Source organism: Diabrotica virgifera, chromosome 7 (assembly GCF_917563875.1).
Source record: "Diabrotica virgifera virgifera chromosome 7, PGI_DIABVI_V3a".
Lineage (NCBI taxonomy): Eukaryota > Metazoa > Arthropoda > Insecta > Coleoptera > Chrysomelidae > Diabrotica > Diabrotica virgifera.
In genome coordinates, this window is record NC_065449.1 from 234,131,558 (window position 1) to 234,203,646 (window position 72,089).

General features: G+C 32.4%; 1 protein-coding gene across 1 annotated transcript; it reads right to left on the reverse strand.

The window, feature by feature from the left end:
- Nucleotides 1-9,413: 9,413 nt before the first annotated feature.
- LOC114348113 (fork head domain-containing protein FD2-like) lies at nucleotides 9,414-52,748 on the reverse strand. Its single transcript, XM_028298746.2, has 4 exons — nucleotides 52,592-52,748; nucleotides 38,382-38,652; nucleotides 28,322-28,595; nucleotides 9,414-9,754 (listed from the first exon to the last, which is right to left on the reverse strand). Exons 2-4 carry the CDS (start codon nucleotides 38,621-38,623, stop codon nucleotides 9,599-9,601), a joined length of 672 nt encoding a protein of 223 aa, XP_028154547.1. The 5' UTR covers nucleotides 38,624-38,652; nucleotides 52,592-52,748; the 3' UTR covers nucleotides 9,414-9,598.
- Nucleotides 52,749-72,089: the final 19,341 nt, after the last annotated feature.

Consider the following 72,089-nt stretch of genomic DNA (forward strand, 5'->3'; position numbering starts at 1 on the left):
AGTGACGTCACATCCTGAGTGTTCATTGTGGATAATAATGAAAAATTTTAATTTTAAATAAAGTACAAACAAGTTAGACAACTCAATACAAAAAATTTGATCAAACTAGACTGATAGTGAGAGCACAGATTTTTAGAATTTCAAAAAAACTGCAATTGTGACGTCACTTTGACGTACTTCCTCAAGTACGTCAAGTTTGATCAAATTATTTGATGGTGAGACGCGGCCTTTATGCAACGCTTAAGGTTGCCTAGGCAACGTCAAGACAACTCAAAAATCGTCCACCAAATTAGTGCAGAACTGGGTCGTCTTCTAGACAATAACAACGTTGTAACAAAACGTTGCCACGCGGTAGACAACTTTGTCGCGTCGACAAATTGCTACTTGGGTATTATTTATTATTATCCAAAATATTTTCTTTTTACTTCACATTTCACATTTGGAAAAGTCTCGGATGTTGCTTTTATAAGAAAACATAATTGACTGATTTAGGCACTTAGGAATATACCAAGTAACGGCATATCATATATTATATAATGTATATAGAAAACAATAACATAAAACGAGTGTATAGGTAGGTACTGTATATTACCTGTTACTTAACCAGTGCGACATGTTTTCCCCCATATTACCCATATTAACACAAAATGATATCTAAAAAAATGAGCTGGAAGATGCTTCAAAGAAGACGGCTTTGGATTAAGGTTATGGCTGAGTTTTAGACGTTTTAAATCGTTTGTAAGGAAAAGGTTTAAATTCAGCGTTTTTCTGCATATTTCAAATGCAATTTCAAACTCAAAATAAAGATTTTGTGTAATAGATTTTGAAGATTAGGTTTAGGGATTGTTGACAAAACACCGGTTTTCGGTTATACCGGTTTTTTTACTTACGGTTTCAAATGGCAGTTCTTCTTCTTCAGGTGCCATCTCCGCCACGGAGGTTGGTAATCATCATAGCTATTTTAATTTTTGAGACATTAGCTCTAAACAGTTGTTTTCAGCTGGATCCAAACTGTTTTGAGCTGCTCTCAGGTTCTTCAGCCATGAAATTCGTCTTCTTCCGATGCTTCTTCTGCCATCTATCTTTCCTTGCATTATGAGTCGCAGAATGCCGTACTTCTCGCCCCGCATCACATGTCCGAGATACTGTAGTTTTCTTTCTTTAATTGTAAGTTCAACTTCCTTCACTTTACCTATTCTTCTCAGTACTTCGTTGTTCGTAACCCTATCTACCCAGGATACCCTCATAATTCTTCTATAGGTCCACATTTCAAAGGCGCTGAGTCGTCTCGTTGTCTCTACATTTAACGTCCACTCCGTAGTATAGTACATAAAACCTTTTTAATTTTCATACAATTAGAACATGCTTTTTCGATTCTGACTTTGATTTCTGCAGTGTAGTCATTATTTTCTGTTATAAGTGTTCCTAGGTAAGTGTACTTTTTTACTCTTTCGATCTGCTGGCCCTCTACTATCAAGAGTTCGTTATTTCGTTAACTGGCGGTTATAACCTGTTAATAAACCGGTTATTCCAAAAACTGGTGTTTAGTTTTTTAATCAATAGCCAATACCGAATCGGTTCTAATGTTAAATTTTCATTGCATTTTGGTTTGTGATACTCCATTCTAATCGATACCAAAATTATCGATATCGATATTATCAAAACAATATATCGATACTAGGATAATCAATCGATACAAAAAGGGCGTCGACTTGTATTGAATACTACGTAGTGAGATGGGGAGGGGGAACTGGAAGTCGGAATTAGCTAATTGGGAACGAAAATAGAAATTAGTCACCAGTGTTGTTAACCTTCGGATGACCCCAGCGTATGTTTTTCTTTAATAAATTCAAAAGTATTTTCAATTTTTACCTCAGTATATATTTATTTGACTTTAATATCATTCTAGATATCCTCGTATTTTGAAATAAAAAAAATTCCCTATATTTTACGAATAAAAAATATATTCTGAAGTTGATGTTTAGTAAAATCCCGTCTATTATGTTTAATTCCAAGTAGTTTTACGCTAATGACGTCGACTTTGCAAAGTAACAAGACACTTACTCAACATACATACTACACATGACACTAATACTCATGTACTCATGTTGCGACTGGCTGAATGACATAAAGTATATGCCAAAAAAAAAAATAAAAAAGAAATTAAAAAAAACTTCATTTTTTTGTTAATTGTCATTTTTGACCTGGGGTAATTTCCCCCCCCCCCCCCCCTTGGTCATCCGTGTAACAAAAAAAGGTTGGTCATCGGAAGGTTAAACCTGTTTCGATTTAGGTCAGCATAAAATTTCTCCTTCGCACAAACGGGGACAAAAAACTTCCCCATTTTTTCTCTGAATTCAATATTTTCTTCAGATGTAACTTTTATCCGGTTTTTCACCGATTATTACTTTAACCTTCGGAGGACCAAGCGGGAGAAATTGTGACACCAGCGTATGTTTTTCTTTAATAAGTTCAAAAGTATTTTCAATTTTTAACTCATTATTTTTTTATTTGACTTTAAGACCATTCTAGATATCCTCATATTTTGAAATAAAAAAAAATTCCCTATATTTTACGAATAAAAAATATATTCTGAAGTTGATGTTTAGTAAAATACCGTCTATTGTGTGTAATTCCAAGTAGTCTTACGCTAATGACTTCAGTTTTCTGTTAATTGTCATTTTTGACATTTTTGAACTGGGGTCATTTCCCCCCCCCCCCTTGGTCATCCGTGTAACAAAGAAAGGTTGGTCATCGGAAGGTTAAAAAGATAAAACCGGTTATAATCGGACCAAAAGAAAATCAAGCGGAAAAACTGAGTATTGCGGACTAAAAAAATGGTTTTAACTAGGTGTTTATCACCTGTATTTAGGTTTCCATAATATAAATCCCATAGCGGTCGGTCAATGTAAGTAATAATCATGGAAATCGTAAAAAATAGCAAAACTCGCACAATGCTTATTTAACTACTTTATAGAAACTACATTCTCTTGCAGCAAAATGCGTAAATCGCATACCAAAACTGCACACTTCATGTTTATAATCATTTTCTTCCGTACCGGACTGAATATCTGCTTGCTATTAGTTGTATTATTATTGGCTGTGAGTTTCGACGGTAGCGCTATCTCGCGGTTTGAAACTTATACTTTTCTGATAAAATTTATGTATGTGAAATATACAAAACGAGAAAAATAGATACTTATCTAGAAAGACACAAATTATGAACTGAAATATTATTGTAACCTGATTACTAAATGAATACACAGAATTAATAGTAATATTAAATATGTTTTTTTTATTTTATTCATTATAATTTTAATATTTAATATATAAGTTCGTGCGACTGGATGACTGCTTACGCAAGAGACCATTGAGAAAAAGAATAAGTTTAAATGAATTATTTAACGTTTTAAATGTTACCTCTGTTTATTTTTGTGTGCTTACTGATTTGCTTATTAAAATTTGTAATTTGTATGAATTGTAATTTGTTTGAATTCTATCAAAATGGATATTAAACATTATACTGGATTCAAGACTTATTTCCCATGATATTCAATTTCAATCAGCAACACCAAAAAAGGAAAGGATTTTTGATGCAGGACATGTACGCAATGTTTCCGAATATAATAAATGCATCCAGTACTGTTATATTCAGTATTTTTACATGAATCAATACAACAGCTGCAATATCTTGTTTCCTTTTTTGAAAAATCCATATTATCCGCCATTTCAGTTTATAAAGTTTATCAAATGCACAAAACAAAACTGCCAACTGCCACTAACACAGCGTTGCCACATTTTATTTAGAAAATCTACTGTAAGTTTAGCTTACTAAAATCTACTTATCAAAAACTAAAATATACTATAAAACTTTATTAATATATTTGTATATAATTTAGGACTTTTTATAATAAAAATAACAGCTGACTAACTAGAAATTTTTTTATTTAGCTAATGCCTCGACAACTAATGGGCATTGGCATGGTGATGGTACAGTGGATTTTACCAATTAGGTAGCTAGTGTTATGTGTAGTGTGTGTGTTGAGTAAGTGTCTTGTTACTTTGCAAAGTCGATGTCATTGTGTTTGCAGAGACGCTAATTGTATCCGAACGTCTGCGGTCCTTCCGGTGGGTACCGATCCCACAAGGATAGAAACTATTTTCATTTATTAATTTATAATAAACGAAAAATTCTCTACCCTGGTGAGATTCAAACTCACGACTATTCGGTCCTTTCGATCCAAAGGTAGGCGCTCTTACCACTGAGCCACAGAGGGAGTTTAACTAGAAATTAATATAACTGTTTGTAAACAAAAACCAAACTTTTTTATATTTTAACTGGGGAAAAATGACCAACTATTATTAATTTTTATCAGTTTTATATTTAATATTTGTATATAATATTTTGTCATCCACTGATTTTAACATCTGCATGTCTGGATCATATTCTTCAAACAATTATTTCGCATTTTACATTAGAAACACGCAAACACAACATTTGTTGTTTTGCAAAGTTACATATATTATAATTAAGATATTTTAGTTTTCCATCGTTAGCTTCTAACAGGCTCACCGAATGCCAGAACTCTTCAATAACACCTGAAATAGGTACTGATTGCACTGCTACTTGAAATCTGCAAGTTTGTTACCAGAATCCAGTTTCATTTCTGTTTAATATTCATCATCTACGTCCTGGGGCTAGATTCCGTGCACTGTAGATATCTACACTTCGCTTTCTATCGATGTCAATTGTCGTGAAAATATTTGAATTTTTAGCTTTAATTGAATTATTTTCTAGTTCTGCTAGTTGATGCTGAAGTGACACTTAGTAAAACAAGAAAATATTTGAATTAAAACTAAAAATTCAAGTATATTGACATTGATAGAAAGCGGTCGGCGGTGTTAGCGATTGTACACAGAATCCCACCCCTGAATATTATTTTCATTAATGACATTGGGAAATTGTAACAAAATGTCTAAAAATTAATTTAGAAATGGGGTAAATACTATTAAAAAGCAAATTTTATTTTTGTCATAAGAAAATGTTGAAATATACCAAAAATCTACTAAAAAATATTGCCTACTAGAATTTTTTAAAAAATATCAAAAATCTACCAAAAAAGTAGAAATCTACTAAATGTGGCAACGCTGCACTAACAGCGCTGGAGAAAACCGTCAAATCCCCTCTCCTCTACCCATGGCGCGCCATTTAAATTTATCAGATAAATGCACAAAACTGCCACTAACAGCGCTGGCGAAAGCTGTCAAATCCCCTCTACCCATCGGCTCACGGCCAATAATTTATCCTAGATGGCACAGCAGGCGGTCCCCCTCTACTTAACTTATTCTTACAGTTGTGCCATAGAAGAGTGGGTGGGGTAGAAAGGGAACTCTATAGGCAGAACTGGTCCCGTATTCCAACACCATCGATATTTTTGGAAGCCAACTAAGCGTTTTAAATTGGAAGATTTCTGTAACGATTTGGAAGATCTCTGTAACGTTTTGGAAGATATCTGTACCGTTTTGGAAGCTTCGCTAGGCATACCAAATTCTATAATGTGCACGTTATTAATTTTTAGTTTTTGCAATAAAATATTTTTATTACAGAAACCATAAAAATAAAAATAATTATTGCAAAAACAAAAAATTAATAACATGCACAAGCATAGAATTTAGCATGAGCAGCGATTATATTTAAAAAATGATAAGTATGTATGTAAGAACAATAATGAAACCAACAAATGACAGTAATAATTATTATTTATATAAATTTTGACATGAATTCATTGTTTTCATAACATAATAATGTAAAATAATTGTCTTTCTACCTTAGGAATTATTAACATTACCTGGAAACAACTAGGTACAGTCGAGGGAAGAAAAATAATTTAAAACTGAAAAAATGTCTATTAATAACTAAAATATGAAACATTCACTTCACTAATCACTTGGGTACGGGATAAAAACTTAATACACAAATATAAAATTGATATAAAACGCATACACAACACAACAATTACAAAATGACGCACTCAATTCAATACAAGACAACGTTGCCGTATTTTATTTAGGAAATATATTGCATGTTTGGCTAAAATCTACTAAATCAAGAATTGAAACTTTATTAACTTATTTGAATATAATTTAGGTTTTTTTATAATAAAAACAGCAGCTAACTTAACTAGAAATAAATAAGTATAACGTGAATGTAAAAAACCAAACTTTTTTTACATTTTAACAGGGAAACAAAATGACCTAGGTACTTAATTAATTTTTATCAGTTTTATATTTAATATTTTTATATAATATTTTGTCATCCATTGATTTTAACATATGCATGTCTGGATCAAATTTGGTACAATTCCCAACCTAATTCATACCTTCTTTGACAAATAATCATGAAAATACATTTTTTTCTACAACCGTGTTAAAAATGCAATTTTTAGCACTCCATACGAGCGTTAAAAAAGCTACTTCAAGGAACTAGTACTTTAAAAATTTTAAGGCACTGCAGTTCGTATTGACTGTATAGGCAATTTGATGTAATGTCAAAAAAATATAAAAATGGAATGTCAGTCAAGTTCAAGTAAAAGTTTTTGTAGATATTGTCCTGTAATTACGTTTGTAGAAAAAATTTTGTATGATATGCGTGTTAAAAAGTACATGTTTAAGGCACTCATGTGAATTTGCAGAACTCGCTTCGCTCATTCTGCAAACTTTCACATGCGTGCCTTAAACGTGTACTTTTAACACTTATATCATAAATAACTATTTATTCAAAAGTTTATTGCGATCATCAGTTGTAATACGATTAAAACCGGAAAAAAATCTTTCTCATTTTACGTTAATAGAAACGGGTAAACACATTATTTTTGCAAAGTTACATTTTACATACATATTTTAGTTTTCCGTCGTTAGCTTAATTTTAATAGCCTCACCGAACGTCAAAACTCTTCGTTATATAAATATTACCCGAAACACTACTGCACTGCTGCTTGAAACAAGAAAGTTTGGTATCAGACTCCAGTTTCATTTCTCTAATCTCTATGTATTCATACCTACGTCCTGAATCTTATTTTCGGTAATGACATTAGGAAATTGTAACAAAATGTCAAATGTAAATACTATTAAAGAGTTAATTTCATTTTAGTCATAATACATAGCACAGAAAATGTTGATATACAGTGATGAGCGCGCTAATAACCGGCAAAATAGCTCAAAAGATGGAAACATTGCGAAACAAAAAGAGATGAAACTAGTGGAGGTGGAAATTATCGTTATAAACGTCTAAAATACCATTACATTACATAGTTTCCCACCTTTAGACGTATCAGAGGTATGACAACTGTCACTGTGAGAGTAGAATTTTATAAAATACTCCTGTCACAGACGTCTACAGGTGGAAAACTATGTAATGTAATGTTAATTAATACGTTTATAACGATAATTTCCACCTCCACTAGTTTCATCTCTTTTTGTTTCGCAATGTATTATGTTTTCCATCTTTTGAGCTTTTTTGCCGGTTATTAGCGTGCTCATCACTGTATACCAAAAACCGACTAAAAAATATTGCCTACTAGAATTAAAAAAAAAATATATCAAAAATCTATCCAAAAAGTAGAAATCTGCTGAATGTGGCAACGCTGTTACAAAATAAACACAACTGTCCAACTCAAAATTCAATTGTCAAATATTCTTCTTCTTTTCAATTAGCCTTGTACCACATATATTAGCGATCCATATTATGTGTCGCCATCTCTAATTCCGGAAGCTCACTATATATATGGAACCAATTTTTTCCATTGAGTTCGCAGGGCATGAGTTGTGCTACCTATTTGGCCACGTGCAGTCGTATTAAAAAATTGTGAAAAGTATTTTGAGTTTTATAGATATAATACTATTGAGAGTCTTGTGGGTAAAATTTATATTTTTGTGATTAGATAAGCATTTTGTGTTTTTTGTTAGAACGCATGATGAGTGATGGTTATTTTATTTGTAAGAAACCTCTGGGGAAAATTATTTGTCAGTGGGAAAGTTGAGCCATCTTTACTCACTGTTGTCGGCGAACGTTTTTCGTCTCTTTATATGGCTGAAATAAAGACGATCCTCTGGAAACCCTGAGATACAAACGATTCGCTAAAACAGTGACAAAAATGCATTTAATCTCTTCTCACTTCCTCCAACACAAGATGCAGCCCGTTTCCACAGACTCCGAGTGTATCACCAGATTCAGTCATGTCTCGGTAAATATTGTGATCCAGAAAATTGGGGCTGGAAAAAGCATGGAAAATTTTGGATACCAATCCAAAATTTCAAGCCTCCAGTACCCCCGAGCTTAAGAAATTCATCTTAAGCAGATGCAATGGAAACTGGAAGTGCATCGGGTTGCCGAAAAGTAGACCTTAAATGTTCTGCAGTGTGCCTCTATTGTGGTGGTGAAAGATGCGGCAACACTGTTGACATATCAACATTAATTATTGAAGAAAATGCATTGGTAGATGAATTACCGACAATGACGCCGACTCTAACTCTCTTTACACCACACAAATTCACCTCGGATACTGATTCAGATCTTGCGGATACCGCAAAAAAGACGCGCCTCCAGACTATACCTCATAGGTGGCCGGGAAAAGGGTCAAAAATTGCTTAATAATAGCTTAGGAATGTTAAAATCATAATAAATAAATATATAGATAGAAAAGTAAGCCCAATGTTTTGTTTTTATTGTATTCCTATGAGAATTCGAGAATCTGGTCAAGTTTGGAGCGCTGTAAAACCTAGATAAATAAATAAAATTAAACAATTTTAAAGTGGAAATTGTTCGTTGAACAATCCTCTACAAAATCGCTATAATGTTATTTTATTGTAAAATGAACTGAAAAAAAGTTATAACCTCCAAAAGAAAAACTTACAAAATTTTCTTTTATTTTTGTTTATAACTTTTTTTCTGGTCACTTGACGATAAAAAGTAATACCTAGATAAAAAATTGTATAAAATTTAATTTGCTACATTTTATGTGTAAATTAATTTTCTGTATGGTCGCCAGTTTAGGAGATACACCGCGAAAGCCCTTTGCACCCCTTTTTCCAAGATGGCGGCCGGGGGACAAGGGAGGCGACCCCAAACTTAAGCTTCTACTGAACCCCCCTACACATTAAAAAACATAAAATTAATTCCTCTAAGAAATGCAGCCCTAAATGTAACATTTCAGTGGACTAAAACTTTTTTGCATCTTTTTTGTGGTCCAAAAATTAATATTCTCAGCAAAACTCGTCAGCTTGTTCGTATGATTTTTAGTGGTTCAGTGGCATTTGCTTTATTATTGACATAAAATATCTTCATTTTTTACTACCTACATCGGTCAAATTCAGGAATAAATAAAACCTGTCGACGCAGGTACCAAAAACATATTTATTACTTACATCTCTATAACAGTTATAAACAATTATTTATTTTAACTTTAAAACTTATAAACATCGGGAGATTCGCTATAAAATTTCTGTTTATTTTGAATCGTTTGATAGTAAATATAAATAAAAGAAATCACAATAATTTGATAACTTTTAGACAAACATACAAAAGTCGGTGGGTATTTATTTAAGTAGTTCTGTTTCTGGAATCATTAGTTTTGATTAGATTTTCTATAGTAAATAGGCTGGAATTTTTACTTCGAGTTGATTCCGCATTGCTTTCCTCGAGTTCGACGTTGGTTTGAAGGTGGTGGGATTTGGAAACTAAAGGTAGCGCTTGTTCCTGAAAAAAAAACATGAAAATTAGTTAGTTTTAGTAATGTAAGTGAATATATTGCGCATTTTCAACGCAAACATTTCGTTTATAAATTCGCAAAAGTCTGTGTGTTATTGCGTTGCCGCTCCTGCAATACTCAGATCAGATTTATCGATGGATTCTTATGTAGTTTTTTCTTCTAAATCCAAATCTGAAAACGGCATTTCGATATTTCTAACCGTCTTCGAGATAATCGACCACAAAATGTAAAATGTGACGTCACAATCGGGTTATTTTCTTCCGACACACTACACGTCCAGCTGAAATCGTTGCTATTAAGTAGGCTAGTTTTTTAATCGCGATTTGTTAAGCAAAGCATAATAGGTTATTTACATTTGAGTTTGACACTTCGTGAATGTCAAACTAAATTTTAAATTAAGTATTAATAAATCATTAATGACATTTATAGTGAATTTAATTATTATATAAAATAAATAAGATATATAAAAATCTAAGAAATAATCTTAGTAGCCAAGAATATTTTCTAACAAACTGAGGAAGACCACAGATGATGTGGGTAGATACCATAAAATCAACAGCCGGAACAAACTGGAAGTATGCTGCTCAGGATAAACGTGGATGGAAGGGGTTGGGAGAGGCGAATGTTCAAAAATGGACAATAGAAGTCCAAAAAGAAGAAGACTGAGGGTCGGTTTCACCAACAACAAATAAATCAATGAATACTTATTCGTTGAATAAAATTTATTAGTCGATTATACAGAGTAAGTTATATGTATGGAAACACTCAATTATCTCGGAAACGGCTTGCAGGTTTTTACAGATTTTGGTAGGTAGAGGTTTTCTAATGCAGCCGATATTATAGTGATAATTACTTTGTTGACAGATCGTCCGTTTTTCGGGAAATCTAATGAACTTTCTTATTTCAAAAAGAACACACTATATATTTTTTGCGTTTTGAACTTCTTAAGAAATACTGATTATTTTTGTTATATTCCCGTCGGTCGATCGGGCTGAATTAACAACTAAAAAACAATATTTTAAAATGAAGCAAGCTCAAATTACTTATTGGCAACTGGTAAAATGAGGCTTGAACTTAAATTTGTGTACTTCGCAGTTTCAAAAATAATATTTTTTATTTGTGTTTTTGAACCTTGAAAATCGTTATTAATCGATTTTTTTCAGATCTAAATTCTTTATAGCTGGAAAACGATTAACTTTAGAGAACAATTACAAAAGAACTTTTTCGTTTCCAATGATCCAAAGAACGTAAAATAATGTCTACACGGGCCGAAAAAATTGATTTTTATAATTTGTAAATTTTCTTTTTTATCCGAAACTATGGCATTTAGGTATAGGAATATAACATATAAAATAATCAGTATTTCTTAAGAAGTTCAAAACGCCAAAAATATATAGGGTGTTCCATTTAAAATAAGAAAGTTCATTAGATTTCCAGAAAAATGGACGATCTGACAACAATTAATTTTCACTATCTATAATATCGGCTGCATTAGAAAACCCTTACCAACCAAAATCTGTAAAAAACGTTTAAGCTGTTTCCGAAATAATTGAGTGTTTCCATACATAAAACTCACTCTGTATTTGGATTGTGTCTCAATACAATTTTGATAATTTAAAGTTAAACTGACGAATTTTATTTTTTGTAGATTGTTTTTAAAGAGATAACTTGCCAATTTATTCGAAGAGTAAATACTTATTTGATAAATAAATAAATAATACGTTATTTGACTTTAGTGAAACGTAGATGTGTCAGTTTATTGGTCGAATAACTTTTATTTATTCATCGAATAAACTACTACTTCTCGTTGGTGAAGCCATAAGATTATTGGCCAGTGTGATGAATAATAATAGGTTCAGTGTTACCAAAGGATACCCCCCTTTAAGATATGCAAAATTCCCTCACTCCAAGAATTCTGTTTTTTTTTTTTCATTTCTTTTACATTCTATATGATTAAAAATAAAACTCAGTGTAATTTTAACCAATCAGTCCACCTTCTCCTCCACCCCACCCAAAACAAAATCTTGCCGTTTTTATTTTTTTTTAGGTGGAATGAAATCGATTTGAAAATTTCAAAAAATTTCACGCATAGCTGAGGCATTTACAAAATAGGTGGAGCGTACAGACTAAACAACAAACTGGTGTTTTGGGGGTGCTTAGACTCATTTAAACATGTTCTTTCAATGTTTTTAAGCGTTTTCGTGGATTTTTGGTGGGTTAATGATATTTGTTAATAATATTCTTTAGCCCATCACCCGTCCCCCTTTCTTCAAAAACTTTAAATTATTTTCATTTTTATTTATTTTTTGGTGGTTTGCAATCATTTTATAAATTTAAAAAATTTCACACTCATAGTTGAGGTTTTTACAAACGTTGTCTTTTTTTATAGATCCATAGGTACATAACCTAAAAATGATATTTTTTAGAAAACAGCATATACCTTTGAAAATGGCTGCAAATCTAATTATGTTTATTTTGTAAATTTTATCAAAAACTATATTTCTGAATTTTTCCAGATTTTTCCTCTTTAAAAATCCAAAAAAATTATTTTTGTGGATTTCCCCCATTTAATTGACTTCAAAATAGATAAACTCAAGGTTTTTTTGTAGATTACATATAATTTGAGTTAAGTTTTTTAAAACAGTCAAAAATTTGCTGAAACACGTTCTGACCCACCAAAAAATATGTTGTCAGGGTTTTTAAGTGTTTTTGTGAGTTTTTGTGGGATCAATAACGTTTTTTGAGGTAGATATAACCTTAATCAATTTTTTCATTTCTATGTTCATATCATCAATTTTTATGTTCTATATCAATAAAAAAACTCATAATTTTAGCCAATTTTTCGTGTTTTTGAAGGAGGCGTACCTTATGGAAAAATTGAAAAAATCAGAGAAATAGGTTTTATTAAAATACACAAAATAAAAAAAATACATTTGCAGCCATCTTAAAAAGAAGTTATACTTTTTATACTTTTTATTGGTAGACGAAAGTTCTTAAAATGTTACAATTTTTGGCCTTAAATTATTTAATAATTTAAGACGTTCACTGAACACACTGCAGGAAACATAGAGCTTTTGGTTATCGAGGTTCATGAAACTCAAAAACTTGTCAGATAACTTTTCAAGTCAAAATTCCCTACAGTGTACTCTTAACTTTTTTCACTGTATAGTATAATTAAACGAATCAATCTGATTATAAGTCTAATTATCGTAAAGGTACGATTCCGACAACGACTGCAGACGGCAGACGTTAACTGCAGGCGGCAGTTAGAGTTGTTACCATAACAAACGTCATTACTTTGCACTATTAATTTGTACCTATATTTATTAGCAACTGACGTTCTGCCGGACAGTAGTTGCTAATAATTCGTAAGAAAGTAATGACGAAGTCATGGTGACAACTCTAACTGCCGTCTGCAGCTACCGCCTGCCGTCGATGTCGGAATCGTACCTTTAGTATATAAAATCATATTAAGTAGATAATATAAATATGTAAAAATTGTCTCACTCTTTATATTCTTTTATTTTAATCAGTTTGCAACTAGTGTATGTGCAGATATATCACTGTTTAGTGTCGGCTTAGTTTCATCAAGACTAGATAATCAACACTGCAATTACGGAGTAGCATAAAACATTTTCTGCTCAAACACTCAACTAAATCTCAGATAAATTAACTCTTTGTATATCACAGAAACTTCATTCAGATGATACGTTGTTTATTCAGTTTGGAAATTAGAAGACCGTAATTTTAAATTTTATGACATTCCAAACAAGTGTGAGTCGAAATAAAATCGAATTGTGGAACATCTGCTTTATGTAGGTGAACACTGGCTTAAACATTTTCAGTCAATACAAATACCGACTTAGATATAATTCAAATTTAAAATATTTATCGAAATGACTTTTACACACTTAAAACAAATAGTATGTAAATAGGTGAGTTTAAATAGACAGCTCAAAGTTATCGTTAGGTATATTTTGCTACATGGTTAGATTATTTTTGGTCCCTGTACGCATATTAATAGTATCATTTACTGAAACATGATATAATTTCACACTACATACATATTTCTATTTATTTTCCTAGTAGACCGGGCTGTATCGTCTCCCCCGCTAGCAAAATTATTCCGATTCGATTTTTTTGTACAAACTTACTTACTCAAAAATAGGTTCTTATAACACATCCAGAGGGTGCCGGGCGGTGCCGTGGTCCAAAAATTGTTTAAACAATTTTTTTTTAAAGCAAATTCACAAAAATAATTTTTTCATTTCGAGAATTTGGATTATTCTGGGCAAAAAAGGTCTCTTGTGATTTTTCTCTAAAATTTATTGTTGTCGAGTTATATGGCCATTTTTGCATTTTTTAAATTGTAAATCGCGTATAACTCGACAACAATCAATTTTAGAGAAAAATCACAAGAGACCTTTTTTGCTCAGAATGTCCCAAATTATCTGAAAAAAAATTGTTTGAAGTAAAAAAATTATTTTTGTGAATTTGCTTAAAAAAATTGTTTAAACAATTTTTCGACCATGACACCGCCCGGCACCCTGTGGATATGTTATAAAAACCTCTTCTTGAGTAAGCTTGTGCAAAAAAATCGAATCGGAGTATTTTCACTAACGGGGGCAACTATACATCCTGGAGTATAGCGCTAATTGTTAATAATTAAAAATATCAGCTTTGTAACAAAGTAATGACAAAAATCTCTTCATGACCTTAAAGAAAACGTTTGAGACTTGATTTGGTTACTTTTTCAATTTTATAATAATTATTTTTAATCGAGTTATCAAGCCATAAAAATGGCACTTTTCGCATTTTTCAGGGCCCTTTTTTGCTCAGAATGACCCAAATTATCTAAAAACAAATTGTTCGAAATAAAAAAATTATTTTCGTGAATTTGTTTAAAAAAAATTTTTTAACACGTTTGTATATTTGTATAATAGGTACATTTTAACTCATTTAATACTTCCTATATGGGTGTATCGTTTTGAAATCCTTAGGGAAATCCTTTGAGATTCGTATTCCTAATCGGTAATTCGATATTCATAGTCAAAACATTATTTTTGGTAATCTGAAAAAGTCATTCATTCACCCACTTTCAATGTCAAGAGTCAAGTGTGAAAAATAGATGATGTTTGCGTCTACTTCGACCAGATCACTTCTTATGTAAATATTATGATTACAAATACCTTTTCAACGAAATATTATAATAAAACTTAATTGTTTCTAGCTGATGTGAGTTTGCACTTTCAGTTATTTGCTTCTGTATTTATAAAATAAAATTTGAATTATGGTTTTGTTTGGAATAATTACTTGAGAATAATAATTATGATTGGGATCCAAAATAATACCTAACCTAATCTTAATCACCCTAAAAACCTAATAACCGGTTTTTACTTTAACCTTTAACTACACGCGCTGGCGTATTTTGTACGCAAGATATAAGAATTCTGCTGCAAATATATTTAAAAATTTAATTTTTGACCTTGTTTATCTACCTAACCTATCACTGGAATGTGCTTTACAATTTGGTTTTAGTTTCATTGTAATCGGCGTTCTGGAATGCTCGTAATTTATAGTTTATTATTTGTTGTTTCCAGTGGTGGACAATATACGCCATGATTATATTAATATAAGTCGTAATATAAGTACATATTTCAATTGTTTTTTAGTCATTATGGCACAAAATATATTTTTCTTTATAAACAATACTTTTTCTCCTGTAAAAATCACATTTCAAAAAATTTTTATTAGTAATTTTATTTATCACGGAATCCAGTTATTCCATGATTCCAGTTATAAATCCCAATTGGCTTACTGAGAAGGATCTCCAAGTATTCACTGATGCCGAATAAGGTTTATAACAAACAACTAAGTATATTAAAAAAAAAAACAAATCCGCTGTTTTTAAGTGTATTTTCTTGTGGCGTATAAAGTACGCCACGCGTGTAGTTATGTTATAACTTGATGCGCGGGTAGTTAAAGGTTAAAAAAAAACAGGTTATAAAAGGGACAAAAAACAACCGGTAAAACCGGTTATTGCGAAGGTAAAAATCCGGTTTTAGGTTAAAACCGGTAGTTTTTTCTCATCACTACTGCCTGGATAACTCGGAAACCCATAACTGCCTCTTGCTGTATACTTCTTGACACGAACTCGTTTTTATATTTGTATAATAGGTACATTTTAACTCATTTAATACTTCCTGTATGGGTGTATCGTTTTGAAAACGTAGGGAAATCCTTGGAGATTCGTATTCGTAATCGGTAATTCTATATTCATAGTCAGAACCTTATTTTTGGTAATCTGAAAAAGTCATTCATTCACCCACTTTCAATGTCAAGAGTCAAGTGTGAAAAATAGTTGATGTTTGCGTCTATTTCAACCAGACCACTTCTTATGTAAATATTAGGTTTACAAATACCTTTTCAACGAAATATTATAATAAAACTTAATTGTTTCTGGCTGATGTGAGTTTGCACTTTCAGTTGTTTGCTTCTATATTTTTAAAATAAAATTTGAATTATGGTTTTGTTTGGAATAATTACTTGAGAATAATAATTACGATTGGGATCCAAAATAATACCTAACCTAATCCTAATCACCTTAAAAACCTAATAACCGGTTTTTACTTAAAAAAAACAGGTTATAACAGGGACAAAAAACAACCCGTAAAACCGGTTATTGCGAAGGTAAAATCCGGTTTTAGATTAAAACCCATAACTGTCTCTTGCTGTATACTTCTTGACACGAACTCTTCTTCTTATCGTTTCAACTGAAACAGTTACACCTGTAGCTTCCAAAAGCTGCCTTTGGAGTTGCAGGTGAGAAATGGTTGGGTGCCTTTTAGCCGATTGGACAATATACCGATCGTGGCGAGCCGTTATGACTTTTTGGCGACTTTCCCTTGCTCTATTTTTGGGCTTTTATTTTTCTTGTTACCATAGCATAGGTTTTGGACAGAACGCCCTGTGTTATGCCCAGCTCTGCAGGTATGTCCCTCTGAGAAAATTACGTGCTCCATAAGACCAATAATTTTTCCCGTTGTAAGTTCTATAAGACCAGATGGGGCATATTTTCGTTTTTGGGCGCAAAAGTTAGTTTATTTATTTTCGTTCAAGTTGCAACTCAGGCAAATAATCTATACCGTACCGAGGTGTACCATCTGATTGTCTTACCGATTTGTTTATTTTCTATAAAAACCTTTATTCTTCGCAACAATAACAAGTTTTTTCAAAAGAAGAAAATATTACTTTGAAATAAATGGTGACTCCAAGTTTGGTTGTGAGTAGTTGTAGTACCTATTATTGGTTGGCAGCAATAGAAATCATCTCGTAAGTCAAAATTCGTAAATAGTCGTTTAATATTTAAATTTTGACGGATCTGTATTTGTGTTTCATGTTATTTATTTACTAACAAAGTTTAATGATTTTACATTGATATCTACCTGTTTTGTGCCAAAAAGTATCCCTTAACTCCTATAATAAAACCGTTCATCTTGCGCTCATTAAAGCTGTTGAATGCTTCCAAGGTTGAATGCAGGTTCAACGATTTTTAGAAGTTTTAATCCCAACAGTTAACATTTTTAATTAGCTTTGTTTCGTGAGATTCCGGGAGTTCTGATAATTAAAAACAAAACATTAAGGCAAAGTGCTCTCAATACTGCATTAGCGTAGAATAATCAAGCAGGACGAAATATTTTAACTGGGGTATTTCAGTCTCTGTTTGATAGTTACAACTTTTACTAAAAGCAACCATTTAAAACTATTACTTAAAACTATTTTAGAAATAGTTGTTTCGGTACAAACATTTCGGTACAAGTTATTATTATATATGTATATCTCAATAAATCAGTTTGATGTAGTACTCGTCAACTTGAAAGTTTCTTTGAATAAAGCTTTCCCGAAATATTCTAATCAGAACCCGTCGATGACAGAGCAATCATCATCAGATTATGGTACAAAGGTCCTATGGGTAAGTGCCAGAGACACACGTCTTCTTCTTCTTCGTCTAGCCACCTCTAAACATAAGCCTCTTCAAGTCTTTCTTTCCATTGTTTTTGTTGTACGCTATTGTTCAAGCAATCTATATAGTGTAATACGTAAGATTTGTAGATTTCTTTGGGTTGTTCTTCTTTAATATTAGGCCGGCAGCTGGTGTTTTCTGGTAATTAAAAATGTAGTTAAAAATATTTATTTATGCTTAGGTAAATACCGTTAAAGCAGGACATAATATTGTATGTGTTAAAATTAATTTTATCAATTTTTTAATAACATTTAACCTCACAGGGACCTCCCTCTTACCGCATGCTTGCATTAATAACTGATGTAGAATAGCTTTTATAATTAATCTTGTTATTGTTAGAATTACTGATACTAAAAGAACTTTATAAAAACACAGTTAGATCTTTTTTTTATTAAAAATACAAAATCTAAAAATTTTTCTTTACCGACTTTTTTCATTAGTACACTTATGCTTGGAAAATTAATTGCACAATACAACAATTAAAATACTGATACACTTAACTCATTTTCTCCTTCTTCCGTATTTTCTTCGTCACTATCATCGCCCAATTCAATAATAAATTTATTTCCACCATTAATGTGGAAGTGCCCAATCTTCTTATAATATTCTTCCACTTTGATCACTTTGGCGATTCTTTTCTGCCAGTCTACTTTGGTAATATTGGCTACTTCTTTTTTAATTATCTCAATTACCTTTTTGTCAAATTTAGGAAATTTATTTGAACGCTTTATACTTGGTTTTAATTGTCCCCAAATTAACTCAATAGGATTGAAAACACAAAAGTAGGGGGGAAGTCTCAATATAGTGTGTCCATGCTTTTCGGCAATACTCTCTAGAGCGTATAATTTTCTAAATTGCTTCGTGTGTAGAACTTCAATAAGTTGTTTTTTTGTGTAAAAATCTTCGAAATACAAATCATTTCCCATTAAAAAATTTTGCAGGTCAGCTTTCTTTGAAGATGTATTTGGTATTTTAGTGGGCTGTCGGGAATGATAAGAAGCGTTGTCAAGCACTATTACGCTGTTTTTCTCCAAGTTTGGGATCAGCGAGTTTTCAAACCAATCTTCAAAAATGTCAGCTTCCATATTCTTCTGGTAGTCACCGTTACAATCTTCCATTTTCTTCCCACATAATTTTAAAGCATTCGGAACCCATCCCTCACTTCCTCCGCAATGTACAATAATTAGTCGCGAGCCTTTATTTGCAGGCATTTCTGGTATGCACATGCTTGAACCATCTGTCCATCCTTTCTTTACTGTATCGTGGGTATCATACCAAGTTTCATCTAAATAATAAATTCTCCTATTTTCTTGCCTATATTTAGTAATTTCTTCTAGGTACATATTACGTCTGTTGACTATTCTTTGGCTTTCCATAATTGCTTGACGTTTATTTATTTTTTTAAACTTAAATCCCATTTTTTTTATCCAATTTTGAAGAGTTTTCTCACAGCAGTTCATATTTCGACCGGTTGTTTCCAATTTCTTTCTTATTATTTCTATTGTAGGTATTTCATTGCTTTTGTAGCAGTCGTATATTGTGGTTTTCAATAGTTTTACAAGTGAAGGATTTAAAGGTCTTGAAAATTTGTTGTCACATCGTTTCTTGCGATGATAGGGTTCATTTTTAACTATTTTATATACAGTAGAAAGTGGAATTTCTGTTAAATCAGAGGTGGCTTGTGCTAATAGTGTTTCATCGAAGCCGAATTTCGTACGTAGATTTTTGTATACATTCAAACATACTTGCTGTGTTTCTGCATTTAAATGCATTCGAATCTTCTTTACGAGCTCTTTTTTTAGTAATTACATTCACACTAGCACTGGCAATTTCTACAATATCAGCGTTATCGTACGCGATATTTACATTATCCCACGGGCGCCACATCACTATTCACATTAATTAAATTACAATAATCAACACTTGACACTCTCCAAACGAAATACTAAACCAATATTCAAAATAATTACAGCAAACAAAACACTCGTATCACTTAACACACGTACACTCCAGTACTAATACACTGCTAGGCTACCGAACTAAAACTAATGTTTTGCACGTAACTTGTGAATAGATATGCGGGAGGTCTGGCCGTAAAAACACAGATGCTTTCAAAAGGCCGCTTCTTAAACGTTTGACCTAACACCTATATTTGAAGAATATCATATTTCACCGGCTTAAAGCTATTCTACAGTATTTCTTACTTGGACAATACTTGTAGCCAATTTTTCCCGGCAGTTCGTTTCAGATCATCTGTCCATCTCATAGGAGGTCTGCCTCTGGATCTTTTGTGTTGGTATGGTCTCCAGGTTAGAATTGTTCTGTGCCATTTGTTTAGATCGCTCCTAGCTACATGTCCAGCGTATTCCCATTTCAATTTTAATGATTTTTGTACCACATCGATGACTTTGGAGTCTTATTCATGTGTTTGTTTTCCTGCCCTTAAGTGATATGCCAAGCATTGCTCTTTCCATCGCGTGTTGAGTGACTCTGAGTATGTTCATATTCTTTTTTGTGATTGTCCATGTTTGTGCCCCGTGTGTTAATATCGAAATAATGCATGCATCAAAATCTTTAGATCTAAGATGTAGTTGAATTTGCTAAAAGTTCTTAGTATATAGTTCAGTTTGCCGAATTCTGCCCATGCTAACTTTCTTCTTCTTTTTGTTTCTTCCGTTTGAATTTTCCTATTTAGTATTATTTTTTGTCCTAAGTATATATTAATAAACGCAATGCAAAATGGTAGAATAGACAGCAGATATATTAACTTAAGAAAAGAAACAATGAACCAAGCTACAGCTACACACTACCTAAATGAAAATGAATACGCGAACCCTCTACCATTAAACAGGGGAGTCAAACAGGGAGACCCTCTATCACCCAAAATGTTCACCTAAGTTTTGGAGCACGTGTTTAAAAATCTAAATTGGAAATATAAGGGAATAAACATCAATGGCCGCTACCTCAGTAATCTACGATTTGCGGATGAGGTACATTGATGTTTATTCCCTTATATTTCCAAATTAGATTTTTAAACACGTCCTCCAAAACTTAGGTGAACAGATTGGGTGATAGAGTGTCTCCCTGTTTGACTCTCCTGTTTATTGGTACAGGGTTCGTGTATTCATTTTCATTTAGGTAGTATGTAGCTGTAGCTTAGTTCATAGTTTCTTTTCTTAAGTTAATATATCTGCTGTCTATTCTACAATTTTGCATTGCGTTTATTATGGTCGTGTGTTCTATAATGTCGAAAGCTTTTTCGTAGTCTACAAATGCTATAAAAACTGGAAACTTGTATTCATTGTATTTCTATTAATATTTTTGTGGTTAACACGTGATGGGAAGTTGAATAGCCTTTTCTAAAACCTGCCGGTTCAAGAGGTTGGTATTCATCTAATTTCCTTGTTAGTCGGGTAGTTATGACTACTTTGGTGAGTATTTTAAACAGATGTGACAGTGGACTGATGGGCATGTAGTTTTTCAACTTTCGTAGAGACATAGGTATCTAGCCTGAATTAAGACGAAGACGAAAATTTTGTGACTACTCAATCACCGTGAAAAGTTTGGCCATAGTTCAATTGACGCGTAACAAAAAAATATATAATTACCAGAATAATTTCGAAAGCAAGAGTAAATGAAAATAGTAAACCTGTATAATATTTTTTAGAAATATAAACTTTATTACATATCTTACATCAAGCTTCTTTAAAAGTTAGCGAAAAAAGTCAGACTACGGCTTTGCCCAACTATAGAATTCTAAGAACTTTCCAAGCCGCGCTGTGTATATTTAACCCCCGATTAAAATGTATTTTTAATAGTTTCTCTTAAATATTTGCATATAATTAAGGGATGAAAACTGTTAGGGAAGCATGGAGTTTAATTGCAATTATAATGCTGCATTTCCATCGTTCCTTGGTAGAAACTTTTAAGCATTTAGGAAGTTAATAGTAGTGTTAGCTGGAAATTCCTTTCTGTTACTTTCCTACTGTTGAATTATAGATATTACTTTTCTTTGTAGTTTAGGCAATATTTACGTAGTTTAATTCAGAGGAATAAGCTAATTTATTGTGTTAGTGGAACTTAAATTTACTTGTTTCGTTCTAGGAGGGTGAAGTGAATAACGGATTTAGATATCAAGGTATAAAAATATGAACTTATTATGTTCCCTTCATTAAAAAAATTGGTCTTAAAAGTTCTTCTTCTTCCCGTTGTCCTTATGCCCTATAAGAGCGTCGGACTTTGGTATCACCTATCAATCTTTTACCCATTTTTTCCACGCCTTCCGGCTCCTGCCATTTCCTTAATATGTTGCAGTGTTTTCCCTCTCTTGGTCCCGATTTCCTGGTTTTGTTCCATCCACCCCTTTCTAGGTCTGCTCCTTCCTTTAAAAGTTATAGCAGTTTAAGTTTAAGAAATTGTAGTCCGTAATCCAAAACTAGAATTGGAAGTTGTTATTTGAACTCTTTGTGTAATATTTTTGCTAAACTTCCTGTCATAAATTTTTAACCGAAAATGACAACAAAACGCATAATAAATAAATGCATAATAAATGAATGCCCACAATTAATCAAAGAAAAAATTTCCTAAATAGAAGATGGAAAAAGATGGAAAGATACTAGAGATCCTGCTGATAACCGTAGATTCAATACGCATTATTAAACACAAGGGAATTAAAAACATTATTCCAAGACCTCAAAAACCAGTTAGCTCAGTACCTACTACTTGGATAATTTTCTTTTCCACTAAAGATAGCGACTACCCGTCATGGAAAGCCATAAGAAAACTGAAACACGCAAAAACCGTCACCTCCAATCAGAAAATTCAACAGAGAATGGGTACGTATTGCACAAGAGAAAGCTTGTTGTTTTGCACAGCATTTCTATGAAGTATTTACTCTCCATCTGATGAATTCACCTGTGTAAGTAGAGGTATCCTCATTTCTTAAAAGCCTCTATCAAATAAGTTTGTCTATTCCGTAATTGAAATCGTCTGAAGTCATATTAGCTATTAATAATTTAAATGATAGAAAATCTCCAGGATATGTATTGATCAGAGAAAAAGTGTTGAAAGAAATACCTCCCAAATGCATAAAACTTAAAGATATTAATTTATATTCAATGCGATAGTAAACATGGGTTATTTTTCCGATTAATATAGATTATCTCAGATAATAAAAATTCTAAAATCGGAGACACCTCAAGAAGAAACTACATCCTGTAGACCAATCCAAAAACTATTAGTCAAAAAACTTGAACGCTGGATCAAAAATCGAATTCCAGTCTCGAAGTCTAATAGACGGAGAGCTTTACAGTCGAAAAATCATCGTCATAAATAATATGGAGTTTGGCCAGTGAAATGTGTCCATTGAAAATTGAAGACCCTGGTGCAAGAAGGGGATAAGTACCAAATTCTGCAAAAGCGAGATAGGTGCTTATTTAGGTTGAAAAGTAACTGTTCTTGCCTGGCGCAAGTATAGGATATGTACAGGTAATAGATACTGAAATTATAAGAGAATACTACTTATCCCCTGGTATGGTCTGGTGCAAGAACAATATAAGAAATGTGTAACTTATCCCGTTCTTGCACCAAATTTGAATTAACATTTATATGTGTGTTATTCTGTCCCACTATTGCACCGGTGGATTGCCGCGATTGGGTAAGGTACCGGTATCTGCACAAGCCACGATCGCGATTTAAGTCACGTAGTCAGCGAGAAACTGTTGGAGAGTTAACATAGTGCTAGTGCGAGAGGTAGGGTTTAGTAAAATATCGAGGATTTTTTTATTATTACTAAAACATAGGATATCATCATGAGTTCAAATAGTAAGGATGAACCATTTCAAAGTTCAGGCAGCGAGTTTCTGCCTTCGAATGATTCTGGTGCATCTGAAAATAATTTATATGAAGACAAGGAGTCCGCTGATAAAGAGGCTGCAAATAATAAACATGGACGAAAGAAAACAAGAGATCACAAGAGCTGGAAAAGAAATGTGCAGAAAATAAAAAGAGCTAGAGGTGAACCTTATAAATCTACGACAACGGGAAAAGTGGTACCAGAAAGAAACAAGGCGATGATTGCAAATGTAGTAAGAAATGCATATAAAAACTTTCAAAAAACGAAAAGCAGGAAATAATATCGGTAATAGGAAATAGACTTTCTGTTAAAATTTGCGTTGCTTTATTTTATATTCATTTTTATTAATAAGTACTCCACATTTAATAATAAAGTATCTCTTCTGAAAATGGATTTTAATGTAACTTATCCCCTTTTTGCACCTGCTGTAAACTACAGTACAAAAAAGGCTTAAACTTATCCTATTATTGCACCAATTTTTTTTTCCTTAATAGCATTGTTGTTTGGCTGTAGAATGGCGGCAAAATCATATATACCTTTTGTATTAGTTAGGCCCTACTTCATGAACAACATACATTTTAAATTAAAAAATAAAACTTTTTTTGCTTCTCCTGTAAAATTTACATATTGTTACTTATCCCCTTCTTGCATCAGGGTCTTCAATTGACAATATGACCCCTTTCAGGCTGACACCTTAGTGGATACAGAAAGTAGCAATAAGCGATGAAAGGGGAAAGTTAGTGCAGTCATTTAAGGTTTTCACCTCCTATTTTGTTAAACCTCCATCGATTTGCATTAAAATTGGTAACTAGCTGGAGCATACCTCAAGAAACAAAACTGATTTGGTGCCAACTTGTACTTTTACCCTCGGGGTGGATACCACCCTTTATCAGGGTGAAAACTATTTTATTAAAAATAACCCCACAAATCGATAGAGGGACAAATTTTAAGCAAAATGTGTTATATCAAGTTATTATAATAAATCAATACTTTTTGAGTTGAGTTATTAAAGATCAAAGATTTGAATTTTTCGTGAAACAAATGCATGGTGTAAAGCGGTTTTTCATAAATAATTCAAAAACTGTAAGTTTCAACAAAATAGATATGATTACCAAAATTGAAGATATGTAATAAAAAATCGAATAGACTCTTTACGTGAAAGACCTTTTAGAATTAATTAAAAGGGAGTTATAGTTGACTGAATATATAGTTGGTCCGCTATAACTTTTCCCATGCGTCACGATTTATTTTCAAACAAATTAACTCAAAACATTAAGTGAAACGAACGTCGATCTGTATATACATTTTGTATACTGTATACTATATACTACACACATCGGCGCACGTTTCACTTTATGTTTTGACTTAATTTGTTTGAAAATGGATCGTCACGCATGGGAAAAGTTATAGCGGACGAACAATATATTTTTTTCGGCGAGTACTCAAATCTAAATACGAGTATACAAGCTTAATTAATGGGAAAACGATGCATTTTCTAAAATATACATACTTATTAAACACTTAGTATCAGTGTCAAACTATAGTGTCAAAGTACTCAATAATGCCTATCAAGAAAGCTCCAGATGAAGTTGATAACATCAAAGCTAAACAAGTGAGGATGAAAATAAAAGAACCCTTTCGAATTTTTTAGGGAAAAGTGAAAATTAAAACATACGCTATTTATATACCTATTTATTTTGAAATTAGTTAGCAGAATTTTCAAATTCGAATTTTGAATTTTCAAAGGAATTTCGGGAATGAAGTTAGGATTATAATTTAATAATTAAAGTTTTAATAATATTTAATTTTTCTTTTGCAGTTTTCAATTTTTTTCACTAATTAATTTCACAGCTGTATCTGTATCAATTGTACAATTTATTTTAAGCACGCAAGTGTATTCTGTTGCCATGTTGAAAACAGTTATATTTTTTGGAGTATATAATACAATATACTCACTACAAACGCCGACTCCGAAATGACAGTAGCAAGTACATACCTGTAAAATAGCGTCTATTTAAGAGCACATGCGTGAAGTTACGGATGATAAAAAGAATATATTAATTAATTGTATGTTAGTAAAATATTATTTTTATATTATTTTGAATATCATTGAATTTTTTTTATTAAAATATACAGAATATTTCCAGAAACTGGGGTGTGTCCAATAATGGGTACATTTGACATATTTATTCGAATATATTCTTGTTAAATTTTACATAAATGTCTTAAAAGAATTAAAAAATATATATAAATAATATAATAATTAAGCTCCAAATTTTTGGAGCCTAAACTATGAAAACTGTTGTAGCATAATGTTTAGTGGTATCAACTTCTCCGGGAGCTAATTTGATACATATTTCTGAGTACTCTGACAAGTGTTTAGTAAATATATTTTATAAAATGTATCGTTTTCCCATTATTTAAGCTTGAATACTTAGATTTGAGTACTAACAGAAAAAAAAACATTCAATCACCTATAACTCACTTTTAATTAATTCTCAAAAGTTTTTCGAATAAGAAATCTATTTTATTTTTTATTATCTTCAATTTTAATAATTATAACTTTTTTGATAAAAGTTTTATTTTGAGTTATTTATTTATTTATTTATTTATTTAGCGTATGCCTATATCAGAGTTTTTGTACATAAATAAAGTAAACAATATATTATAAAAATAATAATTAATTTTTATAAACGAAAATTTAGTTGAAATTCGTTTTCTGCTTGTGTTTCTTATATTGCGACCAGATCAATATTCGTATCCTTTAATAGAATGTATAGAATTATTATGAGTTAGTTATGAAAAACCGCTTTACACCATGCATTTTCTACACGAAAAATTAAAATCTCTTATCTTTAATAACTCAAAAATATTGATTTATTTTAATAACATGGCAATTTTACTTAAAATTTGCTCATGTGTCGATTTGTGAGGTTATTTTTAATAAAATAGTTTTCACCCCGAGAAGAGGTGGTATCCACCCCCAGGGTAAAAGTACAAGTTGGCACCAAATCAGTTTTGTTTCTTGAGGTATGCTCTAGGTAGTCACCAATTTTAATTCAAATCGATGGAGGTTTAACAAAATAGGAGGTGAAAACCTTAAATGACTGCACTAACTTTCCCCTTTCATCCCTTATTGCTACTTCCTGTATCCACTGAGGTGTCGGCCTGAATGGGGTCAAAATTATCAATTTACAATAGACACATTTCACATGCCAAACTCCATATTACTTATGACGATGACTCTCCGGCTCTAGCTCTTAGACTCTAATTTCAGAACATCAGTTTGGATTTGGGTCCCATCACTAAATAATCTAACAAGTTTAGAGAATGGTTAAACATATACCTACATAAATGCCGATTTTAAGATCAAGAGGTACTGTTCATCATCGTTTTTAGACGTTAGGCAGGCATTTGACATGACGTGGCATGAATGCCTCCTATACAAGCTAAAAAGGGCATTACCGCACACTTTTTGCATTCTTCTTGAGTCATATTTGTCAGATAGGTGTTACTTCATCAGAAGTACCAAGAAAAAGTCCCAACTGGAAGAAGACCACGTGAACCACCTCGACTTCGCTGGCAAGATAATGATATGGCAGCCTTAAAGCTACGAGCGTGGAGAACTTGATGGAAATTGCTAAAGACGGAAGACGAATGGAGGCATGTTGTCGATTCGGCTAAAACCAATGAAAGTATAACATTTTTTATATAATAGGATTAGTAAATAATTAATATACCTTTTGGAGTAATTTTTAACCCCACTAGTACTAATTACGGGTACGCCTATGGCCGTCTCTGCAAATAACTGAGTTTAGTATTATAAACGGGACCACTTTTTTATTGCAGCTTTGCAGAAACACAATGTTTTGGAAATAGACCGGAAGTCTCTTATTTTATATAGCTCCTGTTATTGTAATCTGTTTAGTATAAAAGGTACCGTTAAAAATCCTCCCAAAGTTTACTACTAAGATCCCGTTAGGTACTCTACTCTACTCAAAGCGGATCATTTCTAAGGTTTCTTAATTTCCCCCTTGTAACCCCAAAAAGTTAAGTGGCGCACTGTATCTCTTCTCTTATCTTAGGTAATTTTACCTACCTATCTTTTTATCTGTTTTTTCTCTTCTTAAAATCTACCGTCACTTGGCTTATCTTTACCTATTTTTTCTATTGGCCCCATTCCACGTTCCAAAAGCTAGTTTCGAACCCACGACTCGCTTTCCACCAACCATCTGGGTGCCATTCGCAGTGTCTTTATCGGTGACCTTTCTAGCACCATCCAAAAAAGGTTTCCGAGGTTACAAAGGTTGTAACGCCACGGAGTAATCCTTCTTGTCTTTAGTCAAGGTCATTACTTTTACTTTTATTTATTGTTGATACTCAGTAGATTGCAAAATATTTTTAAATAAAAAAGAACTTTAAGCTTAATACTGTTGTATCATATTTGTAGTTCTGGTTGCCCATAAGTATATAATAAATGCCATATTGTTATAATGTCTGGGACAATTCTTGTAATAACATTTTTTACTCTGTTTCTATTTCTTAATTGCAAAAATATCAAAATAAATAATTTTTAGCATATTTTAAAGACAAATTGTGTATAGACTAATAAAACCAGTAAGTTAATTCAGCTTACTCTAACCTCCATTTATATTGGATCACGTTTAAAACACTAACCTGATATAAACTTGTACATTCGGCAATCCTTTGTCGTCTCGTTTTCCTTCGCCGATAATTTCCTTTTTCGAACATATTCGCCGCTTTCGGATCCAACATCCAATAACTACCCTTCCCCCCTGCTCCAGCAGCTCCGGCCTGCTCACAACCCCCAGGTGACACCTTATCTCTGGGCACTTTCACAAAACAGTCATTTAAACTCAGGTTATGTCTTATAGAATTCTGCCAGCCTTGCTTGTTTTCTCTGTAGTATGGGAAATTCTCCATGATGAATCTGTAACAGTAGTTCTGGATTATTTTTAAGGTTAGAGGGTTTGTTTTTTCGTATAAATTAGCAGGCAGGCAATTTATAAATATTGAAACAAATACTATATTTTTATTTAATGGTAATAAAAAATGTGTGTGTATAATTGTAGTAAACTGTACATGTCCAAGTTATTCTATTTTTAGAAGCATTGCGAAGCATTTCATAAATGTGAATTCCTCTTGATAGACGAATATTAGATACGCAGCCGTGACATCTTTTTACTCCCTAGAACTCTCTTACTCCTATCATTATTCCAGGAACCAAAGCTTTTCACCTCGCAATTTTTACGTAATGGATCAATTTGCTTGAAAATTTGAGAATAAGTAGTGAATAGTCCATGGATCAAAATCTATATGAGGCAGATAGGCGCTTTTACCATGGGGGTGGTTGCAACCCCGTCTCGGGGGTGGACATTTTTTATTATATTTTGACCGCAAAAGTTAATAAAAACATTCATTCTAAGCAAAAATGTTCTATACATTGTTTTGATAAAATTAATAGTTTTTGATTTATTCACTATGGAAAGTGTTAGTTTTACATCTAAAAAATCAATGTTTTTTGATGGTATACTCATTTACAATTCACCCAATTTTTGCTGTAGAACAAATGTTATCAAACCAAGTTCTTGGGAATTAAAAATTACCTACAATTTCATATTTAAACATTTGTTCGTATCTCTGATGGTAATCTTTCTATTCTGAAGGAAATGGCATTTTTTACCAACTTGCAAACATTCGTTATTCGCTTTAAACTTCAGTTTTTTAAGAACTAATCACTCTAAGCCAGTCAAGCTTCTAGAGTCTATTAATAATATAAATAAAGAAGAATAAATAAGGCCAATAACTAAAACACCGCTAACTAACATTATTATGCTTCCAATTTGATTTCTCCTTTTTTTTTTTTAAATATATTGATTTTTTAATCGAAATATTTTTATCTTATAAAGTTCGTTAAAAAATAATTTTGTAGGTTTTTACAAGATCTATGAGGTCATTAATATTAAATCATTTTAAAATTCTCAGTCACAAAAAGAGGTGGCATTGAAAGGGTTGGTAAAGGTGGTTTTTGCATGGTATTACAAGTTTAATCGTCAATAGCTCAGTCAATTTTTGCGTTAAAAAATTTTTGCAAACCAGTTTCTTGGGAATTAAATAGGCTACAATTTCATATTTAAATATTTTTTCATATCTCTGATGCTAATCTTCCTATTCTGAAGATAAGTGATTTTTTTATTAAACTACAAAAACTCGTTATTTGCTTTTAACTCCATTTGTTAAAGACTAATCATTTTAAGCCGATCAAAGTTCTAGAACCTATTAACAATGCATACATCAAGAAGACCAAATAAGGTCAATGACAAATTTTAATTAGGGTGGTGATTCTTCTTCTTCTTTATGTGCCGTGCTCGATTATCGAACGTTGGCTATCAAATTGGCTATAGCAATTTTGTTAACGGCAGCTCGGAAAAAAGGGATGCAGAGGATCTGTTATACCATTCTCTCAGGATTTTAAGCCATGACGTTCTTCTTCGACCTGGCCCTCTTCTTCCGTCTACCTTGCCTTGTATTATTAAATGGAGTATATTATATCTCTCTGGGTGTCGCATAACATGGCCAAAATATTCAAGTTTTCGATTTTTAACTGTTCTGACGACTTCTGTGACTTTTCCCATCCGGTGCAAAACAACTTCGTTACGAACTCTATCCACCCAACGTATTCGCAGGATTCTTCGGTACACCCAAATTTCAAAGGCTTCCAATTTCTTGAGAAAAGTATCTGTTAAAGTCCAACCTTCGACACCGTACAAAAGAGTAGAGAACACATAACATCTCACTAATCTAATTTTAAGATTCAAAGTAATGTTGTTTCCACATAAAAGTTTCTTTATCTTAAAGAATGCAGCTCTGGCCTTCTATTCTATATTCTAATTGTATTCTAATTTCTTTGCTCATGTCCCAGTTCTCATTTAGATTACAACCAAGGTAGGTGATACTGTTAGTTCTCTCTAATTGTTCACCATAAGCTGTTACTACTTCCGGTTGTATTGGCGTCTTACTGACAACCATCACCTTGGTCTTTGCGGTGTTTAGCTTGAGTCCATATTCATCACACGTTGTGGTAATCCTATTAATCAGATATTGAAGTTCTTCATAATTGCTCGCAATTAACACCGTGTCATCCGCATATCTCAAATTATTAATATTGACGCCATTCATTTTGATACCACATTGAGCATTATCCACTGCTTTATTGAAAACAAACTCAGAATAGATGTTAAATATTAGTGGGGACAAAATGCAGCCCTGCCTTACTCCTCTTCGTATTTGAAGTTCTTCAGACGTGTCCCAGCCAATCCTGATGTTTGCACGTTGATGCCAGTAAAGATTTTTGATAATGCGTAGGTCTTTATCATCAATACCCACTTTCTGAAGAATAGCAATCATTTCCGTATGTTTTACCCGATCAAAGGCCTTCTCAAAGTCAATGAAACACGTATAAACCGGATGTCCGACATCTCTGCATCTCTGTACCATAACCTGAATACTAAACAGTGCTTCTCTGGTCCCAAGGTAATTGCGGAATCCAAACTGTGTATCACCAAGCTGTTCTTCTATTTTTTGGTACATCCTAGAGTGCAAAATTCGTAGAAATATCTTTAAAACATGACTCATCAAGCTAATGGTTCGGTAGTCACTACATCTTTTCGCGTTTGCTTTTTTAGGTATCGTCACAAAAGTCGACAGCAGCCAATCCGTTGGTATATAGCCAGTTTGATAAACTTTATTAAAAATATGACGGAGAGATCTTTACAATCACTTTTTTGCTGAAAAAATGACATTCTGACATTCTTTTCATTATAAGTCACTTCATTTTTTGAACTAGAGATTTTACTTTTATTTCTGGAGATACATATTTTTAAATACTTTAATTTAGTTTCAATAAGTTATCCTCGAAAAATGCATAGTTTTCCGTCCTTTGACTTTGAAACTACAATATTTAGGATTTGACGAAGAAGAGCCATCATATAATAAAGTATAGCTCGATTACTATTGGTCTTAAAGAAAATAAAAAAAAACGATTTTGTTTATTTTTTCTAAAGGTACATTTTTGTTAATAAAGTTGATTTGATAAAATTAAATATTTTTGAGTTATTAGCAGAAAACTGATTAAATTGATTTTTTCGATATAAAACTAACACTTTCGATAGCGAATAAATCGAAAACTATTAATTTCATCAAAAAAATGTATAGAACGTTTTTTGCTTATAATGAATGTTTTTACCAAGTCTTGCGGTCAAAATATAATAAGAATGTCCACCCTCGAGATGGGGTGGTAACCAGCCCCATGGTAAAAGCGCCTTTCTGCATCATATAGGTTTTGATCCTTGGACCATCCACTACATATTCTCAAATTTTCGAGCAAATAGATTGATTCTGTAAAAATTGCGAGGTTATTTTAAGCTTCATTATTTGGACTACATTCCTTCTAGTACCAGTTGCTGAAAAGTATTACGTTCTCCTCGTAATATGTAACCTGCAGCCTTCTTACTGTTTATATAATCAACAAATTCTAGATCCTCAAGGCCCGCTCTTCTTAATAACCCTTATCTCTGAGGAATACGCAAAGACCAAGGAGTCAAGGACCAAAGACATCACCTTCTTTATCAGTACATCCATAACAATATTAAACAGGCAAGATACAAAACAATCATCACTGACAAACTGTTGGTCAATCAATTACAGTTTTCTTTGGTGTACCTCCCCTTATACATATTCTTTAAAAGCCATATGTACTTCTCAGAAACCCATTCCTCTCTGATTCATCTCCATAGCTTCTTATCTACGAAGTGGGTCGTATGCCTTCTAAAGATCTTTAAATACCAAATCTAGCACGATTTTATCGTTGCATTTCTTTATCAATTGTCTCAAATCAAACAAGGCATGAGTTGTGCTCCTTCCTGGCATAAAGTTAAACAGTTCTGATCATATCGATATCTTTTTCCATAGCCTTCGTTCTACAGTTGTCTACCAGGTTTTAATTTTGTGAGATTACAAGAGATTATTTTAATTTGTGTGATTAATTTAATTATTAACATTATCCCTCTATAGTTTTTATAGTTCTGAATGTCGTCTTTATCTTTATACACTGATATCATCAGAGATAACTACTGTACAATTTATTAATAATAGAGAGTCCCAAATGTTGTAGAAGGAGCCAAGAAAAAAATACGCCCAACGTACGACCAACTTACAAAATACCCCGGCCAAATTTTTGTGGATGAAGAGATTTGCAGTAATAAATAAATGATGGACTACCTTAAGGGCGTACTTTAAGCACAATTATTTAAATTCATTGCAAAAATATTCGTCTAGAATTTTATGCTAATACAGTTTTTGTGAACGTCATAATGGGAAAAGTACTAGTAAACAACTGTTAGGCTAAATAAAAAATGTTGAAGATCGCAAGTAATCACACTCAAGACATAAGATGTATCAGAATTCTGAGAGGAATCTATGTACCAAGATTAAAAACTCTAGGACCTTTCTTTTCAGAAATGGAAAGACATAAGAAAATGCATTGTAAACATAAAGACTATGTAATAAGTTTTAAAACTTATTATTTTTCTTTTCTTTTTAGGAATAGGGCTAAATGAGCGCCCCTTTTACAAAAATGAAAAGATCTAATTAAAAAAAAATAAGATCTATTCAAATTCAAAAAGGATCTTCTATATATATATATATATATATATATATATATATATATATATATATATATATATATATATATATATATATATACACCAAAAGAAACCTATATACAAATTCGCTTTATATTTTTTGATGATTTGATTTTAATACAATATTTTGATAAAGGACATCGCACACATCTTATGGAAAATATAATGTCACTCAAATTCAATAAAATTTATACGAATAGATTCGTTTGAAATTAACGGTCAAATCTTATCATTGCGCCAACTCCATATTTTCAATAATAAGAGCAGAAATTGATATAAATAAATCTGAAATCAAATGGATACGTACATAAGTTAGAGAGAGAAAAAATATTTTATAATACCCATATTGTCGGTACTCCATAAATCAGCGGATTAGTTTCACTAATCCGCTTAGGCCCAGCGGGGTTTTTAAGCTCTTTTGAATAGCACCCAGAGCAATAGTAATTGTAACTGACAGTTTTAATGACTCCAAAAATGTGATTTCGATAAACTTTAATTGCAATTTGCGCCGTAATTAATCATAACTAAGAGTTGGCGCAATGATAAGACTTGACCGTTAATTTAAAGCGAATCTATTCGTATAAATTTTATTGAATTTGAGTGACATTATATTTTCCATAAGATGTGTGCGATGTCCTTTATAATTTATTTTGTAAAATATTTTTGAAGTTATACTTGTTTGGGCGAGATGGTAGTGAAATTTAATATGCGCAAATTCATCAAAAACCTTGGTCCCCGGTGCAGACGCATTATACATCTGCTCTGATTGGGTGTTCAAGTGACATGACAATAATAATTGTTCAATATGAGGGTTATGGATAAACAAATATTGTATAGGTATATTAGTTTTAATTGTTGTGAGGACACAGACAAAAGCAAGTTTATAATTGTGGTAACTTTTTAAATAGATTTTAAAGCAACAGGTACGTACTTAATTGGAAATGTTTCAGTATTGTAATAAAAAATTACATAGGTACTTACCTATTTGGAAAATGTATGTACCTATCTCAGGGCCCCCGCAAGGCTGAGCGGCGCCCGCGTGCTGGATATATTTTTGCGCCCTTTAAATCTACCTATATCCAGTTATGAAATAAGTCTATAATTTTTCATTTTTTACTCGTAATAAAACAACAGAAATTGCAAGAACTCAAATTTTATTTTTCTTGTAACTAATTTTACTGATAATGGCAAAAAACAAATAAAACGTTAATATGTATGTTATGTACGTTAAGGGCATAGGCGTAAAATTTCGGGCCAATGTGTTTTAAATGCATTCATTCTTTTCAAATCAATAGAGAATTCAATTTATAGCAAAATATATTTTACAGACTTTTCTCAGTAAGTTAAGGTGAAAGGCGGAAAATGTCGCCTGTCAAAATTTTCAATGTGTTTTAAATGTATTCATTTTTTTTCGAATCCTAGAAAACAAATAAGTATTTTTGAAAAATTTAAACGCAGAATGAAAGGTTACATTATTACCGAGAGCCAAAAATTCCTTAGAATAAACAAAAAGTTTCTTTGGAATGAAATATTTCAAATTAAAAATCGCACTAAATTTTCTCTTTTTTTTTCACCAATGTAACTTATTAAAATAAACATTATACAAGTTTTCAGGGACTTCCGGCACTCGGTAATAATGCAATCTTTCATTCTGCGTTTAGATTTTTTAAAAATTCTTACATATTAGTTTTCTCAGGATTCGAAAAAAAAATAATGCATTTAAAACACATTAGCGCGAAATTTTGCGCCAACGCCCTTAAATCTATAGAAATCGATATCTTAAATCTAAATTGAATTAAGTGAGTGTTTTTCTAAATTTGACGGCAGCAAATTATTTTATAATATCTTTAAAATCAATTTCATTGACGAGATCTTGCTCGATTGTTAATATTACCAAACCAGATAATCTTTCCTGTACCATATTACAGCTCAAACAATTTTTAATTAACTTTAATTTTGAAAATGATATCTGACTAGAAGCAACAGACACCGGTAAAGTGAGGATGATTCTTCATGAAACAGTGATATTTGGTAAAGATGAAGTTAGATTATTTCAAATATATATTGAAGAATATCAAGTGGATCTGATGAGTTAGGTAATTAAAGTGCCCAACTATAAAGATTTTATCTCACTAAATAAATCAGTTACATCAATCTTTACTTTTGCCTCCGTCTTTACTGGATCAGTTATCTTTTGTTGGAGAGCAAGACAATGTTTTAAAATATCATGGTCACTTAATGTAAAACTATCACTGAAAAAACCAAAATCATTATCATAATAAGAAATCGTATCAAATCTACTATTTAATGAATTTAACCAATTATTCTAAAAAAAAAATAATATTTTAAACGCAGTTTTTGGATTTTGAAATGTCTCTTTTCTATGTTCATAATCTAAAAATTGTGGTTTATATTTTCGTCTCACAATATTTAACGAAGGAAAACCTTGTTCATCAGCTGCCAATTTTCCCGCTGGGGCAATTATTCCTTCAACAACATTTTCATCTCCACGAATTCCATTTTTTGGCCATTGGCATGGTACAGTTGATTTCACATTCAGATTATAGTGTAATGTATAGTGTGTGTGTTGAGTAAATGTCTTGTTATATAGTAAAATCTCTTTCATTGTCTTTACAAAGAGACGCTAATTGTATCCGAACGTCTGCACTCCCTTCACCGATCCCACAAGGATAAAAATTATTTCTATTAACTGATTTTTAGTAAAAAAAAAATTTGATACTCAGCTGGGATTCACAACTCACAACCCTTGGATCCAAAGGTCGGCTCTCTTACCATTGAGCCACACAGGGCCGGCGATAACGGGCCTGCAAGTGATGCACTGCAGGCGGGCGCCCCTATTTGTTGGGCGCCAAAATGAGCTTTTTGCTGCTGGTGTTACACAAAATACATACTAATTTTAAAGAGCTAAGGTGGCCTATGCTAGTTTTGCAGGCAGGCACCTTATACCTTACCGCCGAGAACCACAAAAGGGGGAGGCAGTAATTTTTAAAATGATCAACGAGGCTTTAAATACTTTTGATATAGTTTAATGTCAATAATTATTGTTACACGTTGTATCATTTTGCTTATAATATTAATCCGGAATAAACATGATACCAAATAATCATTATGATCTCTATAAATAAATCTAAATGATTGAATATTTAATAGTAAAGAACTTGCTTTATGTCTACTTGCTCCCATAATTTCAAAAACGGTAGTTTAGAAATAAATATAAAGGTACATATTATTTTTATATTACTATCTATGCCTTTTTATATCATGTATTATTTATCAAATTGAGTGTTTCTATTAAATTATTAAAAAATCTATTTAACCCAAAATCCAACCTTTCCACCGTCAAAATTTCTTTTTCACAATTTGAATTCCTCGTCTCAAAAAAACCCCGATGCCAAATGTTTATGAAATTATTGTAATTTCAAAAATCCACGAAAGCTTCAAAGCTGGAAATAATATTACAACCCAACAAGTTTTGACTTCTAAACAGTTTTTTACGATTTACGAATAAGTACTGCAAAATAGGTATTCCGATATTATGCTGTTTTAAAAAAATACAATAATAGTAATAAATTATTAACACCAAATATAAAATAAGATTTTAATTATTTTTTCACTAATAACACATTTTTTTTATTTTTGAAATTTCTCCAGATGTTCGTTAAAAATGTAAAATTAAAATTGTATAAAAAATGAATATCTCGTTAAAATAAATATTTCTTATTTGCCAAACCTTCGGTTTGGCGCCCTTTTGGGGCTGCGCCCGCGTGCGCCGCACGCGTTGCACGCCCGGTTACGGGGGCCCTGACCTATCTAGTAGGTAATGCTTTGATTTACATAATTTGATTACCAACATAATTTCTACCACTCTTCATTCAATATACCTATTGTTTCCTTACTCTATGTTTTGTTGTATTTTAATATTTTAATTCCCTTTGTAAACACACCAACGGAACACACACACACAAAAATCAAATTAATGTGATTAACTAATGTGAAATTTGAATTATTTTTCAGATTCCCTTTAAAATGATGGTAGAGCTGTTTTTCGGTCCAGAGGTAGGCACACTAACGAAAGCTACTGAGGACGCCTGAAATGGTAGAAACAGAGCCTGTCTAGCTGGTGTGCAACCCTCTCAATCGAAAACAAGCAAAACCATCATTTATTATTTTTATTTCCTTTACTCGGATTTGAGTACTGAAAGTTCCTCTGCTGTCCGTTTTTCGTAGACGAATGAAGGCGGAATGTGATCGTTTCCCTTTTGTTTTCTATATTCGTCGTCTGCTGTCTTATTAATTGAAAAAGTCGCAGATTAAGGATGTACCAGTAAGAACTTTCAACACGAAAAATCTCAGTTTTAAAATACTATTTACCATTTTAAGTCTTATTAAATTGGTGGATTCTGCATCTGAGATTCTTCAATTTGTTTTAATTTGATTAAATTCAGAACTGTCAAACAGTATAACGTTCAGTTAGCCTATCTTCCCACATGGCAGGTACGTGTAAGTGGTTAAGTCGGATGACGGGTGCGTGTAAGTGGATTTCAAATCTAAGCACGCGGGTTCGAATGCCAATGCAAGTTTTTTTTATTTTTTTTATACATTTTATGACTGTGAATATATTTGTTATAGAATTTTTTTTTAAATGCGTATTTAGTTAAAAATTTTGCCATCAATTATTGTTCAGAAATCATTTCTTTTTGGCATTTTCAATGTGATTGTGTGTGTTTTATTCTTTATTTTTTTAATTTTTGGTATTGTTTTAATAAAAATGTTTGGAAAGTAGTAAGTATTAAAATTAGTTTAATATTTAAATAAAATATAAATAAACTATTTAAAGTATATATATTAATTTCGCTGGAATCATATAATAGAAGTATAACTTCTTACGTGCGTACAAAGTACACACACATTTTTTTTTAATACATTAGTGACTTATCTCTTACTAGGTGCATACGTTCATATGCCAATAAGCCTTAAAAAAGAGAGAAAGTTACCTATAAATTCCGCTAAGGGTGAGTCTTTGCTTTGGTGACGACGATATGGCCATCGCAATAAGGGCAATATAGGAATACGGCGGCTTTTCTGGACGGGGCTGGGTTATCTTAATGGGAAACGGCAGCCAAAACTGAGGAAAATAAGGGTTAAAGAGTCTTTGGGCCAAGAATGGATTCTGTGTCACGCACTCGTTGTAATGGTCAATGCAGGAACACGGGTCCAGTTGGGGTAGCGGGAACATTTTGACATTGGACCAAGTTCACATTTAATCTGAAACAAAATTAAAATAAGTAACATAATGTCTATTTAATATTAAATTAAATAATAAATATACTGAATAATGCTGTCGCCAGGTGGGGTACAACGGCCCCCTTTATTTAGATGGACCCAAGTTTTTTTAAGTATTTTGACCCGTAGAACACGATTTTTTTGGAACAGTTGATCCGGGTGGGTGTTGAAACGCGGTTGAACTTTAGAAAAATCGAAAAATTGTAATTTTTGAACCCGAATAATTTTTGATTAATTAGAATTTAACTCTATTTCAGCAATCGAAGATTTCATTTTCCTGGATTATTTAATTCCTGAAATTCTAAATGCTGTTATTAAGGATTTTTTATTTTTAGTTGAAATTTGTCGTTAGTGATTTATTGTGTTATTTAAAAGTTAAAAAAATTCGTTATTTATCCAATTTGCTTAAATTATCTAAATATACACAAAAAATATTTTAAATATGTTTTATTACAGTTTTTATATATTTTGGATACGGTTTATTTCTACATTTAACCAAAATAAATACTGAGGCTATAAATCTCCAGTTCTACAAACAATTTTTTTAACTGTTAATTTTATTTTCTTTCAACATAAACAACAAATGTACCCATTGACGAATCAGTACAGCGAAAATAGTTGTAATTGTTGCGTAGATCCTTGAAAGTATAAACTTTTTAGAAATTTATTGGTAATTTGAAGCATTAAAAGCTATCTATGAAATAATACTAAACAGCGTCAAGCCATTAACAGATTGTAAAAATTTAATAACATATTTATAAGTATTTTCCCTAAGAACTGTTTTACTTGCATATGTATGTCGAAGAAAAATATTTTGCATGATGTTGAAATGAATAAAATTTGTTTTGAAGTACTACAAGCATCCATATGGGTGGCAATCAAAAGGATAATGACAAAATCGGAAGCAGGAGATCTTTTCAAAAGGATTGCAAGTTATTTGGTTTGATCATTAACAAAAATGAAAAGGGGAAATGGGTTTATACTGGTACCCGATGACTGCCTTAGAAAATAGACCAAAGGATTGGTACTATTCACTCAGTAAATAACTAGCCCATGGTTTGGCTGACACTTTTTCACCTTGCAGAGTTTTTCTTCTTCTTCTTCTTCTTCTTCTTCTTTTATATAGGCAGTACTGCCTGTTTTTCTTCAACGGTGCCTTTCATTCTGCCCCTAAGTTGTCATTCCATCTTTTCCTTGGGCGTCCTATACTTCTCCTGCCTAACGGTGACTTGTCCCTGGCTATTCTTACTATCCTTGACTCAGACATCCTGCTTATGTGCTCATTCCACTCTTCTTTTCTGTTCTTTACCCAGGTATTTTTATTGTCTACTCCACATATGCGTCTGATTTCCTCACTTCTTACCCTATCCTGTAGTCCTTTTCCAGCAATCCTTCTTAAGATCTTCATTTCGTTGGTTTCCAGATGTCTTCGTGTTTTGCTTGTATCTGGTCTTGTTTCGGCCGTGTAAGTCATAACTGGCCTAATAACTGACTTATATATTCGGGCCTTTGTTTCCAATCTTAGGTGTTTGTTTTTCCAAATTGTGTCGTTTAGGCACCCGGCCGTTCTACTGGCTTTAATTATTTGGTCTTTTACCTCTTCTTCGATATTGTTGTCGGCTGATAGATTAATTCCCAGATATTTGAAAGTCATTACTTGTTGTATAATTTGATTGTCTAAGTCCAATTTGCATCTTATTGGTTCTTTGGCAATTACTAAGCTTTTTGTTTTTTGGACTGATATTTTCATATTCATTTCTTTTGCGTTAATGTTGAACTCGTGCAATAATCTTTGTAGGTCGTCTTCGCACTCTGCTACTAACACGGTGTCATCAGCGTAACAGAGTATTTTTATCTCTCTATTGCCCATTTTGTACCCTCTTTTTTCTTCACTTGTTTTATTATTGCATCCAATATTATGTTAAACAGTAGAGGGCTTAGTGAATCTCCTTGCCGGATTCCTGTGTTTGTTTCTATGGGTTCTGTTATTATTCCATTGACTTTCATCTCTATTTTATTTCTTACATATATGTTTTCTATCAGTTTTATGATATCCAGTGGTAAATTTTTCTCATATAGAAGGTGTATCACATCTTTTAATTGGATTCTATCAAACGCTTTCTCTAGGTCTATGAAACAGAAAAAGGCTGGTTTGTTATATTCTAATGATTTCTCCGCTATTTGCCTTATCACAAAAACTGCATCGTTACATGATCTTCCACTTCTAGATCCTTGTTGTTCATCCGATATATGATATATTTATGCACGCCATTGTTTTCTCCATAAGTATTTTTGTTGTGAGTTTCAGTATAGTGCTCAGTAAATTTATCCCTCTATAGTTACTGGGGTCTGCCCTATCACCTTTCTTAAATAACGCTATCATTTGAGTGGTTCTCCATTCTTCTGGAATTCTTCCTGTATTTATTATTTTACTTATAAGGATATTCAGTTCTTTGTGAAGTCTATCTCCTCCGTACTTTAAAAGTTCATTAGCTATTCCATCTTTCCCAGGAGCTTTTCTGAGTTTAAATATCTAGGAATCACACTATCTAGCTACGGATAGCTCGAAACAGAAGTGGAAGATTAGATGAATAAAGCAAACAGAGCCGCAGGTTGCCTCAATGAAACAATATGGAGAAATAAAAATATCGGAAAAGAAATGAAAGGCAGAATTTACAAAACAGTCATCAGACCAATAATGGCACGCGCGGCAGAAACGCGACCCAACACAGAGAGGACAAAAAGATTGCTCGAAACAGCGGAGATGAAAACCCTTCGAAAAATCGATGGTAAGACACTATGGGATAGAGCTAGAAATGAGCTAGAGCAGATATAGGACGGAGATACAAGGTGGACAACATTAATAACTGCGTGAAAAACAGAAGAGTAGAATAGAACGACCACATAAGCCGAATGACAACAAATAGAGCAGTAAGGACGGCGAGAGATGGTTCTACAATAGGAAGACGATCAGTGGGAAGACCACGAAAACTGTGGAATGACAACTTTCTGGAGGCACATTAAAAAGCAAACAGAGTCATGCCTTCACAAAAAGAAGAAGAACAAGAAGAAGAAAAAGAAGAATAAGAAGAAAAAGAAGACGAAGAAGAAGAAGAAAAATATTTTCTCTGGAGCTCAGTTTAAATTAGAGAAGGAATTTTGGCTCCCAAAAAAAGAGGCTCATGAAACAATTTTCAGAACCCATCTAAGGAAACAAAATCAAGATTTTAAGATGAAAGACTGGTTGTTAAATGATCGGGGCATTTTGGGAGACTCAGGTCATAAACCCGTTATTAAGTGAAGAAGATATTCAGTCAGTATTTTTTATCGATGTTTCCTTGACGGATTACTTTTACAGGGCTTTGACCCTAATATTTTGTAAATTATATCTTGGTGGTTAGCATGTAAGCACTGATGATGACTGGTAAACCAGTCGAAAACTAGTTATGTGATTGTGATGTAGCCCTTTTTAGGGATTTTAAATATACCTTTTATAAAGGATTTTATTATTTTTTGTATTACATGATATACATCGAACTACAAGATAACTTTTTCCTTGTGGATTTTTGAAGAAGATGTTTTAGAAGAATTTTACAAAGATCTTAATGATGCTCTAAAGTAAAGCAAGAACCAAAAAGTAAACAAGAAAAATAATCCTAAATCTTGTGATGAGTACTGAATAAAGAACCTGAGAGGATGGTGTGGATGCATCTCAAAACAACTTTTAGAGCTACTGCCTCAAAAATTAAAATAGCTATGATGAGTTCCAATCAGTGGCGGCTCGTCAGAGGAGGCAAGGGAGGCTCAGCCTCTCCATAAATTTTTTACACACTCTATACTGTTTTGTTTATCATGAATCGCGAAAACAACAATTACTCTCACTATTATACAACGTGTAAATTCCATATTATCACTAATTATCCATACGTACGGAGCATTAGCATTAGAACGCATGATCGCGTCTCAGTTTTATTACATATTATTGTAGGCAGGACCCTGGGTTATCCCGAGATGCACGAACGGAGCCGAGAAGCCCAGAATTCTCCGCTGCTAATGCTCCGTGCAGCGCAGCAGGCGTTTACGGAGACCCGGTCTCCTAACAGTGGCATCTACGGCGCCATCACACGCTGCCCGGAGATATACCAAGGGAGGCAGAATAGCTTCTCAGCTCCGTTGGGTGGTTGGGTGCGTCTCGGGACAACGAATTTTAGGGTCCTGACTAAAAATAATGAAAAATCTAAAAGTGCGAATTTTGTTATGAAATTTGGTATGTGGGGTTATAATAATATTTGGAACAACTTGCTCAAATAACTTTTTCCGATATCTCTAACTCAAAGCAAAATATCGGTAATTTATCGTGTTTTTGAATTCGCAGTAGGCCGCGTTTAGAATTAAAAAAATTCAGTTGAGTATCTTAAAAAATTTGAAGCTTCATTATGTATGGACTGCAAAACTTCAAATCTGTATTTATTTTGATATGCATAGGTATCTATTTACAAATAGATGGAATTGTTAACAAATAAACGACACAAACTTTGGTATTAAACTTTTACTATTAGACTAACTATTTTTAAAATGATAATATCAAGAAATTATGAATTAGGATGATATTATGAAATGTAAATAAAAAATGGTCAAAAGATGGGGCCTTAAATTACATTTTTTGGCGCATTTTTTTGCTAGTGCAAAGGACATCGCACACATCTTATGGGAAAATATAATGTCACTCAAATTCAATAAAATTTATACGAATAGATTCGTCTTAAATTAACTCTCAATTCTTATCATTGCGCCAACTCTTAATTATGATTAATTACGGCGCAAATTGCAATTAAAGTTTATCGAAATCACATTTTTGGAGTCTATAAACGTGTCAGTTATAATCACTATTGCTCTGGGTGCTATTCAAAACAGCTTAAACCCCGCTGGGCCTAAGCGGATTAGTGAAACTATTATAATAAGATGCTTAAGAGCTCGAGAAGATTTATGAACTAACTATAATTTGGGTATTTTAAAATATTTTTTCTCTCTCTAACTTATGTACTTACCCATTTGATTTCAGATTGATTTATATCAATTTCTGCTCTTATTATTGAAAATTAAGAGTTGCCGCAATGATAAGAATTGATCGTTAAATTGAAACGAATATATTCATATAAATTTTATTGAATTTGAGTGACATTATATTTTCCATAAGATGTGTGCGATGTCCTTTGTCTAGATATTTTACAGTAAGGTATAGCCTCCCCTATTGTAAAAATCACGAGCCGCCACTGGTTCCAACCTCCGTAGCGGAGATGGCATCTGAAGAAGAAGAGGAGATAAAGGTCAGAATAGAAATAGCTTAAAAATGATTTATAAAATATAAGTCAATGTTTACAAATCAGAAATTAAGTATGGATATCTATCTGTGGGTCGTAGAATGTTACGTTTGATCGCAGCTAATATATATGAGGTAGAAGCTTGGACTCTAAAAGCTCAATCCTTAAAAAAAAATGGAGTTATTCCAAATGTGGCTAAATAGGCGTATTCTAAAAATTCCTTGGACAGCAAAAGTCCCAAACAAAGAAGTGTTACGACGAACTGGACATGGCAGAAAGCTTATAAACACAATTAAAATAAGAAAAACATCATATCTGGTCTACATCCTTCGAAATGATGAACACTCTCTGTTACACGTCATAATGCAAGGAATAGTAGAGGGGAAAAAAGGCTTAGGAATAAAGAAGAAATCTTGGCTGAATATCAAAGATTGGACTCTCCAGTGTTGAACAGATATTTCACGTTGTAAAAGATAGAGAAGCGTTTAAAGAGGTGATCGCCAACCTTTGTTAGAAAACGGCACAATAAGAAGAAGAAAAAGAAGAAGCAGATCCTATTAGGATTCTGATGACGATTCTGCTTTATTTAGTAAAATTAGTCCTGTCGCCAGGGGGGGTACAACGGCCTCGTTAATTCAGATGGACTTACTCAAGTTTTTTTTATGTATTTTGACCCGTAGAACACGAATTTTTTGGGTAACAGTTGATCCGGATGTCGATAAGATTGTTATAGACCAAGAACTTGAGGAATCAAATAACAGCGATTTTTGGCAAAACAAAACAATATTTTGTATTTTTTGGGCCATTTTAAGTAAAAAATATTTCTACAAGTTTTTTCGTAGGATGCACAGTTTTCGAGATAAACGCGGTTGAACTTTAAAAAAATCGAAAAATTGCAATTTTTGAACCCGAATAACTTTTGATTAAAAAATAAAATAGCAAGTCTGCTTACCGCATTTGAAAGTTTAAGTCAAATTATATCGGTTTTGATTATTTGCATTGGTAAAAATTTATTTTTTTATTGTTTAACAAAGCTATAAACACGTAGGGTTTCCCGTGCTTTTACATGCGTTTTAACGCATGTAACGTAGAAATAGTCTTGATTGCACTAGTACCTATTCTACCTACTCGTTCGATTTTAAATGAGAAATCATAGAAACATCACTCACGCACTAGTTGTTTGTAGCTTTGTTTAGCAATAACACAATAAATTTTTAGCAATGCAAATAATCAAAACCGACATAATTTGACTTGAACTTTCAAAGGCGCTAAGCAGAATTGCTATTTTATTTTTTAATCAAAAGTTATTCGGGTTTAAAAATTGCAGTTTTTCGATTTTTTGAAAGTTCAACCGCGTTTATCTCGAAAACTGTGCATCCTACTAAAAAACTTGTAGAAATATTTTTTGCTTAAAATGACCCAAAAAATACAAAATATTGTTTTGTTTTGCCAAAAATCGCTGTTATTTGATTCCTCAAGTTCTTGGTCTATAACAATCTTATCGACATCCGGATCAACTGTTACCCAAAAAATTCGTGTTCTACGGGTCAAAATACATAAAAAAAATTTGGGTAAGTCCATCTGAATTAACGAGGCCGTTGTACCCCCCCTGGCGACAGGACTAAATTAGTTAGTCCAGGAACCAAAGCTTTTCACCTCGCAATTTTTACAGAATGGATCGATTTGCTTGAAAGTTTGAGAATAAGTAGTGGATAGTCCAAGGATCAAAATCTATATGATGCCGAAAGGCGCTTTTACCATGGGGATGGTTGCCACCCCATCTCGGGGGTAGAAATTTTTTATTATATTTTGACCACAAAAGTTGATAAAAAATTCATTCTAAGAAAAAAATGTTCTATACATTTTTTTGATAAAATTAATAGTTTTCAATTTATTCGCTCTCGAGAGTGTTAGCTTTCTATCGAAAAAAATCAATGTTTTTTGATAGGAGGTATTCATTTACGATTCGCTCAATTTTTGCCGTAGAAAAAATTTTTTCAAACCAAGTTCTTGGGAATTAAATAACCTACAATTTCATATTTAAACATTTTTATGTATCTCTGATGCTAATCTTTTTATTCTGAAGAAAATTGAATTTTTATTCGTTAATCAATTTTAACTCCAGTTTTTTTAAACTAATCATTCTGAGCCAGTCAAACTTCTAGATTCTATTAATAATACATAAATAAAGAATAATGAATAAGGGCAATGACTAAAAATACCGCTAACTTATATTATTATACTTCCAATTGTATTTCTCCTTTTTTTTTTTTTTCAAAAAAAAAATTATTTTTTAACCGTAACTTTTTTATATTTCATCTTAAAAAGTTTGGTAAAAAATAATTTTGTAGGTTTTTACAAGATCTATAAGCTTATTAATAATAAATCTTTTTAAAATCCTCAGTCGCAAGAAGACATGACTTTGAATGGGTTGGCAAAGGTGGTTTTTGCATGTTATTACAAGATTTATTTGTCAATAGCTCACTCAATTTTTGCCGTAGAAAAAATTTTTGCAAACCGGTTTCTTCGGAATTAAATAAGCTACAATTTCATATTTAAAAATTTTTTCGTATCTCTGATGCTAATCTTTCTATTCTGAAGAAAATGCCATTTTTTTCCAAACTACAAAATTTTGTTATTAGCTTTTAACTCCATTCTTTTAAAAACTCATCATTCATAAATAAAAAAGTAATATATTCATAAATATAAAAACTCATTCAAAAGAAGACTAAATAAGGTCAATGACTAATTTTAATAATTAGTGTGGTGATTAGGAGTTTGCTTCCGATCACTTTTTCGCTGAAAAAATTTTAAATACTTTAAATTAGTTTGAACGAGTTATCCTCGAAAAATGCATAGTTTTCCCGTCTTTTAACTTTGAAACTACAATATTTAGCATTTCACGAAGAAGAGCTAACATATAATAAATAATAAAGTATAGCGTGATTATTATTGGCCATAAAGAAAATAAAAATAAACGGTTTTGTTAATTTTTTTAAAAGGTATATTTTTGTTAGGTAAAGTTGTTTGGATAAAACGAAATCTTTTGGAGTTATTAGCAGAAAACTTACTAAAAACATTGATTTTTTCTTAGATATAAAACTAACACTTTCGATAGCGAATAAATCGAAAACTATTAATTTTATCAAAAAAATGTATAAAACATTTTTTGCTTAGAATGAATGTTTTTTCCAACTTTTGCGGTCAAAATATAATAAAAAATTTCCACCCACGACATGGGGTGGCAACCACCCCCATGGTAAAAGCGCCTTTCGGCATTATATAGATTTTGATCCTTCGACTATCCACTACTTTTTCTCAAATTTTCAAGCAAGTCGATCCATTATGTAAAAATTGCGAGGTTTTGTCCTATTTTAAGCTTATTACTTGGACTTATTTTATATGATACGTTTTTATTAGACTAATTATTGCATTTTAAGTTTGTTCTTGTGTACCATATCCTTCTCTATGTTATTATATTAAAGATTAGGGTGGTTCGAAAAAAATTTTCTTTTATTTCAGATCACTATAGTGCGCAAAAGTTGCCATTGGTATAGACTTGAAAAAAAGCACTAATTATTATCAACGAAAACTTTTCGTTTATAAATTTGCAAAAGTCTGTGTGTTATTGCGTCGCCGCTCCTGCAATACTTAGAGCAGATGTATCGATGGATTCTTATGTAGTTTTGTCTTCTGAATCCAAATCTGAAAACGGCATTTCGATATCTCTAACCGTCTTCGAGATAATCGACCTCAAAATCTAAAATATGACGTCACAATCCGGTTATCTCCTACCAGGCACTAAACGTCAACTGAAATCTTTGATTAGGAAGTAGGCTACTTTTTTAATCTGAATTTGTTAAGCAAAGCAAATGTTATTATTCATATTTGAGTTTGACACTTCGTGAATGTCAAACTAAATTATAAATTATTTAGCTATTAATAACATTTTAATGACATTATGTAGTGAATTTAATTATTATATAAAATAATATTTGTAATAAATGTATAAAAATACAATTTAAGTATATTTTGAAAGCAATAATACATATTATACTATATTAATAATGAATTAGTAGAAACGATTATATTTAAATTTGGTAAATTATCTAAACTCCACTCGACCAGCGACCAGCGCACACAACTCAAAACACAAGTACGCAAATACGGTTGCGTGAAGCGTGGCGCAAAGCCGTGGAATTTACAAGACTCGCTCGGTCTGTAGATCCAAGTAAAGTTCATAATTAAAAAGTATCTTTATCATGTATGTATTATTTATTTTACAATATTGGAAAATTGTTATTTAAAATGTGGTTTGTAATAAAATAGTATGTTCTGATATATATGAAATTACATCCTTGTAATGGAAAAAAATATTTGACGAATTTTCTCAAATTATGGATACCAACATCATTTTCATTTATAACTCTTGTATTTTTAATTTGACGAAGAAAAGTTATTCTTCATAAAAATCTCTTCTTGGTCTAAGATTTATGATACAACCATCATGAATCAAATTTTATTAATTTTATACGAGGTATGTAAAAAAATATGAATTTCGAGTAAAGTATCTTTATAGTTCACAACATTTAAATTAGAATGATGTACTTGCACATTAAAACATAATTTTTAATTCTAAACACTTTTTCGTAATAGCAATTTTCTATATTATGAATTTAAATAGGTATATAAACAAAGTTTTCGTTATGATAATGCTCGCATTTTCAGCTTGTTTTTTTATTAATTTGTCTTCCGGTCGCGCAATGCCTTCGAAGTTAGCAAAAATTGTGAAAAACCTTAATTTTTCATATTTTTTTGAAGATATTCTTCTTTAGCGGCGAATCGATTGAGGGTAAAATTGTACATTAACCGCGCGCCTGCGCACACTGACAGTATGTAGTTCATTGCTAATCTTTCAAGATAGGTATGTATGTATCTGTAACCGTGCAAATAAGTCCTGAAAAGAATATATTAGTGGTTTTAGGAAATGTATTATTTATTATAATTCTTGTGTTTTTGGATTAATAAAATATTATGTAAGCATAACATTTTTACACTATATGTCGCCGTGTTGTGTAATTATATCCGAAACTTACATGTCTATTTCTAGTGCCTCGATGGAGTAGTTAGAAATGCCGTTAGCACTGCGATTGGAAGGTTGCGGGTTCAATTCCCGGGCGATTCATATATTTTTTTTATTTATGGTTGTTTTAATAAAAAAATTTTGAAAGTGGTAGATAAGAAAGTTAGTTTGATTTTTAAATAAAATACCAATATCCTTTTAAGTATATTTACTTTGTTTAAATTACCTATTATATAATAGAAGAATATCTTCTTACGTGCGTACATAGTACACACATTCTTTTTTTTTAAACAGGCCAGATGGTTTAATTGCGTTCCTATACCATGCGTTAACTACTAAAAGTATGTAAAATCAATAAATGCACTTATTATACATTTATTTCATATCTTCCGGTCGCGCAACATAATACAAAATGAGTAATTTAGTAGTATTTGCAAAATTTCAAAGTTTGACTGTTTAGTACAATTTAATCATACGACTTTTAGAGATGCTATAGTTTAATTCAATTACAATAATATATTTAAAATCCAAGCATAAGATAAATTTTGATATTTAAGTGGAGTTCGGTCGCGCAGCTTCGTCAACAGCAGACTACCGAGAGGCGAGGCGAAAGTGACGAGGGCCAGCGAAGCGCGCGCAGCCGCAAATAGAGATGTTGCGCGACCGGAAGATATGAAACAAATGTATAGTAAGTGCATTTATATTGAGTTTATATACTTTTACTAGTTAATTCATGGTATAGGAACGCAATTAAAACCATCTGGCCTGTTTAAAAAAAAATATGAAAAATTAAGGTTTTTCTCAATTTTTGGCTAAGTTCGATGGCATTGCGCGACCGGAAGACAAATTAATAAAAAAATAATAATTAGTGATTTTTTCAACTCTATATCAATGGCAACTTTTGCGCACTATAGCGATCTGAAATAAAACAAAAAGTTTTTTTCGAACCACCCTATTAAAGATATCTTAATATCAGCACCCGGCTAGTCGGATGTCGAACTTTACCCAAAGTAGATTAATAGCCTATTGTGCTGTTTACATCGATAAAGACGAAAACTAATTTGCCTACACAAACACAAAATCTCCATAGAGACTGGACAGACGGATTTCAATTACACGTAAATATAAATTATGCAACCATATGCACTAATCAAATCATTATGATTTTGAAGCTGTGTTAGCTGCACCAACTGCTAGACCAAGTTGTTAAGAGAATATACCGTGTACGTATGCAATTATTTCAGTTAATTGCTATTGATGTTGGCATAAGTTGTTCGGAAATAATCAATGTGCATACGGTATTATAATAATAATATCAACTAATATACAGGGTGTCCCAAAAGGATTGGTCATAAATTATACCACCGATTTTGGGGACAAAAATAGGTTGACTGAACCTCACTTACAAAAAATACAATACAAGAGTGCTCACAAAAAAAGTTACCCCTTTGGAGTTACAAAATGAAAATAATTTTTTTTTTCATATTATATCGAATACTCTTAGAGATTTTTCATTGAAAATCGACGTGTTGCTTTCTTATGGCAGCAGCATCTTAAATAAAAATTAAAGTGAAACTGGTGTACCCCATGAACATTTTATGGGGGTTTAATTCACTTAAACGCCCCCAAACTTTTGCGTGCGTTCCAATTTAATTATTAGTGTGGCACCATTAGTTAAACACACTGTTTTAAAACATTTTTGCCTCTTGTGACTTTTTCGATAAGCCAGTGTTTATCTAGATATTTTGAATATTTATCGAATCCACCACATATTTGTATAATATGGTTAAGTACGATTAAAGAGACCTGTTAATAATCTGAAAATGTATTTATAATTTACATTTTTAGGTATATTTTGAAAAAGAAGCCACATCTCGGTAAAAGGTGACTTATCAAAAAAAGACCAAGAGGCAAAAAAGTTTTAAACACACTGTGTTTAACTAATGTGTTTAACTAATGGTACCACAATAATAGTTTAATTGGAACGTACACAAACATTTGGGGGGTTTAAAGGAACAAAACTCCCATAAAATGTTTATGTAAATATATTAAAAAAGAAGCCGCATCTCGATAAAAACTCGTTTATCGAAAAAATACTAAGAGGCAAAAAAGTTTTACAAATGTTGTGTTTAACTAATGGTACCACAATAATGAATTAATTGGAACGTACACATAAGTTTGGTGGGTTAAAGGGATCAAAACCCCATAAAATTTTTATGGGGTGGACAAATCTCACTGTTTTAAGATGATCCTACCAAAAAATCTCTAATAGTTTGTAACTTTTTTTATGAGCACATTTGTACTAAGGTAAGTTAGGTTCAATGGAACTATTTTTGATTCCAGAATATGTGGTATAATTTATGACTAATCTTTTCAGGACACCCTGTATATAATAGTTCAAAGACTGATAAAACATGTGTACACACTTGCTGAGCGCCTTCGACTAAACGTCATAATCCGAGATATTGGTCAATTAGAAAAAAGTACCGCTACTCGAGGCACATGCGTGAGCATCTTGACAATATGAATCACATTACAATGTGCAATCATGTATGCTATTGAGTTGTTTTATCCTTAGTACAACCCCCAAACATAAATAAACAGAAAAAACGGCCACCTAAACATTACAAACACATAAAACCTGTTTTGATGGTGTGGGTGTGGGTGCATCACCCAACCATTTTGGCCTAATACTGGGGCCACACTAGCGTCTAATGCCATTAATTATCGCGTTATTTGCATTACAGAGATGGCAAACAATGCGATAATTAAAGGCATTAGACGTTAGTGTGGCCCCAGCATTAGAGAGACAACTGACTGACGCTCGTAGGCCAACATCTGACTGACAGTCATAATTGGTAACAAAGTCAACCAACTACAAGGAATGCTTTTGAATTAAGAGGTGTTTGAAAAGAATATGTTTGAAAATGAATCTAACAAAGACAAATATTCTTACTTTGAAGGAAGTACCTGTTGCTGGTGGGAAAAGAAGTGATAGAAACAGTATGAGAAATATATTTACTTAAGAGAACCAATAAACCAACAGAGAAGAGGAAACAAACGCGCGAAAGTAGAACGAAGAATTCATATAACATGAGCTGCCTTTAAAATACATAGAACAATAATATGCCCATTATTCTTGAGGAAAATATTTTCAATATTTGCATCCTTCCAGTGATGACTCACGATCTAGAGACAATTTGACAATTAGAGCAGATATTTCACGTTGCAAACACGACAAGAAAATATGAAGAATACAAGCAAATAAAACGTTGATGTTGAAAGGGAAAAGAGGAAAGAAAGAAAGACTGACGTACTTCTTCGTCGCATTGGAAATAAACGCATGTACATGTCCCTCGCACATACAAGAGAAACACTAAAAATTTAAATGTACTGTAAAAGCCATTTTCAAAATATAACTTTGACACTATTGGTCATTTAGCAACAATAATTATCAACCCTTTTTGATATATTTTTACTAAAATGCTGCATTTAATGAATAGAGAAATGTACAAACCTCTAGTTTCTGCTCTGGTATATATTTTTCTTTTTCACTAAGTAGGTACACAAACAAAACACACAACACTGATCGTATTTACAGGATTCTACTATCTTCGGGAAATCTTCATACGCTCTCATTAAAGCTGAAACTGAAAAACTGAAAGAAAAGCGACTTAAGCTAGTAGGCTGAAACAAATATTCTCCCCACCCCAAATCGAACCGCCCTGAAAACTCCCGATTGGGGCGGGCCTTCCTGAAAAGAATATCTAGGATGTAATAACTGTGACAATCTGTAAACATCTCTGGCAATAAATAAACCGAGTTTGTCATTAAATGCTGTATAAATAAGTAATGTGTCATCATTAAAGGATTATAGATGGTGCCAGTGAAGGAGAAAAAAGTCGGTATCTTGCATGAGATTAAGGGATGGAATTCTGATGATTTACTTCCTGACACTTTGTTATTGGTGTAAAATCTCTCGAGCCTGCACTAAAAGATATTACTTTAAACTAATAACTATAGATATGTTTTTAAATTTTATTTACTATTTTAAATAAGACACCAGTACCTAATATTAATAGGTACCTGGCAGTGCACTCTTAAAACTAGAAGTTAAATAAGAAGTAATGAACTTATCAAGAACAACTATGATAGAAGAACCACAAAAGAAATAAATTTGGTGCACCAAAAGAGAAAAGTACAAACAGCTTCTATTTTATTTTGTTTTCTTCTTTCTCTATTATGCCCGATTATCGTGCATTTTTAATCAAATTCTTCTTCCTATCTTGTGTACACATGACTGTTTTTCAATGTGGCCAAAGTCCCAAAGTAAGTTGTCATTCTAACGTTTTCGTAGTATTCCCACTGAGCATCTTCCTATTGTGGAACCCTCTCTCAGCATCTTTACTACTCTATTCATAGCTTATATAATGGTTTCATTCTACTCTTCTCTTTCTTATCTTGTCCTTGATGTTGTCGACTTTGCATCGTATATCTGGACCCTCCAGTCCAATTTACATTTGAGTAGATTTGTTTTTATAACCATCCATTTTGTCTTTTTTTGGGAAAATTAATGTTTCTAACAAATTTTTTGGCGGTTATATTAAATTGTTGCAGTCTCATCTATCTAATTAGCCTTCTTCGGTCCACCTTTGAACATAGGCCTCCCCAATAATTTTTCATTCTTCTCTGTCTGTCGCTACAGTTATCCACCTAGAGCCCACATGCTTCTTGACATCATTTGCCCATCTCATTTGTGGCCTTCCTCTGCTTCGTTTATATTCCCACGGTCTCCAATTTATGAGAATTTTGTTCCATCAATCTTCTTTTTGTCTTATAGTGTGTCCGGCAAATCTCCATTTCAACTTTGCCACTTCTTGTCTAACATCCCTAACTTTGGTTTTCTCTCTTATCCACTCGTTTCTCTTTTTATCCAATAGTCTTATGTGCAACATTTGCCTTTCCGTTGCTGCAGTATACGCTGTAAATCATCTTCACTTTCACTTTGAGAGAGTAGTATTGCGTCGTCTTCACAGCAGATTATTTTAAGTTGTTTTTCTTCCATTTGGTATCATTTTTCGTTCTAAATTTTTTATTGTCTTATCCATGATCAGGTTGCATGATAGAGGGCTTAGTAGGGAATCCCCCTGTCTTATCCCACTGTCAGATTTAATTGGGTTAGCTAGTTCTTCTTCAACTTTTATTTTGTGATTATGAAAGGTATTTTCGATCTTTTTGATTTTATTCCTAGATGTATCTCTCTTATGTACAATAATGAGTGAATAATGTCCTTTTTCTACAACCGTGTTAAAAATGCAATTTTTAGCACTCCATGCTAGCGTTAAAAATGCTACTTTAAGGCACTAATGCTTTAAAATATTTTTTTCTACAACCACTATTCAAAGTGCACTTTTCTGCACGGTTTTATGTTAGCAAACTTGATATTTTCTCACAGTATAAGATATTTGACATTAGTGTGCAGAAAAGTGACGTTTCTGTGCCGCAAAGTGACGTTTCTGTGCCGCAAAGTTCTTTTCTGCACAGTTGACTACCTCATTCTGAGTAACGTTATATTCTGTTTACATCCGTGGACTACCGCATTCTGAGTAACGTTATATTCTGTTTACATCCGTGGTTAAACTTTAGACACGTATATAACCTATAAGACAATTATTATATTTAACTATAGTATACAAACTAAATTATGGATGTTACAACTGTTTTATTTTACAATTTTATTCTTATTAAACATTTTATAATTATCAAATAACCAATAAGGATTTAGCAACCTGTGCAAGAGACCTCGAATGAAGTAGGTTTTGTGTAAATCCGTGACTGCATAAATATAATGTCAATAGTGTGTAATAATTGTTTAAATTTAAACAAATTAAGGCAGTGCATTAATATTTTAACTGATTTCTGTGCAATTTATTTAGGTATAAGGAATTTTAATTGATTAGTAGGTATTAATTAAATACAGTTTAAAATTTATCACATAGGTACCTATTATAATTAATCGTCGTTTGGAAATTGTGATTTTTATTTTTAGGAAAAACTGTGCTTGTAGAAAAAGTATAGTGTGAAACACGTGCAGAAAGGTAATTTCTCACTCGTTTGAATTGCGGCACTCGCTTGCGCTCGTACCGCAACTTTTCAAACTCGTGAGAAATTAGTACCTTTCTGCACTTGTTGCACAATATACTATTAAGACACTGCAGTTCGTATTGACCGTATAGACAATTTTGATGTAATGTCAAAAAAATATAAAAATGGAATGTCAGTCAAATTCAAGTAAAAGTTTTTGTAGATATTGTCCTGTAATTACGTTTGTAGAAAAAATATTGTATGATATGCGTGTTAAAAAGTACATTTTTAAGGCACTCATGTGAATTGCAGAACTCGCTATCGCTCATTCTGCAAACTTTCACATGCGTGCCTTAAACGTGTACTTTTAACATTTATATCATAAATAACTATTAATTTCAGCATGTCAAACGTATTGTCAAATGGCAAAATATAAATAATATATGCCGGTTTGTTCTGATTTCTATTGCCAAAAATTGAAGAAAAAGATCTTCTGTGTAAAAGATCTCCAAAACCTTCTTAATAAAATTGGAGAGCATAGCAAGAACATGGGACTTAGCATCAACATAAAAAAGACGAAGTTCCTTATAATCAGCCGTCAATTAGAAAGTTTAAGTACCTGGGAACCTGGCTATGTGAAGACTGGATGTCGGATATGGAAATTAAATGTCGGATAGAAAGGGCCAGAAGTACATTCATGAAATTCAGAAACGTCTTTACGAACTCTGACTTTGACCTAAACACAAGACTAAGATTCACAAAATGCTATATATGGTCGGTGCTCCTATATGGCATGGAAGGATGGATTTTAAAAATAAACACAATGATTAAGCTAGAGGCATTTGAGATGTGGATCTATCGACGAATCATTAAAGCTCCCTGGACCGCAAGAATAACAAACGAAGAACTCCTGAGAAGAATTGGTACAGAACGACAACTGCTATGCACAATTAAACAAAGAAAAACGGCATACCTGGGGCACCTAATTAGAAATGAAAGATACCAGTTTCTGCAAACCTTAATTGAAGGAAAGATCGAAGGAAGAAAGGGAGTAGGCAGAAAGAAAATGTCATGGCTCCGTAATGTCAAACAATGGACAGGACTAAAAAACATAGGAGACCTAATACATACTGCAAGGGATAGAGAGAAATGGTCAAACGTGATCGCGAACATCCGTTAGTGGATTGCATAAGAAGAAGAAGAAGTAAAAGGTATATTTATTTGAAGCTTTACACACCTGTCACCTGTAATCAGTTGGCTTTCACCTTTCTCTTTGTGAAGACAGAGAAATCAACTCAACCACCCACATGCTCGTGGTATAGTCATATGATGCTTTGAGGTATATCTTTTTTAAATTCCACCCATCGCCAGGGTTTAATATGTAACACGCCAATGTAAGGCTTTTAGTCGGCATTTTAAGGGTTTTAACCCATGCATTTTTGTTGGCTTAGCATGTAGAGCTTGTGAGTACAACCTTTTTTTTATCTTGGTCAACCTTTAAATTTTTTACTCTTGTCTTCACTAATTATGGTTATACTTATTTTAGGCTTAGAACACTGACGATGCTCTCTTTAGAGCGAAAACGTTCGGTTTTTTAATGTGGTTTATTGGGGTTTTCAAAAAAATATACCTTTTACACAGAAGATCTTTTTCTTCAATTTTTGTAATTAGTGGTATACAGCCAGCCACAGGAAATTTTTCCTTGTGAATTCTATTGCCTCATTATAAACATAACGTCGTTGCATGATTTTCCCGATCTAAAACCTCTTTGTTTTCCTGATAGTGTTTTAATTTCGTTCAGTTTATTTGTTATCACTTCACTTGTAGTTAATTTTAATGTCGTGTTTACTAAGTTAATTCGTCTGTAGTTCTTGACGATCATAAGTGGCTCGACAATCCGTTGTGGATCTTGTCTTGCTCGCAAAGAAACCGCCACTACTGTCGATTCCTGGCAACTTCCCTCCATCTTCTGACCCCTAGAATCTTTAGGTCTTCTTTCACATCATAAATCCATCTTATTCGTGGTCGTCCTCTACTACTTGTGATCTCTGGTTTTGAAAATGTTATTATCTTCGTGTATTCGTGATCTGACATCCTAGCAATGTGCCCAGTCCATCTAAGCCTCTGCACTTTAAAGAATTTTACAATATCTGGATCGGTGTATAACTGATACAGTTCAAAGTTGTATCTTCGACGCCATAGCCCTTTTCCATTTACGGTCCCAAAAATATTTTCAAGAATTTTTCTTTCAAAACTACCAAGAAGTCTTTCATTACTTTCAGATAACTCCCACGGCCCCATATATCAAAACCGGTTTTATTAAGGTTTTGTATATATTGAGCTTTACTGCACGTTTTATATTATTACTTTTTAAATGTTTCTGGATACCATAAAGAGTTCTGTTTGACATTGCTATGCGTCTTTTATTTCGTCGATTGTCGTGTTTATTGAGTTTACTAGCAATCCAAGATATGTGAATTCCTGGACTTGGTCAAAGGTGTGATTGCTAATTTGAATTCTCTGTTGGATAAAAAGACCAAGTTCATGATCATCTCCAGAAACTTAAATGCAATTGAAAACTCCACCATAACACTGACTACTAAGTCCATTGAAAAAGTGAGCAAATTTAAATACCTGGAAACGTGGTTTTTTTGAAGACTAGGCATCAGACAGGGAAGTAAATTGTCGTATTTAGTAAGCTCGACAAGTTTTAGTAAAATTCAGAAAGGTACTGAACTGTTCAGAGTTCGATCTTACACTGAGACTAAGGTTTACTAAATGCTACGTGTGGTCGGTGCTGCTATATGGCATAGACGGCTGGACACTCAAAACGAGGGATATAAACAGATTAGAAGCCTTTGAAATGTGGCTTTATCGCCGTATTTTAAAAATGTCATGGACGGCGAAAGTCACAAATGCAGATGTCCTTAAAATAATCAACCAAGAACGCCAGCTTTTCGAAAACATCAAGATAATAAAAACGGCATATTTGGATCACATCATGCGAAACGAAAAATACCAGTTCCTTTAACTTATAATCCAGGGTAAAATTGAAGGCAAAAGAGGAATAGGATGCAAGAAAATGTCCTGGCTCCCAAACATAAGGCAATGGACAGGGATTAACGACATACAATCTCTGATACACATTTCAAAAAACAGAGAGTTAATGGAAAATGTGATCGCTAACATCCATTAGTGGATTTGCATCTGAAGAAGAAGAAGAAGTTAGATATTTCAGGAATTTTAGAAACCAACATATATATTTGGTAGTTCCTCATTTACCACAAGTCCTAATTCACTTGACGCGTCCGCAAGCCTTGTAAAACACTGCACGATGTCTCTCATACTTCTTTCCACTATAACTATATAGTCAGCAAATGCGAGAATTTGCGTCGATCTATTAAAAATAGTTCCGTTCATTCTAATATTTAATTTTCTGACTGCCTTTTCCAAGGTAATATCAAAGAAGACGCACGCCAGCGCGTCTCCCTGTCTTAGACCATTATTAATCTCAAAGAACGTGGAGTTTTCTCCTTTAATTCTAATGCACGAGCTTACGTTTTGCATTGTTAGTTGGGTCATCTTAACTAACTTAGGTGGGATTCCAAAGTCTATCATTGCATTATACAGGGTGTCCAGAAACTCTACCGACAAACGAAGACAGGGGATTTCTCAGATAATTTTTAAGACAATTTAACCAAATTCACCTAGTCCAAAAATGCTTTCTAAGGGAGCTAGAGCTCTTTGAAGATGGCGTCTTGTAATTAGTTTTTCTCAAATACCTCCAAAATGTTTCTATTTAAAAAAACAGAAACTGGTACCCGTATTTATCTTCCAGAGATAAATCAATTCCATCCATTTCGAATTTCTAATACCGATAATAGGCGTCCGTTTCGGGTAGGGCAACGGATATTTTATCGCATAACTTTTTTATCTTTAATTTTTAAAAAATTTTGACTCTTAATTATTAAATTGTGTGGTATTCTAGTACTAAAAGGTACTCTTGCTTTAATTCGATAGGATACACCGTTTTCTAAAAAAATCGATTTGAAAATTTTTCGTTGTTTGGATTTCAAAAAAAATTTCAAAAAAAACCATTTAGAAAGACGAAAACTGGTACATTTATTTTTATATTCCAGAGATGAATCGATTTCATTAATTGCCAAGTTCTAGTACCGGTCATATGCATCCGTTTTGGGTAGGTCAACAGTTATTTTATAGCATAACATTTTGTCTTTAATTTTCAAGCATTTTTGAAAATAGATTATTAAATTATGAGGTATTCTAGTACTAAAACATACTCTTGTTTTAAGTTGACAAAAAATATCGTTGTTTTTTGAAAAAAAAAAATTCAATTCTTTTTCAAATTCCAAAAACGAAAAACTTTAAATCGATTTTTCTAGAAAACGGTGTGTTGTACCGACTTAAAGCAAGAGTACCTTTTAGTACTACAATACCGCACAATTTAATAATCCAGTGTCAAAAATGCTTAAAAGTTAAAGACGAAAAAGTTGTGCGATAAAATAACCGTTGCCCTACCCAAAACTGACGCCTATACTAGCCGATACTAGAAATTCGCAATGGATGTAATCGGTTCATCTCTGGAAAGTAAATATGCATACCAATTTTCGTTATTCTAAATAGAAGCGTTCTGGAGGTATTTATTTAACAAAAACTAATTAGATGACGCCATCTTCAAACAGCTCTAGCTCCCTTAGGAAGAATTTTCGGACAAGGTGAATTGAGTTAAATTGTCTTAAAATTATCTGAGGAATCTCCTGTCTTTGTTTGTCTGTAGAGTTTTTGGACATCCTGTATAATAAAAGAAGTTGGGTATATATATATATATATATATATATATATATATATATATATATATATATATATATATTGTATTTTAGTAACTTTTCTAGAATCTGCTTATGTGCTTGAATTTGATGTATAGTTAACTTTCCAGCAGTAAATCCGCATTGATGTTGACCTACAATATCCTTTGTAAAATGTATGTCTTCCAAACAATACATTGCCGAAGATTATATATGCAGATGCCAACAAAGTTATGCCTCTATAGTTCTTAAAATCCAGTTGATCACCCTTTTTATGCAACGGACATATTACTCCCTTTAGCCACTCTTCTGGTACCAATAATTCATTCTGCGGTATAAGAACTATCAGTTTATGGATTGCTGCAAAAAGTTGATCACCACTTTTTTTACACATTTCCGAACAGATTTCGTCGATTCCTGGGGTTTTATTGTCTTTGAGTTTTAGGGTTCTTCTTTTCACTTCTTCTCTTGTCGGGTCTTCACTGTGTGAAGATCGTCTGAAGTTCGTCTGTAGATCTCTGGGTCCAATTTGTCTCTGTTTTTGAAGAGTTGTATTATTAGTATGCTAGCTTTTGGTTCTTATGTAATATTCTCTTTGTTGTATTATTTTTTGGTTAATTATTAGTTTGGTTATCTGTGGTCCTCCAAACATTAGTAGTTCATTCAGTATTCTGCCCTCTCGTGGGAGGTTTCTATTATTTAACATCCATAATGGTTTCTTTACCTCTCTCTCTCCTCAATGGTTATTCCTTGGTTTGTCGTCACTTCTGGTGTTGATTATTCATTATTCTTACCTTTAGAAAATGGGGATCGAATGTACTCTATCCACATTTCCTTCGGAGTATGTCTAGTTTTTGTTATTTCTTTCATCTCTTGTCTTTGGACTTTGATCATTCTTCATATTTCTCTTTGTGTTCTATCTGTTTTTTGAAGCTCTCTCAATGTTCCCTTTTTATTTGTCTGACTAAAGTATTCTTTTCATTTCTGATTCGTTTGTAGTGTTTTTACACCTACTGTGTTTGTTGTGTTCTGTACTGTAAAAGGCTTTCTCCTTTTCTTCATATTCCTCTTCATTTCCTCTCTAAACTATAGGGTACTTTGATATGTGAGTATTCGTTGTTTTCCTCTCTTCAAATACTCTTGTTGCTGCGGTAATTATATTACTGGTGAGTTGTTCCCAGATTTCCTTGATGTTATCGTTTTCAAATATTTTATTCTCAGCAAGCATCTCTGATATTCTTTTTCTGTATAGGTAGGTATTCCGTGGATTTCGTATTTAGTCCTTTGACTCTGATTTTTGTTTTTGTTCGTGCCTCTTTCTTGGTGATGATGCATTTCACTATGATTATTATTTTACATAATACTAGCTTTAAAAACTACTCTTACTGGGGCGCTTGAGGCATATTACGTCGACTATTTTTATGATTGTATATGTATATCTCTGTTATGTTGGTTAGAACATAATCTATCATAGATCTTTCTCTATGCGTGTTACTGAATGTATATTTGTGTGGGCCTTTGTGATCACAAAATGTGTATTCTAAGCCCGTTATTTGTATTAGTTTATCATCAGTTCTCCATTTTCATTCTTAACATTGTCGTTATCCTGTCATTATTAAGTCATTGTAATAGTTAAGGAAAAATATGTATCAAAACCCGAACTTGTTTAAAGTTAACATTAAAACTACCTTGTTAAACAATGAAAACTGTTTCTTTGGTAATTTTTCCCATACAATGGAATGGTGTAATCAGTTTTAATCTTAATAAAATCTCAAACGAAATAGTTATTTATGAAGCAGTTCGTGAAGTATGCTATTTGCGAAAGCACGCGATATTTAGAGCACGAGCGACAACGAAGCGAGTGCTATACATCGCGTGAGTTCGCAAAAAGTACTTAGCGCACAGTTTCATACAATATTTTTTCTATGATGAACAAATAAAAAAATTGTAACTCTTCGTCACTGGAATTTATTTCTATTCTACAATTTTTAGAACTTTGACATTTAAAAATTCTAACTTCTTTCAAACCACAAAACTGTCAAAATATTTATCGTAATTTATTGCTCATTATGTCATTATCATGATACTATGACAAAGCGAAATTTAAGGATATTTGATTATATGAGAGTGTGTTAAAAACAGTGCGAAAAAGTAAGTCCCATTTAAAATACATTGTTACTTCACGCACACTTTAAACACTTCACGCACTGCTATCTATAATGACAGTTTTGACAAACTAAAACTTAATACATAATATGACATAGAGTAGATAAAATGTATTTTTTGCATTTTTTTAATATTTTTTTATATTTGCAGATAAAATCTGCCATATTTTTCTAAAAAACACTAATATGTCGGAAACTTTTGGATTTTTTTTCATTTTTGTAATTATGGACATTTTAAAGTATATTTTTACAATGTTTCGTCAAAATTGAATAAATTTTATAGAAATAAAAAATTAAAAACGAAAACGTCGGAAAAATACAATTTTCTTCATGTTTTCAGTAATTTTGAGTTTATGTTAAAAATTTTATGTATAACAAAAGTTGTAGATTTTTCTATTAGGTATCTACAACTTGTTTTTTTTTTGATAGGGTGTCAAATGTCGTGAAAAAAAAACTGTTTTCACCCGGTTTCAATCGCTATCCCACCCCAAATCACCCAGGGTATGTTTTACCTGTCACGTACCTATCACTCTCCATTATATATATTTTACGGGGTATACCAATACCTATCATTCCCCATCACAAAAAATTGGATACCTTTTTTACCTTTTTGCTAGTTTGCCTGGTTTATTATTAAAATAATCGAACACTGATGTCGTCGAACGTATAGCGAAGCTGAAATGGAATTGGGCTATGGCTGGTCACATAGCGAGACTGAAAGACTCAAGATAGACCAGAAAACTAATTTACTGACGCCCAAAAGAAGACAAACGCAGCAGAGGACGACCACCAACACGCTGGATGGACGAAATTAAACGAATATCCAAGAACTGGCAACAAGACCCACAGAACCTAGAGAGAGACCTATGTTCAGCAGTGGACAGAGGAGATTGCATGATGATGATGATTATGAAAATAAATCAGTAGATATTATTAGGCTACCTTTTCTTTGATTGCCTTTCTTATTTAACTATTGTTTGTTTTTAAACCAGGATGAGTAAACTAAAAAGACAGATTCACACCCAACAAAGTCACTAGAAAAATCACCAAATTTTTTTTATCATGTCGGCCTTCGACCCTAATCCATAAATATTGTATTGTACTAATACGTCGCTAACGAGTTCTAAAAACAACTGTTTTTTATATAAAAGTAGACTGAAAATCTAAAAATAAATGAATAACGCAGAAAACCCAAAAAAATCCGATATACGCTGTGAGCTAGTACGTAGAGGGGATATTTACAAATTCGCTAGCGCCAGTAGTGGCAAGTCTGTAAACGTTTACCGGAAATTTGACATAAATGTCAAAGTGATTAATTTAAAATTAAAATTAAAAACATTAATTATAAAAAATATTAGTTGGTCAAAGCTGTGGTATATATTTTTACCTTAAATATACTTACGTTTTAAATACTGAATTTAAGTTTTTTTCAATGTTCCGTAATATGTAATTGTAATTTAATCTAAAAATCTTAGCGCCATCTACACGATAATAATTGTGAAAGTATCCGAAGTAAGAAATTCATATTTTATCAATAGAACGTCAAAATGATTAGCAAAATCTTTAAAAAATCGATTACAATTTAATTACTTTTTTGCGTTGTAAATGTTAAGCGATAACAATTAAATAATAAATTTAAAAATGACCGGTGAAAGTTGAATTAGTAATCCGCTAGGAGCGCCACCAGCGAAGCTCAGAGCGTATAACTTAATTAACCTGTAAAATGACAGAAGTGTCAAAATTTAATAAATGTCATTAGTGTCAAAATTTCGTAACAGTGGCGTAAACTTGCCTGAGGTTGGACCAATTACAAACAAGCATTACGGCGCGGTAAATTTGAATTACTCCTCTTGGTTTAAAAACAGACATAGGTATAGACCTGGATCCCGCGTACCAAAAAAAAAAGTTGATTAATAGCAAGCTGAAAATTTGTTAACAGCTTACCGGTGTCTAGTCGGACAAACTTGAATGTACGCGAACCGCGGAACAGGGAAAGTTTTAATTGTGGAACAGCTTAAAAATTTGGAACGTCAGATTACGAAAACGTTCCATGTATTTTGTCGGACAGAACTTTCAATTGATTTGTTACCATTTCAATAAACTCTCGTGCAAAAATCAGACTGGTGTTTATCATCAACTGAGCATTTTAATGAGTGGAACAGGAAGAATATATCAAATGACAAGAATTATGTTGGTTAGGAATAGCAGTCTGATTTTTGCACAAGTGTTTAATAAAATGGTAACAAATTAATTGGAAGTTCTGTCCGACAAAATACATGGAACGTTTTCGTAATCTGACGTTCCAAATTTTTAAACTGTTCCACAATTAAAACTTCCCCTGTTCCAGTATTCCCATACATCAAAGTTTGTCCGATTAGACACCGATAAGCTCTTAACAAATTTTCAGCTTGCTATTAATCAACTTTTTTTGGTACGCGGGATCCAGATCTAATAGTTATTATAATTTAATACTTTATTAATATGGGCCATTACACGAACATGCGCCTGTTTTGGATTACTTCGACAACGAATATTTTACTGTGCAACATAAGAAGTACGAAAGTAAATGGCGCTAATAATTATTCCAATAAACAACAATGTAATTTGCAATTTACTTTCGTTCTTCTTATTTTGCACAGTAAAATATTCGTTGTCGAAGTAATCCAAAACAGGCGTATGTTCGTGGAATGGCCCATACGTTGTTTTAACTGTATTGGGGCCAAGTTCCGTAGTGTTTTTCATTAAAAATTTAGTAGAAACGACATTTTTTTTATTATTTCAAATATTGTTTATGTTTAGGCGAGACAATTTATTTTCTCGCTAGACTGGTCGTCTCCACTATGGATTTGTGAGCCCGCCTTTACACAGGGATAATCTAAAACAACATCTGTTAACCGCACGTCACATTTTAATAAGATATTACTTTTTGAAATAAAAAAAAAATAAATCTTCCCACTGCAGGTATAAAAACATTTTGTCATTCTGGGCTTTGTTTTTATTCACTTATATCATTGAATCATATAATAATATATTGATTCATATACATGGTGTTTCATTAACAATTGTCCATATAGTAACTGGAGAAACCTTAGAACAAAATAAGAAGATTTAACCTAAAACACTTAAATAAAATGTGGTTTTTTACTGAGTTACAGGGTGTTTTATCTAGAAACTTAAAAATTATTTTTACTCAGCATTTTAAAACTATTCGACGTATCCTTTACATACTTGGCAGAAAGTGCGACCACTAGACACCCTACTAAATTATGGTAAACAAACGTTTCTAGCTACTACCAGAGGCGTACGACAGGTGATGGTGAATGGTTGACCCTTCTTAAGTTCTACGCCACTGGAGGAAATACTATTTTAGTGCCATTTTTAGATTTTCCAATACTTTCTACGTAAATAATATACTCTTCATTGGTAACGATAAAGTCATTAGTTTTCGAGATATTTGAAGTTAAATATGAAACGGCACAGTTATTTTGATTAATTTATGATATGATTCATATGATAAAAATTCAAAAATAATTTGTACCCAGTACTTTAAACCTATTTGGCGTATCCTTATCATACTTGGTAAAAAGTGTAGCTACTGTACACCCTACTAAATTAAGATAGATTAACGTTTCTAGCTACTACCAGAGGCGTACGACAGGGGATAGTGGCTGGTTGACCCTTCCCAAATTCTACGCCACTGACGAAATTGCTATTTTAGTGTAAGTTTTGGATTTTGCAATACTTTCTATGTAAATATTATACAGTTCATTCGTAACGCTAAAATGATTAGTTTTCGAGATATTTGAAATTAAAAATGAAGCGACACAATACATTAATCAAAATAACCGTGTCGTTTCATTTTTAACTTCAAAGATCTCGAAAACTAATGACTTTATCGTTACGAATAAAGAGTATATTATTTTCATAGAAAGTATTGGAGAATCCAAAAATTGAACTAAAATAGCAATTTCGCCAATAACGTAGAATTTGGAAAGGGTCAAACTTTCACTTTCCCCCGTCGTACGCCTCTGGTAATTGCCAGAAACCTTTGTTAAACATAATTTAGTAGTTTGTATAGTACCTATACTACCTGCCAAGTATGCAAAGGATATATCGAATAGTTTTAAAATGCTGAACAAAAATAGTTTATAAATTTTTAGATAAAACACCTTGTAACTCAATAAGGAACCACATTTTATTTAAGTGTTTTAGGTTAAATCTTCGTATTTTGTGCTAAGGTTTCTTCAGTTATTATATGGAGAATTATTAATGAAACACCCTGTAAATTATTTGAGAAACCCTATAAGCCACAAAACTAAAACTTTCGGAAAACAAGTCTTCGTGTCTGAGGGAAACACGAAGATTTCTACATGTAAAAAACTGAACTAATTCCATTTATACACTGTTTCTTGGCATGTTCTCTTCCATATTAAAAAAAAAAGATTGAGAATAAGCTCTATATAAGCTCAAACTTGATTGACTTATGGGGTTTCTCAAATAAACTGTTCAGCGTCACCTAAAGCTAAAGTTTATAAGGAACTAAAATGGAACAAAATACACATAGTACTGTAATTTATATTAAACAATACGAAAAATATTATTATAATTAAAAAAAACGAAAAGTGCGATCATTCATCTTATTTGCGTATATTATTGGCCGTTGTGGGCCAGTTGAACAATTCATTATAATAATCCTGGATATTTTCTACATTCGGTGTATTACTGTGTAGTTTTTGTATATCAACAATCTTCTTATAACTAATTGGAATTTTTCCACTGGGATACGCCGATATCGTGCTATGATATATGCGTGCTACAACTAAGTTTGTGTTCTCGTAGGAGTGGTGAAAATGCATGAATTGGCATTTAGTTAAACCTTCTAATTCTTTGGAATATTTTTGCCACTAGATTCCGCGGATAACATGGTTTTTTTTTTGTAGTACTCTGGCCACCAAATCTGTAAACAATTACGGCTTCAGAATTGACCAATACCACATTAAAGCGGTAATTTTTGCATGAAGTTTTTATCAGCTGTCCATATTCTTCCATGGTGTATATACGATCTACTTTTTTATTGTATTATCCATACCAACGACATGCGCGCTGCATAGGAGAAGCGCCTTTAGTCATGGACTTTGGTATTTCTCAAATACATCGCCAAATCACACCGCTGCGCGCTGTACATAGGTTATGAATGCACTGACTGAAGGTATTTCTTTACACAAATGTGTATTTACCGTTTAAAAGTCCATTTTAGTAAAAAGCCGATTTTGATAAAATTAGGGTCTGGCATAGGGCAGCTGCATATACCATTAGTAACTCAAGTCTAGAGTTATACTCCAGGCTGTGGGTGAAAAATAGGTCGATTTCAGGATATAATTCAGGAATTTTTGAAACCTATCAGGTGTTGTAAAGGACGATGCCAGGAATAACTTCTACCAAAATGTGACCAAAAATATTGTGAGCTTTTTTTGTTATTGCGATTTTCATTTGTTAAATTTGCAATTTTTAAAGATTTTTAATTTTGCAGCTTAGGATATTGATTCTAGGGAAAAACTTTTTAATAGAAAGTTGTAATATATTAAAAAACCTACAAATTTGAGCTATGGTAAGTTTAATTTCATTTATTGGTTATTGCAACACAGCCTGCGAAAGGTCCAAAATGGCCGTTTTTTACAATTGCGTTATTTATTGTACAAATATTTTTTTTTTATTTTTTAAAGCTTTAAAATGAAGGTCTTTCAATTTCAAACATAAAAAAGTTGTACGGCCGGATTAACGAAATTTTTGCTTAGATATTATAAATTGTTTATCCCAAGAGGTCAAATGTCGAAGGCTACAACTTTTTGAAAAAAAAATCGCAGAAAGTTAGTGAAACATCCAATCTCCTTCTAAAGAGTTATGTTTTCATATTCTGATGTAAATAAATGCGTAAAACATTTTTAACTTCTAATTTTTGGGTTTGAAAATAAGGGGGCAAATTTCGTTATAAACATTTAGAGCTGAAGCGGCCCTGTACATCCTATGAGTTTTTAACTTACAGATTATTGTTGCTAAAAACGAAACGAAGATTTATAAAAAAAATAAAAGATTTCTACGACCAACTGAAGCCGAGCTAAATGTTGGGCTTGAAAATAAGGGGGCAATTTTCGTTATAAACATTTAGAGCTGAAGCGGTCCTGTACAGCCGATGAGTTTCTAACTTACAGATTATTGTTGCTAAAGACGAAACGAAGATTTATAAAAAAATAAAAAAATTTTACAACCAACTGAAGCCGAGATAATTGTTTCTTTTTTCTTAAATCGTAGTGCCTTTATTTACAACAATTAAGAAATTATTTTACAGTCATTGACTAAAGAAAGACTTATATTATCTTAAATTAAAAATAATTATAAAATATAGTTACATTTAATTATTAAAAATTATTTTTAAAATCGGTGCTTTCGCGAGCGTCCGAATTTTGCAAATCGCCCGGCTCGCTTCAAATCCGCGCGCTCGGAAAATTTTTACGTAACTTGTATTAAATTTTGACCGAAAACAATTTAATAATATTACCATTATAATATACAGTCTATTTACCACTCTATTTGTTTTTCTTGATAAACTTTTATATGTGAAATCTCATTTCTGAAGAAATAATATTACAAAAATGATACATATATTTATATGAAATATATAACTATATTTTTAATTTTTTCATTGTTATATAAATATAATAATAATAATGTTACTTCTTATTATACAATATAAAACTTTGTCTTCTTATAGTGACTATCCGTTTTGGATGTTGGCGACAATCATGGCAATCTGTACTTGCACACTAAATCGGTACTGCTGTTCTAAAAAGATTTGAAGTTGTTGTGTTGAACGACGACGCACGTAAATTTTCTAGCAAGGTAATCAGCTTCGCCTTCCTGGTTCTCAGTTTCCAAATGGGGTTTGCCAAATTGACATGATGGTCGCCAACATCCAAAACGGATAGTCACTACGGATAGAAGAAAAAGTTTTATATTGTATAATAAGAAGTAACATTATTAATATTATATTTATATAACAATGAAAAAATTAAAAATATAGTTATATGTATCATTTTTGTAATATTATGTCTTCCGAAATGAGATTTCACATATAAAAGTTTATCAAGAAAAACAAATACAGTGGTAAATACACTGTATATTATAATGGTAATATTATTAAATTGTTTTCGGTCAAAATTTAATACAAGTTACGTAAAAATTTTCCGAGCGCGCGGATTTGAAGCGAGCCGGGCGATTTGCAAAATTCGGCCGCTCGCAAAAGCACCGATATTAAAAATAATTTTTAATAATTAAATGTAATTATAGTTTATAATAATTTTTATTTTAAGATAATATAAGTCTTTCTTTAGTCAATGACTGTAAAATAATTTCTTAATTGTTATAAATAAAGGCACTACGATTTAAGAAAAAATAAACAATTATCGCGGCTTCAGTTGGTTGTAAATTCTTTTTATTTTTTTATTTATCTTCGTTTCGTCTTTAGCAACAATAATCTGTAAGTTAGAAACTCATAGGATGTACAGGGCCGCTTCAGCTCTAAATGTTTATAACGAAATTTGCCCCCTTATTTTCAAACAAAAAAAGTAGAGGTTTAAAAATGTTTTACGCATTTATTTACATCAAAATATAAGAATATAACTCTTTAGAAGGAGATTGGATGTTACAACAACTCTCTACGACTTTTTTTCAAAAAGTTATAGCCTTCGACATTTGACCTCTTGGGATAAACAATTTATAATATCTAAGCAACAAATTCGTTAATCCGGCCTTGCAATTTTTTTTAAGTTTAAAACTGAAAGATCTTTATTTTAAACCTTTAAAAAATTAAAACAAAATTATTTGTACAATAAATAACGCAATTGTAAAAAACGGCCGTTTTGGACCTTTCGTATGCTGTTTTGCAATAACCAATAAACGAAAGTAAACTTACCATAGCTCAAATTGTAGGTTTTTTGATTTACTACAACTTTCTATTAAAAAGTTTTTCTCTAAAATCAATATCCTAAGCTGCAAAATTAAAAATCTTTAAAAATTGCAAATTTAACAAATGAAAATCGCAATTAAAAAAAAAGCTCACAATATTTTTGGTCACATTTTAGTAGAAGTTATTCCTGGCATCGTCCTTTACAACACCTGATAGGTTTCAAAAATTCCTGAATTATATCACGTTTTTTCACGCACAGCCTGGAGTATTATTCAAATCACACATTTATAGCGGGTGGTCAAATATCGATTCACCCGGCTATAATAATAAACCTTAGATGGTTAAAGAATGCTAAGATATAAAGAATGCTGTAGTTTCCAGTTGGATTCCTCTAACGCAGGCCTGGTATAATTGAATATTCTTGCATTTGATAGAGGACTGGTCCTGGGGGAGCGTTCAAGTATTACGTAACGCGATTTTTGAAGATTTTTATCCCCCATCCCCTACTTAACGCACTTTTATTTAACTATTGCGTAACGCAATTTTTGAAGATTTTTGAACCCCTCCCCCAACCTGCGTTACGTAATACTTCAACGGTCCCTGGAAATAAAAGATTAAATTAGTCTTTTCCATTGGTGCTTGTTTCTTGACTTCTTGGGTATTCCTGGTAAAAGTTAATCTTGTGAGAAGTGGAGTCCTAGGTATTCAATAAATTATTCTGATTGGATTCTGTTTACTCTCATTAACTACTGGTGATTTTTGTTGCTGCGTAGGTATGATAAATTGAGACTTTTCTCTTCTTTACCGCTTAGAGGGATGTGTTTGTTCTTGCATATTATGTGGTCAAATCAGACACACAAATTTTGAATATAATCAGTGATTAAATGCTGCCCTGGATCATTCCTTTCTGAACTTCTTATATTCTGGATATATTTTGTATTTTATGTGATAATTCAATATTAGGCCGTAAGATGGCAGAGGTATCACTATTATAATATTATGTGGTGGTGGTGATTAGTCCTAAATATTGGCTGCATTACTGACACTAGTCATTTTACGTCCAACGCTCGATAAGATCACGGTACGTTCTTGTCATCAATATTAGCACATTTTGAGTTGGATCAGTGTTGCCAGAAAAATTATACACACGATTTAGAGAAGGTATCAACTTTAAGATAATTTCCGTTTACCAAAATAAATAATTTTTTATGAATTTTCCTTAGTAATAAAAACTTTAAACCTGATTTTTTGAGTTGTGCCCCTATTGCAGTCAATAAGCGATTTGCTGTCTATTTTGTCACGACATGTGCAATAGTCTTGCAATAAATTGTTAAGTTAAAATGTAGTAAAACCATTAAAAGTACATTACCTATTAGTAAAACAAAATACGCAAACAAACAAAAACATGCGGTTCTGGATGTCATAAATAATACAATAATTTCGCTACAAAATACATCGTTTGTTTGAAATCAACGAATCGTATGGCTGCAGTTTTCAAAAGAATATTTAGGTAGCACGTGTTCTCCATTCAGAATGGGAGCGTTAACAACCGTATCAAATAAATTCACTCACCAAACGACAAATTTATGTGTGTATCTCTTTGAACGCAAAAAACTATATAAATTATTTATCCAACATTATTTTTCACTGGTGTGGACCACACGCGCATATTATGTGCAGACAAGCATAATGCGTAATTTATTTTAAAACGCCTACTACGATTTCCGAGCTTTGGGTTATATGGAGAAAACGTCGGGGGTATATTTCAGTAGCTTAAATTTTGCGACTGTAAACTCCTTGACACAAAAAACTAATTTATGGAACGTATAGGACATAAGTCTTGCAAGTTTGGTCTGGAATTTCTAGCCGGTTTTAGTATCTAGTCTTACTACTTTTAATCCTTAATCAGTAAGGTGAAAAAATATTACACTTACACAAACTGTAGGGGTAAAGTCTGTCAAACTGTCATTTAAAAAG

Excerpts from the sequence above, each read along its gene's own strand:
- LOC114348113 (XM_028298746.2), bottom strand. The coding sequence starts at position 38,623 with ATGTTCCCGCTACCCCAACTGGACCCGTGTTCCTGCATTGACCATTAC. Across the intron at positions 28,596-38,381 it reads ACCCTTAGCGGAATTTATAG|ATTCATCATGGAGAATTTCC; the intron begins GTAACTTTCTCT and ends CTACTGTTACAG. Across the intron at positions 9,755-28,321 it reads AATGTACAAGTTTATATCAG|GAACAAGCGCTACCTTTAGT; the intron begins GTTAGTGTTTTA and ends TTTTTTTTTCAG.